The following is a 68824-nucleotide window of genomic DNA, read 5'->3' as shown; positions in this document are numbered from 1 at the left end:
GATGATACTGAAAGGAAGGCTAAATAAGTTCTTCCAAAGACGATGGGTTGATTTGAAAGTTCACTCAGAATTGTGTATTACTCGTATTTACCTGCGATATATGTGAGGCAGTTCTAACTCTACAAGTACTTCACGCGCAATTTTGCAGAAAGGCGATCCCTGGAAGAGACAAAAGGTTCAAACTAAAGCTTGGCGTGCGTGTGATTTATCAGTATATATGTATCAGTAAAAGAACCCAAAATTCATATGTAAACATGGTAGCAACACATGCATATATCTAAAAAAAGATCAAGGGCTTCTCTAACCTCATATGCCCAGACTACAAGTGGTTTGGGTGGTAGTTTTGATGGAGAATAGCTAGAACCCTGAAAAGAATTATAAAACAAGAGATTGATCAATGAAGTTTGTAAACAAATTACATATAACGGCGAAATCTTGAAAACCTAACAAGGGCCTTCAATGTGGACAAACTTTAGTGTTTGATGCATCGTGCAGTTAATGAACTAGGCATATACCAGGAGGGCACACACACCCTGCTCCCAACAAAGCAAAAGAAAGAAGTTGTGAAAGGATTTACGGGCTTAAAAGGAATTCAAACAAGCTAACCTTTCCCGAACGACCAATCAAAGCAAAGCCTGCAGTCAAAGTCTGCAATAAAAAACAAGAAGTCCACACCAGAAAAATTAATTAACAACATACTCTACAGAGAAAAAATTGATGATGATAGAAGAGTCAAATGCTAACCGTTAATAAACCAAGTGACAGTGCAAGAGGAACAGTTCCATCACCTGCACAAACATTTGGGGGACCGGAGATAAAAAATTTTAAAAAGAATTTTGGTATAAATCATTGGTATGATTGCATAAGAGATCAAGGGGATAACATGGTTAAGTAAAATCTCTTATTCAAGAAAGTGTAGCTTCTGCAAAAAGCAAAGATAAAAAAGGGAAAATGCATATCGATATAGAAGCATAATTTGTAGAGCCTAGTTATACTGCCTCCATGCCAAATAGTTACCAAAAATTTGATGTATAAAAACGTATCCAAACGTTATATTGTAGTTGTATTATGTATCTAACTATCTAATATCTATTCCCTATCATGTCTGTGTAAACTGTAAAATGAAGGTAAAAGTGACTAGCAAAATGAATGCGACCACACGCACCATACTTCCCGACCAAGTACTTGATTATGTCATCGGATTCATACATTGAAACTCCAGTGTTCGGATCCACCTGCAACCAAACACAAACATTGAATTGTAGCTGCCACTCAAAGCCATTGTGATATGATAACGAGCTGAAAAGAAGCTGTATGTTACAGCAGGCATAAAAACAAAACTAAAGAATGATGGCGACAGCAAAAACTATGAGAGCTATTTATATTTCATTGAGTTTTAAAAGACTTAGCCAAGAGAAACTTTAGATTAAGCTTAGTGTTTTTCAAATGTGCTTTTGTTGATGGAATCGTTGAACTCTATTTTCAAAAAACAGTAAAATATCTAACCATGTAAGGGAACTGCTGTTTTCCGCCCATCTCAACAACCTTGCGACGAAAGTTTGGACCACCTTTTGGGCAAGGATAAAATAGAACATCGAGGTCCAATACCGCAACGATTTCCCTAACCTATACATGCATAAAATGTCAATCCACAAAATAAAGAAGGAACAATAGGTATATTCAGCAAAATACATCATAATCAATTGACAAACAGAAGCAATGGACTTAAGTTACAGTATTCCTATGGACCTTAACTGCCATAGAGACACATATTTAACCAAGATCTTGACAAGCAAAGCATTCCCTAAATTTCCCAAAGAAAAAGGAAGGAAGCTTCCATATGTATATATACATATAATCTATGGAAATTCTTCAGAACTAAATAAAAAGGTATTAGGGATGAAGTTACCTTACGGCAGAATGGGCAGCTGTACATAATCCATGGTAATCATATGTCCGGGCAGAAAGAAAAAAAATACATGTCAGTTTCACAGATGTATGGATAAAAACTTAGGGGGTGCCAGAAAATGCTAATGAAAAGAGCTAAATTATTGAAACAATATTATGGTATGAAATATATAGTACCCTTCAAACTCATATATCTAAACAAAATTATGGCATGAAACATACCCTTCAAACTCATATATCTCAATAGGCTTCACCGGGCGAGGGCCTACTTTTGAAGTCTCTTTGACCTTAGAATCTGTTACATGAAAATTGAACAGAAAGAAAAAATATTGAAACCTCTTATACTCAGGATGCTGTAACATAAGTGTTCAAAAAACAAACCAAAAATTCGTATTCACAACGACAACAAAATGCTTGATGACGAAAACAAGTTTCATATAGCAGAAAGATCACGATGGCCAACATAGGAAATAACTGCTCCATAACTTAAAAGTAATTACTTTAAGTTTCCCCTATCTGATTAGAATCAATATACACTAATAACAGCCATTTAACAACTAATTTCTTAAATCATATTCACTTAATTTCACAAAGGGCATGCCATAAATCATATCAACTCAAACTAACACGTACCATTGTACTCGAGAGCATACTGGTCCGCAGGAATATCATCTTTCGGAACGAAAGAGAAAGAATACCTGCCATTGTACAATCAAAACAGGAAAGGAAAAGAAAATGAAGTCAGAAACTGTATACTGCTAACACTACACAGCACAAATTTACAGTAAACAAACCCAAATGCAAAAAAAGCAACAATCTTTGAGTTACTGAACAAAAACACAACACATTTAATTAAACGAAAATTTTGATTACCCAGAAACGAAAACGCCAGTCCCCAACCGGAAGAACAAGGCAAGAGAAGCCCCGAAGATGTCCCAAACTTTATCAGGCCTGACACCGAACCGCTTTGGCTCCGGCGGCTTGAAATTGGGCGGAGGAGCAAATGTTACCGGCGGCGATGAAGGTTCTGGTTTGGTTTGAACAGAAGCTGAAGTTTGGGGGGTCTCAGAGGACTCTGTTGAAGCTCTAACAATACAGAAATTCCTCTTGGGTATTGTAGTTGTAGGGGATAAAAAGGGCGGGAAAATTGCATGGTTAATTAAGTTCAGAGCTTTGGCCATGGCTTTGGGGGGGGTTTGGATTTGGAGAGATTGAGTCGAGAATTATGAAATATAAATATGTGACTGTGAATCATTTGACTTTTTGGTGAACATGAAGACAGACATGTACTTGCCGTTACTAGATTTCCAAAGCAAATGATTGGTTGGGAACTGGGGATGGAGGAGTTACGGATACGACTGATTTGCTCCAAAATAGAATAATAATTGAGTTTTGTAATTATGACCGAAACCATTTATATAACATCTCATACATAAATAATATATTTTTTAAAATTAATAAAATATGTGACCGTTTAGTTATGTAACACTAAAATAAATGGTAAGTATTACAAACTGTTTATTTATTTATTAAAACAAAATAAACTTAGCTTTAATTGATTTTTTTTTCTTTTTTGGCAAAGATGATTTTTTATCTATTTGTAAAATGAATATTTCGATTATAAACACAAAGTTCAATAAATCAGCTACGAAGTGTTTTAAGGAAGAATTCCTTCGTAATTTTGTGAAACTAAACATTGTTGTTTAAAATATGTGATTGGTTGGTATGTGAAATTATGGATAATTCCGCAAAATATGTGATTGGTTGGCAGAATCCTCCTCTCCTCTGCTTTAGCAACAATGCAAAACACAACCGACATTGTACATGTCAAATTCAATTAGAATATCTCAAACTCAATGAGACAATTCAATACAGCTCCAAAGCCACCAATATAGGCAAAAAGGCATATTTCAATTCCATCCATTTCCAATTAGAAGAAAAAAGAGAAATTAAATTAATAAATTTTTAAGTGAAATTAAATTAATAACTTAGGCCGTATTTGGTACACCGGATAAGATTAATAATACGGACTACGATGTTTGGTGTTCGTTCATATTAGATAGCCACCGGATTAAATAATGCGGGCCCACTTGTTTTATACGGTAAGCACCCATTTTCTTATCCCCTCTAAAACCATGGTACAATTTAGTCGGCTTCCTGAGAACGCACCCTCGCTATCTCCTTCCTCCTGAAAACGCACTCTCACACTCTCCTTCCTCTCCAACCGCACCAGTCCTCTCCAGATGAACCACTCCCAAGTTTGTCTTCTCATTCTTCTTCTTCTTCTTCCCAGGTTCTGCCCCTCACTGTATTCTTCTCCCTCCTTCTATTTTTCTTGCAATTTTTTTTCAATTGTTTGAATCTAGTTATTGTTTTATCTGTAATTATGTAATTTTGTGTTTTAATTAGAATTTTCGAATTTAGGATTTGTTGTTGGGGTTGAATACCTGAGACTCGAAGCTCTCAAAGGCCATTTCTTTTTTTCTTGAATTCTTGCGATTCTCTTATCCAAAACCTTCGAACCATTTTATGGAATTTCGATCCCAACCCACCGAGTGGAAGAGAAAGAGGACAGACTCTGCATGTTTGGGTGATGAGATTGGCATCCATTGGGAAGAAAACCCTGCAATGGAGCAACATTGGAAGAAGGGCAACTTGAATGAGAAGTATGATTAGTGTTTGAGATGTGAAACTCGTCATCTTCACGAGCAAGAAAAAGAGTTTGTGAGAATTTGGGCATATGTTTTTGATAGAGATTAATGCGTTCTACAACTTGAATGAGAAGTATGATCAGTATTTGAGATGTGAAACTTGTCAAAAAAAAATTTTCTTCCCCTTTCTTATCCGATTCAGTACTAAACACAGTATAAATAATACGGTCATTAGTCTGATATTGCACCAAACAATTGATTAATTTAATCAGTACTATCCGATATCTATTTATCCTATCCGACAAAAATAATCAGTACAGTACGAGCTGCCAAACGAGGCCTTAGAACTTCCTTTGCTTGCGTTGGTTGTGAAGATATTGCTTTTTATGTTGTTGTGGGATTAGTTTTCTAGTAATGCTTGTTAGTCACACAAATTAACATACTTACTAATACACATTTAAATATAGGTAGGTCTCGTACATAATGATAAGGTATATTAGAGATCGTGTTAATATTTTTGTGTGTTTAAATAAATTTATTGTTTTTAATTTACACTACCATGTACCCTACAAAAAGTGGTTGTTTGTGTTCATGTGTCGGGTTCGTACGTGTCCACACGAACACGACTAACTAGGGTCAAGCGGAACACATGATTACTAATTGTTTTCTTTTTTCAAACCCAAACACACAACTCGATTATTAAACATGTTAATGTTCATAAGTACAAGAACTAACCAAAAAGTATATTGTCTACATCAAATAAACAGGATAAAGCTGCCATTTAATCATTAATTTACATGGGTTCTTTCTTGTTATTCAAGTTATATTGGTTATATACGAATTACCAGAGTTATATGAACATGCTAAAGCGTGTTATTTTCAAATTAGGTGGATTGAATCGAAACACAAATTGTTTGTTAATTATGTTAAATAGGTTGACACAACAATGACGCGAACATGATAATAGCCAACTTGAACTTGTTTTATCGTATTGTTTTTGAGTCAAGTTGTTTTCTTGTTTTGTTAAAGCTCAAATGTGGGAGGTCAGCAAATGACCAGTGCAGTTAACCCTTGGTGGGTATACTATAGTACTGTAAATATGAAAACCACAATATTAAATGGTTCGCCCGAATAAATGGACAAGTCCATTAAGAATGTATGCTATACATTTGTTGGGTGGTGTTACGCAATATCTCAACCGAAAGTAGTAGAAATCTTTTCCCTCTCTCTCTTGGATCCACTACAAAAAATATGGTCAGTGTGCACAAAAAGTTATTTGTGCCCTATAAGGTCAAAGGGCACCAACATATGTGTCCATAAAGCAATCATAACAATGCAGCAACTAAACTATATATGTGCCTTCTATAAGCGTGCCCTTTGATTAGAGGGCACGATACAGCCATGTGTGCTCAAAGAGTTGCGCACAAATAAAGTTTTTTTTGTGCCCTGTTCTAACACCTGTGTCAAATGCTATTGTGAACACGAAAGTTCCTTGAAACAAGAAACAAGAATAACGTGTACAAAATAATATTTTTTTGGTTTGATGATTTTGGGGTTACGATCTCTCTCAAATTTGGTCCTCTGATTCTATCTTCGTAGGGTGTAGGTTTGTGGATGAGTTGTTGATCCAAAGGGCCGTCGGGGCTTGATCTAAGGATGAACAGTTGATGAACGGATGAACACTTTCTTCAAGGGCCGTCGGGGCTTGATCTTGAATAATGGTTGTGTGGATTTCTTCAAGGGCTTTTGGGCTTGATCTTGAAGGTTGATGGATGAGCGGATCTTCAAGGGCTTTTGGGCTTAATCTTGAAGAACGATTGGATGTGTGGATTTGTTGAGGTTGTTGATCCAAAGGGCCGTTGGGGCTTGAGCTTAGGATGAACGGATGATGAATGATGAACACTTTCTTCAAGGGCCGTCGGGGCTTGATCTTGAGTTGGTGGATGAGCGGATCTTCAAGAGCTTTTGGGCTTGATCTTGAGGAACGGTTGGATGTGTGGATTTGTTGATGTTGTTGATCCAAAGGGCCGTTGGGGCTTGATCTTAGGATGAACGGATGATGAACAATGAACACTTTCTTCAAGGGCCGTCGGGGCTTGATCTTGAAAGAGGTTGTGTGGATTTCTTCAAGGGCTTTTGGGCTTGATCTTGAAGGTTGATGGATGAGCGGATCTTCAAGGGCCGTTGGGGCTTAATCTTGAAGAACGATTGGATGTGTGGATTTGTTGAGGTTGTTGATCCAAAGGACCGTTGGGGGCTTATGCTTAGGATGAACGGATGAACACTTTCTTCAAGGGCCGTCGGGGCTTGATCTTGAAAGAGGATTTAACGAAGAACGAAGAGAGCTTTCTTGATCCTTCGGAATTCTTGGGAATTTGGATGGTTGGAAGCTTTGGAGTTTCAAAGCTTCAAGGATTTGGGGAATTCCTCTTCTAATTTTGGAGTAGAGAAATGTATTTGTGAATTCCTTGATGCTTGATACCTTGATGGAGAAACCTATTTATAGGCTTTGAGAATGAATCACCACCACAAAAATATTTTTTTCCTTTCCAAGCACCATTGCCTAATTTTCCCACTTAATGCAATATTGAAATTGAAGTGGTGTAACTTATGGCCTAATTTCCCACTTAATGTCATTTTAAACTTGAAGTGGTGTAACTTATGGCCTAATTTCCCACTTAATACCATTTTAAACTTGAAGTGGTGTAACTTATGGCCTAATTTCCCACTTAACACCATTTTAAACTTGAAATGTGTATGCTTTGTCATTGCCCAAATGAGAAAAAACTTGCTTTGATCCGTAATGGATTGAAGTGTGCTTGCCTTGTCATTGCCTAACATGAGAAGAAAAACTTGTTTTGATCCTCAATGGATTGAAATGTACTTGCCTTAATCCTTCAAGGGTATTTCTTCCTATTTTGTTGAGTCACACGCCATGTGTACAATTTGTACAACACGTGGCGTATGCCATGTATGCCTTGACACGTCAAAACTTTAATGCATTGGTGAACATTTGTTTTACTGAAATTTCGATGTCTACAAATGCCCCCACTTCAAGGCGCGTCGTAGACATGTGCTTGACACGTGTAGAAGATGCGTTTTGAAGTCCCTTAATGTAGATGTCAACCCAAGGGCCGTCGAGGCTTGATTTTGAATTGGGCTGGAAATTTCTTCAAGGGCCATTGAGGCTTGATCTTGAGTTCGACTGGAAGATTTTCTGGTTTCCTCCAATCGTTGATTTTCCACAGGCTTAGTCTTGAACTGGGCTGGAGGATTCTTTTGGTATCCCCCGAAGGTCTGAACTTACTCCTTTTATCTGGAGTTGAATTTGATTCAAGGGTGGATAACACTTGATTTTGAATCGGGCTTGTGATTTCTTCAAGGGCCATCGAGGCTTGATCTTGAATTGGGCTGGAGGATTCTTTTGGTCTCCCCCGAAGGTCTGAACTTACTCCTTTTATCTGGAGTTGAATTTGATTCAAGGGTGGAGAACACTTGATCTCGAATCGGGCTTGTGATTTCTTCAAGGGCCATCGAGGCTTGATCTTGAATTGGGCTGAAGGATTCTTTTGGTCTCCCCCGAAGGTCTGAACTTACTCCTTTTATCTGGAGTTGATTTTGATTCAAGGGTGGAGAACACTTGATTTTGAATCGGACTTGTGATTTCTTCAAGGGCCATCGAGGCTTGACCTTGAATTGGGCTGGAGGATTCTTTTGGTCTCCCCCGAAGGTCTGAACTTACTCCTTTTATCTGGAGTTGATTTTGATTCAAGGGTGGAGAACACTTGATTTTGAATCGGACTTGTGATTTCTTCAAGGGCCATCGAGGCTTGATCTTGAACTGGGTGTAGGATTCTTTTGCTCTCCTCCACTCGTTGATTTTCCTTTGTGCTACTCTTGAACTGGGTAGCAGGATTCTTTTGGTCTCCCCCGAAGGTCTGAGCTTACTCTTTTTTTCTGTTTCTTTGTTCAATCTCTCCAATTCGTATTGAAGAGGGTTAGAGGATAGCTCAGCATATGCAGTTGTAGCTTGTCTCCACATGCTTCAATGTATCATTTTCACTTGCCTTACTTGCTCCCCTTTGCAGAAGTGGTCCATTCTCTGGAAGTGTATCAACCGTTGAAGATGACTACTCGAGAGCAACGCTAGGTAAGCAACCAGGGAATAGATTCCAGGTAGTTGGTTCCAGATCGGAAGACTGACTCCAAGTGCCGGCTGATTGCTCTTTTCACTTTGCCATGCGAGTAATAACAAGGACAAAGGAAAGGACATGGAGAAAGCATGATATAAGATACCTTTTCTTTTGAAGAAGCAGCGAATGAATCAGCACATATATTTGTTGTGCTTGTCTCCACATGCTTCGATGTATCATTTTCACTTACCTTACTTGCTCCCTTTGCAGAAGTGGTATTTCCTTATGCAGGTTTGGCATCTTCTCTTGTAGTATTTGTTTTCTGATACAGGAGTGGAATGCAAACCTTGCATTTGAATGGACTATCACTTCTTGGTGGCAGCGCAAGTTTGAGTGGAGGTTCCGACATATTGCTTTCTCTGTCCTTGTCTTGGCAGGTGAGAACAAGGGCAAAGGAAAAGATAGGGAAAAAGCATGATATGAGATACCTTTGCTTTCGCCCTTGATGATATGAGATACTTTTGCTTTTGAAAAAGCAGCGAATGAATCAGCACATATATTTGTTGTGCTTGTCTCCACATTCTTCGATTTACCGTTTCCTCCTGCCTCATCTGTATTCCAGGCATCTGGTATCTTCTTTGGGGGTACATCAATAGTTGAAGATGAGTACTTGAGAGCAGGGCTGGGAGTGCGCCCTCAGAGGTGAGGAAGAGTTGGGCATTTTTTTTTTTCAGGTCTGCCTTGCCATAAAAGATGAAGGTTGACATATATAGGGATTTCCCAATAGTAAGTGGTGGTACTGTTCCTTTACCATTGTCGACAACTGTTGGGTAATTGAACAGTAAGATTCACGCGTTCTCAACTTTGTCAGAAATCTTTGACAAAGTTGCCCGTGATTTCTGCAAAGCTGGGGTTGCATATGAAGGGTGATGACAAATCTGGAAGAGCCCAGCTTTTGAAATTCAGAGAGTGATGACTCTTCGATCCTTGAATAAGCGGCCCAGCTTTTGAGGTTCGGAGGGTGTTACCTCTTTGATTTCTGAACAAACGCTTCTTCGATTTTTGAGCAAGCGTCTCTTCGATTTCTGAATGGCAAACAGTAGTGCGGATGCGGCTTTGTCAGAGATGTTTTGACAAAGTTGAACGCGTTTTCTGAAAAGCCGAGAAAACGTCGCCTAACTTACGCCTTTTATCTGGCTTTTGAGATTTTGAAGAGTGGTGTCTCTTCCATTTTTGAATCGGTGGTCGTGTCGCCTCTCCTCTTTATAGAGGTATCGATTACCTCCAACATGCATATCTTGAAGGTTGCTCATTCCTGAAAATCATCTCCGGTGTATTTTGTTTTAACAGCCCCTTGAGATTTTTCTCCATCCGACCCTTCTCTTTTAACACCATTTGAAAAATGGCCAACCCATCTAACATTTGCTTAGATTTGAGTCTCAGCAGTGCGCCACGTCAGGGTAAGGTATGGTGCCCGTCTTTTTTATCTTCTAATGGCCCTCTTACAGGTGAAGACTCCGTGATGACGGATGCAACAACAGCTACGATAGTAGCTAGGAACCTCCTTACTCCCAAAGATAGTAGGCTGCTTTCAGGACGGTCCGATGAGTTGGCCGTTCAAGAGTCCCTCGCTCTCAGTGTTCAGTGTGCGGGCTCTGTGTCCAACATGGGCTAACGCCTGCTTGCTCGATCCCGTCAAGTGGAATCATTGATGGCAGAAGTGGAAAATCTTAAGCAAGAGATCAAACAGCTTAAGTATGAGAATAGAAGTTTGCATGTGCTTGCAAATAACTATTCGACGGGCATGAAGAGGAAGCTTGATGAGCTGCAAGAATCTGAAGGTCGAATTCAAAGTGACCGTCAAAGGCTTGCGACTTATCTCCAGAGGCACCTTTTTCCTGGGTCATCTAGCGTTCCACCCAGTATTGAGGCCTCGAATGCTCTATCTTCAATGCCTCCCGCTCCGATGCCTTCTGCTCCGATGCCTTCCGCTTCTAGAGTTTTGCCACGTAGTGGGTCTTCACGTGAACAACCTTTATGAAAGCTTCATCTTTTTTTTTTTTTTTTTTTTGTACGCACTTGTAATTTCTCGGAGATCAATGAACATGCTTTATTTTATCAGTGTATTGTGCTAAATACAGATAAAACATATACATCACCAAGATGTGTTATTTCCTTTTTTTTTATTTTTTTTTATTTTGATGATGTGACTGTACTTGAAGTTTTGAAGTTTCAAATTGCCTACGTACCCTTGGTTGAGGAGGGATCAAGTCATGACGTAGTTCAAATGAGTGATGGTTTTGATGATGATTTTGCCGTACACAGTTTATGCTCTTGCGGGCCAGGAGCGTTTGGTGCCGTTTGCAGTTTCAGCTCGTGCAGGCAAGGAGCGTTTGGTGCCGTTTGCAGTTTCAGCTCGTGCAGGCAAGGAGCGTTTGGTGCCGTTTGCAGTTTCAGCTCGTGCAGGCAAGGAGCGTTTGGTTGCTGTTTGCAGTTTCAGCTCGTGCAGGCAAGGAGCGTTTGGTTGTCACCTTTTAGGCTCGTGCGAACGAGGAGCTTTGGTTGTCGCCTTTTAGGCTCGTGCGAACGAGGAGCTTGGTTGTCACCTTTTAGGCTCGTGCGAACGAGGAGCTTTGGTTGTCGTCTTTTAGGCTCGTGCGAACGAGGAGCTTGGTTGTCACCTTTTAGGCTCGTGCGAACGAGGAGCTTTGGTTGTCGCCTTTTAGGCTCGTGCGAACGAGGAGCTTGGTTGTCACCTTTTAGGCTCGTGCGAACGAGGAGCTTTGGTTGTCGCCTTTTCCATCGAACTGCACGAACTTTGGGGGCTGATAACCCCTTGGCATTTTCAAAGCATCAATCTTCTTGGAGTAAGGCTTTGAGTACAGTACGGAGTCATGCGAGTTTCCTTCGTACTGTGTCTTGATAGTGCTTGCGATCATCTCCTGTAGCTGCTGGATAGAGAGAGATCCCATGAATGTCGTTGCTTGGTCTAGCTTTGGCTTCTCTTCAACTTTCTCCGCTGGTGGCTCCTCTTTTTCGTCGACTTATTTCTTTAATAGGCTAACATTTGGGTCGACTTTCACGTCGGGCAGCGTATCTAGTTGGTTGACAAGTGCGGCAATCTGCAAGTCCTTCTCTTCCACAGTCCGTGTGAGCTTTGCGATTGCTTCATTCATCTGAGCTAGCTGCTCCTCGATTGAAGTTGCTCCAGTGGTCATGACTTGCATGGTTGTACTGCCGCTCGAATCAGCGTCGGAGAGTAGGGACTCTGAGTATTTCCTCGGGCTTTCTCCCCTTGATGCCCTTAGCGAGGCTAGGGTGATCACAGGCTCGTACCTCAGGTGCTCTTGTTCATTTGACAGAGTTAATGCAGGGGCGGAAGCCGCGGCAAAAAGAGCTCTTGCCTTACTTCGGGTTATGGTGCCCGAAATATCACCACTTGCGGCGATGATGTTCTTGTTCTTTGCTTTGATTGCAGGAACAGCTTGATCCTTTCTTGATGCCATTTGCATTTTTCGATGATTTGAGGATAGAGATGAGAGGTAGAGATGTCCCACCGAGCGTGCCAAATTTGTGAACACGAAAGTTCCTTGAAACAAGAAACAAGAATAACGTGTACAAAATAATATTTTTTTGGTTTGATGATTTTGGGGTTACGATCTCTCTCAAATTTGGTCCTCTGATTCTATCTTCGTAGGGTGTAGGTTTGTGGATGAGTTGTTGATCCAAAGGGCCGTCGGGGCTTGATCTAAGGATGAACAGTTGATGAACGGATGAACACTTTCTTCAAGGGCCGTCGGGGCTTGATCTTGAATAATGGTTGTGTGGATTTCTTCAAGGGCTTTTGGGCTTGATCTTGAAGGTTGATGGATGAGCGGATCTTCAAGGGCTTTTGGGCTTAATCTTGAAGAACGATTGGATGTGTGGATTTGTTGAGGTTGTTGATCCAAAGGGCCGTTGGGGCTTGAGCTTAGGATGAACGGATGATGAATGATGAACACTTTCTTCAAGGGCCGTCGGGGCTTGATCTTGAGTTGGTGGATGAGCGGATCTTCAAGAGCTTTTGGGCTTGATCTTGAAGAACGGTTGGATGTGTGGATTTGTTGATGTTGTTGATCCAAAGGGCCGTTGGGGCTTGATCTTAGGATGAACGGATGATGAACAATGAACACTTTCTTCAAGGGCCGTCGGGGCTTGATCTTGAAAGAGGTTGTGTGGATTTCTTCAAGGGCTTTTGGGCTTGATCTTGAAGGTTGATGGATGAGCGGATCTTCAAGGGCCGTTGGGGCTTAATCTTGAAGAACGATTGGATGTGTGGATTTGTTGAGGTTGTTGATCCAAAGGGCCGTTGGGGGCTTATGCTTAGGATGAACGGATGAACACTTTCTTCAAGGGCCGTCGGGGCTTGATCTTGAAAGAGGATTTAACGAAGAACGAAGAGAGCTTTCTTGATCCTTTGGAATTCTTGGGAATTTGGATGGTTGGAAGCTTTGGAGTTTCAAAGCTTCAAGGATTTGGGGAATTCCTCTTCTAATTTTGGAGTAGAGAAATGTATTGGTGAATTCCTTGATGCTTGATGCTTGATACCTTGATGGAGAAGCCTATTTATAGGCTTTGAGAATGAATCACCACCACAAAAATATTTTTTTCCTTTCCAAGCACCATTGCCTAATTTTCCCACTTAATGCAATATTGAAATTGAAGTGGTGTAACTTATGGCCTAATTTCCCACTTAATGTCATTTTAAACTTGAAGTGGTGTAACTTATGGCCTAATTTCCCACTTAACACCATTTTAAACTTGAAATGTGTATGCTTTGTCATTGCCCAAATGAGAAAAAACTTGCTTTGATCCGTAATGGATTGAAGTGTGCTTGCCTTGTCATTGCCCAACATGAGAAGAAAAACTTGTTTTGATCCTCAATGGATTGAAATGTACTTGCCTTAATCCTTCAAGGGTATTTCTTCCTATTTTGTTGAGTCACACGCCATGTGTACAATTTGTACAACACGTGGCGTATGCCATGTATGCCTTGACACGTCAAAACTTTAATGCATTGGTGAACATTTGTTTTACTGAAATTTCGATGTCTACAGCTATTTCAAATTCACGTTAGCACAATTTTTGTAATTGTGCCCTATCAATTAAATTTTAAAAAAAATTAAAATAACAAATTCGAAATACCCTACAACATGAAACAAACATTTGAAAGCGTATATTCATCCTTTCAAGCAATCATCCTTCCGATGAAGGCGCCTCTGCTCCACGCGCAATCCACAACAATACCACACGCAGCGACAGTGCGACCTGCAGCCACACTAGGGGTTTCAGAGTCTGTTTTGGTCCAAAACACAACCATTTTCAACAATTCAAAGGCTAAAACAAAGCTACAATGGTAAGTATTCGAATTTTACCTTCTTCAGGGCCATTGGGTGGCTGGTGATAGCCTAAAAATCATAGCCCTTGTTGAAAATCTGGGGAATTTGTCCCCTGAGTTGAAACTGCATCCAACCTTAACCAAATCAGGCATGCAGTGCACGAAAACGTCTCTAAACAACTTAAAGAACCTAACTAAGGTGTTTTCGAGACTCATCCATACTCGATTCGACGGAAAGTCTTGTTGGGGAGTCAAGCCGTGATGGAGCTTGTCAATTTGTCGTGTCAGTTTCGGTTTTTAGAAAGCAAAAGGTAATGGGGAGTCTACAGTGAAGAGAGAAAGGTGAGGAGGCTGGTGGTTGCCTCGCCGGAGATCGGTAGCTCTGCTGTCGTGATTGCTTTTGTGCTTTTCTGTGTCAAGGAAGAAGTCGAGAGGGAGAGACATAAAGATTGTGAGAAAGCGAGGGTGGCAGTGTAGTGTTTGGGTGACGGTTCGCTGGAGTGGCGAGTAACGTGGAGATGGATGCTGCGGTTTTCTATACAGTGAGCACAGAGATGGTGAGGGAGATGACAGAAAAAAGGTTTGAAGAAGTAGAGAGAGAAAGTTAGTGAGAAAGAGGATTGCATGAAGGAGGGAGACGGAAAAGTGATGGAGTGCATAAAGGAGTAAAAGCACGGGGAAGGGTGAAGACCCACGTGGGTGGGTCCTACAAGACACAAAAATCCATCAGAAAATTAATAAAATAATGGATTAATACTCAACAAAGAATTATATATACATAACTAGATTCCACAACTTTCTTATAATTCCTCCATCAAGTCCAACATGAATAAAATTAGCCAAAGATCACCCAAAATCCAAGGTGAGGCTCACCGCAAGCCTACTCATCAACTTAACCCAATTCTTTGCCACTTTAGTTACAAGTTTAAAAAATCCACACAAATTCACCCAACTTACACCAAGAACTCAACATAAATTAACTCATCTATTAGAACCAAGAAGAAAATATGATGGGTTTCTTGGGTTCTCACCTCCAAACTCCTCCAAAGTTGTTCACCAATCTACCACTTCGCTACTACGCTCTTACATCAACTTCATCACCATGAATCCTCAACAAGAACCTTGAAATTTCGAGTATAACACTTAAATCTCAAACTTGTTCAAAAATGAGACTTGGAATTCGAGAGATCCACTTACATATCCTGGAAGTGCATGATGAAAGGAGTATTTTTCTCTCTTGGGTCGAGACCCATCTCCTGCGATGTTGGCCAGAATCGGCGAAAAAACCACAAAAACCGTTGAAACTTCTAGGGTTCAATATATGAGCACGCTTGGTTCCAGCGTATGGTTTGGTATCAAATTGAAGAAGGCTTCGCTATGAATACATAGCCTTCAACCATGCGTGATTTCGTTACCATATGAGAAAGTTAACATTTTTGGAGTGAAGAAGAATTAAGGGGGAGAAGAACACCGCAGCATCCTTGCTGCATCTGCCTGCCGAGAAAGAAAAAATAAAGAAGAGAGAAGCCTTTGGCTTCTAGAATACTTCCTCCCAAAATTACCATTCGGCCCTCTAACTGTAAAAATTTGTAACTTACTCGTTCTAACTCCGAATTCACATCCGTTTGTGACTGCGCGTTCATTACAATAAGTATTATTTAAATATAATATAATATTTATCACCAGGTGTCTTGAACTCGAAGGTCCAGCAAAAGACGAAATTACCAACCATCTTATTTGTTTTCCAACGAGTTCCACATAATCATACAAAAATGAATAACCAAATCATACCTCTAAAAATACATAGGGTATTACAAATAAATTGTGTACATTTGTTTTACAAGTACTATGGGTACATTTTCATAATTTTGTTGGCATTTGTACATTGATTTATATGGTAAGATGTGAGAATAAAATTGAAAAGAGAGAGATAGAGAGAGAGAGAGAGAGAGAGAGAGAAAATTGCATGAACAACTATTAACATGTATGTACAAAACCAAACAAGACCTTCCAAAATATCGATGACTTAAACAGTTAATTTCCAAAAACATAGAAATATCAATCACTGTTTTTCAAGAATTGTGGTCCATTTATTTAAATGCAATGGCGTCTAAAACACCCAAATGTTTAATAAAAGAAATAGTAAAATGAGGCATCTCAATCTAAATGCCTCACTAATAATTCAAGTTGGTTGCAATTAGATATTTTCACAAATTGTGAATAGGGAAAGAATAGTTGGGAATAGGAAAAAGTAAATTTAAAGGACACAAAAATATTTTTTTATATTTAAGTATATTAAAATAGATGGCAAAAAAGCCTTTATTGTGTGTGTGTGTAAATTAATAAAAAAAAATTCCATCTTTGACATGCAAGCTGGACACAAAGTTTTGTGTTCAAATTTTAGTAGGCACAAAGACCCGATACAAACTAATGTGCTTTTATGTTAGAGGCACATTTGAGATATTTTGGTGCTCAATGGGAATTTAAAAAGCACAAATATGTATTTGTACTCAATAAAAATGTGAAGGGCACAAATCAATTGTGTTCTTAGTCCATTTTTCTTGTAGTGATCCAACCCTTTTGTTTGGTTTGTCTTCCTCTTTATATAGGCCCTCTCAAAGCCCTAAAATTCATGGGCTTTAATTATCCGCCCCACTTGGTCAGTGGATTGTTGGTGCGGATCCCGCCACTGCGAGTGACCGATACGCGGAGTTGATGTCTGAAAAGGTTTACTCTATGTGATTTCATATCAGAAAGTTGTTAGAGATAACGCTATGCACGCGAAAAATGACCAGACTGAACGCTCCTTTTGGCCAATCCTAATTAATATGAAAAAAAAAAAAAATTAGGTACAAGAAAAAAGGTACTTTATTGGCCACAGATGAAGCTTTAATTAGGTAAAAGAAAAAAGTTTCCTTTTTGGAATGTTAGAGAATGGTATTCCATGTTCTAACAAAAATATGTGGAAACTTATACCCAAACTTTCAAAAGCCTAAAGGATCTTTTATCTAATGTCAACTCTTCCCACTGGGAGATGAGAAGATAACCCCTATTTGGATTCAAACTCTTGTACAGAACAAAGATCAGGATTCACTTCATATATAGCAACTACTTCTGAGAGCAGTGAGTCGTGACCAAGGCCAGCCAGTAATGGGGCGGCCGACTTTGGTTGCCTTCCCACCACCATGCATTAGTGTCTTATTCAATTCTCTCTCTCTCTCTCTCTCTCTCTCTCTCTCTCTCTTTACATTCTAAGAAGAGTGGATTGTTTTGTCTTTTCATCCACGTAAAATTTATAAAATACTCTATTATATGATTTGTACTTGAATAATTGATACAGTTAGTGCTTTTGAGAGGATATATCAACCCTAGTTTGAACATACATATATAGTATAGAAAACTAGCTATGATCGATGAAAATTTGAATGGTAATCATAGAAGGGTTTAGCCGTTAGGGTTGGGAGGGTTTGGAGGGTTTTGAATCAAATATATAGATACGAAACTAGCGTGTATGTGTGTGTGTATGGGAACGTTGCATAACGTTGTTCAAGTGTACTGTCTACAAATATTCAAATGAAGGGGTTAATACCTGTGAAAGTCTCAATTTAATTTACTGCTTGCATGAGATGAACATATACAAATTTTTTTACACCATTATCTTTAGAAAGATCCCGGTATGCACATGTGCAACTAATATATAGTTTACCTGCTTCTTTTCTCTGCCCAATTTGTATAACTCTGAATTTATCATATTGGTTAAAATGATATAACTAATTAGTTTAATTAAGCATCACCATCCAAGCTGCAATGTCTGCATGTCTCTCAAAATATTGAACCCTACCAGAACTTACGAAAATGTCGTGATCAGGAGGATATAGAAACCTTGCCTACACCAGGCGGAGCATTTTTCTCTATATCTCATCACACGAGAAAAGCGACATAACCACTTGTTAATTCTGCGCAATCTAATTAGTGTTATATATATACACACACATACAAAATTTCAATGCAATTAGTGGTAGAACCATCGAATATAAGGGAATGTAACTTTAGAGACTATATCCTTGCCTCACATCACAACCAGCATATACACGGGACACCTTAATGACCATAATATGTACATGTGGCAATTGGTTGTTATAAGTTGGTTGTATGGATTAAGTTTGTTAGAAATAGGTGGGTTTGTAAGAAGGGGTAGTTTAGTATTTATGTCATTAGTTAAAAGAATAATCAAGTACGTGCAAGGGACCATAAACTATGGATTTACAGTATACAAAGAGCATAGAATTTCAGTCACTGCTTATTTAGATTTTGGTTGGGTCGCAGACATCAACACTAGAAGATCAATTTCTGGTTTTGTAGTTTATCTGGGATCCAATCCAATTTCAAGGCAGTCAAAGAAGCAAGCAACAGTCTTGAGAAGTTCAACAGAAGCTGAGTACAAAGCATTAGCTCATTGTGCAGTTGATGTGTTTTGGATCCGATCTATGTTCAGAGACATTCATCAATTCTTATCACAACCACCATCACTTCATTGTGACAATCTGTTAGCTTTGACATTAAGTTCCAATCCAGTGTTTCACTCCAAGATTAAGCATCTTGACACGGCTTACCATTTCGTTTGAGAGAAAGTGCAAAAGGGAGATGTAATTAAGTGTGCACTACATTCCAACAGAAGATCAAGTTGCAGATATCTTTACCAAAGGTCTACACAGTCCAGTGTTTCTCAAGCATTGCAGACACCTTGGTTTGGGACTTCCAACAACATTGTAGCAAACTAAGCTAGAAGATAGCAAGCTATGTTTGGGGGGGAGTAATAACCATAATATACATGTAGCAATTGGTTGTTATAAGTTGGTTGTATGGATTAAGTTTGTTAGAAATATACAGGTGGGTTTGTAAGAAAGGGTAGTTTAATAATTCTGTCATTAGTTGGTTTACCACAAAAGCAAAGTTGTTAGGCATTTCTAAGATATCTTGTAATTCACTCATGGTATTCAACTGAGTTTTTCCCTCTCTCTTCTCTCTAACATTTCTCAGAAATCCTTCAAACCTTTTCATTGTTTTTACACGGTCATTACAGCTGGCAAGGATATGTGAATGTGAGTGACACTTGTCATTATCCAAGACCGTATATATATATATATATATATATATATATATAAAATAATCTTCACTGATAGTCACAAAAGCTTCATAATCAAGTGACTAATGAGACACTTAATTATCAACTAATCAGGTCAAAAATAACGAGCCAAATGATGGTAACTCTACTGGGGTGGCACCGTCCAACCGTTGGGAGGGAAGTGCCATGCTCTGGGGTGCCATGTAAGCCCGACCATGGTCCCCCTCCTTGACCCAATCTAGAAGCCACAAAGTAACAAGAGAAAGGAGTGAATGTTGGAAGCAAATTCAGCCCGGGAAGCTGCTTTTGTCCAAAAGGAGAAGTGCTTTTAGACTATATACCAGATGTGAATGAGAAAGGAATACTATTGTGTCAAATCTAATGGGTAAAGTACAGTTGCCTTTCCACTTTGGGTTCAGAAAAAGACAATAATTTTCCTACATAAAGGAATTAGAAGAGGATCTTTCCTCTTTCATATTCATATAGCAGCAGCATGCGCGCGCGCGCACACACATATATATAGCCAATTATTCCTTGTTCACAAAGAATCTGCCGTTCATGGGCCTTAGAGTCAAAATGTATATGTTAATAGAAAGCAAAAGCGTGGAAATTTGAAAGAAAAATTATAAGTTTCGTGGAACAGAATGAAGCATGCAAAAACATATAAAAAAAACCATACTTTTGCAAAAACCATACTTTTTCTATTGCAGAGGTGGCAGAAAGTGCTTTCATTCATCAGGCTGACATAATCACAAGGGCACCATACATCCTAAATCTGTCAGTAAGGCAAAAAACTTAAAGCTCATGAGCAAAGAGAGAGCTGCGTGCGTTGTATTCTTACTTGCATTCTAGAATATCTTCAAGTTTCAAAACTTATAGGGCTTGAAGTAAACGACAGAGATTTCATGTTGAAAAGTAGCCATTGCCAACAACTATATCTCATTATTTACTATATTGGGATCGAGCACTGCTCAAATAGCCTCGAAAGAGGTTCGAGAACTACTCAAACAGTCTTAAGAAAGGTTTTGAATATTGCTCCAAGGATGTCGAGAGGGCTAGAGCACTTCTTGAGGGGGCAACTATGTTTCTAAATTTTGATTTAAAAAAATTGATAGAAAGTCTGTATGAAATGTACAAAGAAAACATATTTCTTTTCAACACAGAGGTGTACAAGTTACAATGTACTGTGGCCCTGTAGGGATTGAAACTCGGGTATATATATATCGTCAGTTCTGAAGATAGATTTTCCATTTTTATTTGTTTATGGAAGGCAGATTTTCCATTCAGAATATAATAAAAGTTCCACGGTTTCTTTAACAAATATTTCGTGAAGAATGGCACTTTCACTATCTATTGGATTGGTTTGTCTACCAAGCAATCTTTATCTTCTCATTGTTTAAAATAAACAAATTTAATTGTTGAATATTGTCAATGACCTCCCTTTTTTAATATAAAAAGTTTATAATCATCTCTCAAAGTTGAAGCAGAAACCATCAACTTACGTAAATGATCGAATCAAACTTCTTATTTCAATACTAGAAAAGATCTACGTTCGATTCTCTTTCCTAGTAGTGACATCAAAAATTTTAAAATTTCTCCAAGATTTACCGTCAATTTTTATAATTTGTTTTCAAGCTTAAGCTACCACTAAAATATTTATCAAGGCATCTAAAATGGAGTTTATAGCAAAATATTCATCTGTTGGAAATTATGGTCTAATTTCTATTAAACATATAAAAATTATAAATTATTAGGCAAATAAATACACAAATTTATTGCACACTGCCACACACTCATAAACAAATACTATTCAATGTGCACATGAATATGGATTAGAAAATACTGAAAGTATGCTCTGGGTCAAGAACTTGTATCTCTCTCCTAAAGACAATATATGTCCTACTACAGTGTTCATAGTTAATTGACACTTATTTTTCAATCTCAAGATACAATAACCACCTCCTTACTATAGTAACACACCAAATTATAGGGCTTCGATGATCCACGATTGTGTTGAACTCTCTCAAAGACTTACTTGAGCATGAATGACTCAATTAATTTAACTGACTAATAACTCAAATGAGATGTTGCCTTTATATAGATGCAAAAGTGGCTCTTCAGAATGGTTGTGACTTTTGAAAGTGTCAATAGTTGCATTCTTCAATTAAAAGGCAAAAGTTGCATCCTTCCATTTGATTTGAACAATAACAACGTCATTTCATAATGAGTCACAACTTATAAAATGTTATTTCCATTCACATAATTTTTTGATTTAATTCAACATCATCTTCACTACCATCATCATTGTCTTTATTTCTACCACCACCATGGAAAGAGAACAAAAAACTAAATACATCATCTTAAATGCAAGAAGATCAAATTAATATTATTAACTTCTTTAGTGGCATGCATAATGGAGAGATTTTTTATTGTGATCGGAACACGAGTAGTACACCACGTGTTATTATACAAGTGTTGGGAAGTTTAATTTTTTAAGTTACTAATTTTTTATCACACATATCCCACCATTTCTATAGTGACATGTGGTGTATCATTCTGTGTTCCGATCACATTGAAAAATCTCTTATGCATAATGCCATTATCAATATAAGACTTGACTATGACCAAAAAAAAAAAATATGACTTGACAAGGTCAGCTGTGAAATCATTAAAATGTAAGACATAATTACTAAACGTAAAACATATTCTTATTGGATCTAATACAATATTAAGCACTAACTCTTGAATTGTCAGAAAATGTTTTCAGAATAACTCAATGGCATAAGCATTAAGGAATACACTTCTACATTTACATGTGTTTTCTGTATATTTCCCAAATTTTATCCAGAATAAAATTCCTAAATATTTGGCTTCTTCATTTTAGTGTATAACATAGAGAGGCATGTCAATCGAGAGGCGAATTTTGTAGTAGATGCAGTAACTAATCTAGGTATTTCCCTTCCTACTATGTATATTTGGGATCAAGAACTCTTTGTTCAAGCCATGACAACTTTCTTATTTGATTGTAACAGATCTGGATGCTCGCGAGGTTTTTCGTTTTAATGCTTTCTTTCGTCAGCCAAAAATAGTATTCCTAAATGTTTACAAAAGATAAACTAAAAAAAAAAAAAAGAAATTAATAGGTAGGGGTATTTGCCTCAGTTAAATATCAAGTTAGAGAGAAATCATTGTCAATTTTTACTTTTCTTGCTTGGTATTTTTAAAGTAAAAGGTGATAATTTCTACCTCCACTAATAAAAAAAGAGAATTACCATAATTCATATATCAAGCATGCGTGTTGACAACATCAATTCACCACTACTGAAAAAAACAACTGATGCTTACTCTTTAATTTTTATCACCATGGTTCATGCCTTATAGCTCTCAAGTGGATCTCAGCCCCTTTCATAGCTCATCAACGATTAACTTTATATCTTTTTCAATTGACCAAATTCTTGTTCTAAATCACAATTCCACCCTTTTCGTTTGAGAGATACTCGATTCCACAGAATCGTGGAGGATGCCTATACAAAACAGTTCGTGATCAATTCATGTTACTTTCTAATTGTGATCAGATTCATTCATATCACGAATCATTTTGAACAAATCATTGTTGCTACAGTTGATTAACTAAATAACCTTAATTTCAATTAACTTTTTGTAAAGATAAATTTTATAGAGTGTTTTATAATACGACTAGTTCTGATCATAAGCATGAAGTTTGATGAATTGGCCACGACTATTTTCTGTTCCTCTACAATTGTGTGAAGCCAATTTTCTCTCTTTTTGTTTTACCATTTGATTTTTTTATGAGAAATTTGTACATACACTAAGAACACTTATCACATAGTATATCATTTGACGTATTATAATATAAGCAAACAAGTGGATTTATATATTCTGACTCTTAGCCGCGTTAAAGTCTGATTAAAACAGTAACATCAACTAGCATTGTTCCGAGTATACCAAATACTTTCTCGGGTTTGGGCTCAAGCAGTCAAGTTGCAGGGCAAGTAGAAAGTGCTGCAAACTGGTTTAACATCACTGGGATCCTCAGTGCGCCTCAAATGGACCAGTGTGAGCCGTGAACGGCAGAGCAATGCCTAACTGACGCGTATTTCTCTTGACATAGACGTTTAGGTTAAAAATGATAAGCACAGCACACGAGGTTCTTCAGCAGTCTGTCTCATCTAAAATTGTCTTATTGTGGTAAATATCAAACTGAATAAACAGTTAATATGCGATCATTATTTCGATTTTTAGTTTAAAAAATAATTTTTTATACTAAAAATAGAGGGAAAATTGATGAAGAAAATGAGGGATTGAGACGGATGAGGGAAGTAACCGAATAAGTGGGGAAGGGAGGAGTAAGAAATCAATGAGATTATATATATGAAAACAAAAACGTGTAATCATTGATTATATGAAAACAAAAACGTGTAAGTGAAAACAAATTAAAATTTATTCCGTTTTTATTTTGTGTGTCACTTCATATGCGTATTTTCATTTCTCTACCCATATTCATTCTTGTTTCAACAATACAGACTTTTAATTTATTTTCAACATTTTTTTTATTTCTGACCATCAAGCTGAATACATAAAACGTAAACAACGAACAAAATTAAACAAGCGTGTCAAGGGAAAGAAAAATAGTGTGTGATATCATTTCCCTCGTCATTTTAATATGATCAGAAAGTATTGGTCATAATCACAGTATGGATACGTTAAGTTCAAGTATAAAATCTAATTTCTCACAATAATCCTACCATATAATTTACCACCACAAAGCTAGAGTTGGACATGAACCTTTGAATGACGTTCAAGTCTGGCTTTTCTGGATTCATTGTACGGACAAGTGGCCATTTTCCTGTATTCTGGTTTACACTATTTATACAACATAAAAAGATGCCTTTTAATTTGGCATCCACACTGAGTGAGACACAAGAAACAGGAAAACGGTTTCTGTAACTTTCATGGCTTCCAGCCATACCGACCTAAATGAGGCATGTTATAACGCAACTGCTGGAAGCAGCTTAAGATAACATCAAATGCTGCAAAAACAAAAAACAAGTCAACAAAAGGAGTCAATCACTTGGATCCTTTTGTTATAGTGGCCCTACGCTGGATCTTAGCTGATCTTTTACCGTGTGATAGGGTCTGGTGATAACCCACTTAAACACAGGTTTGACTGAGTCTTATCACTTGATGAGTCGACTCACTCAACAGCAAATAAACAGTACGAAAAATTCTCTCGTAATCGGAGTTAGTATGTGGCAAGCATCGTGCACATGACAAGTATTTATTAAAGGAATGATGTTGTTGTGATTATGTCTTGGTTACAATGGCAAGAGAGTTTCTCTTGCATGATAAAGTTCATTGATAATCGACTCAATATAATGATTTGACGTGTAGTCTTACGACTCCGTGAGTCGACTCACACAACAGTAAAGAGATAGGAGAATAAACATATTTTTGCTTTAATCATTGCAGATTTGCTTAGTACTAATCCTATTCTAAGCCACCCATGATGTTTTGTTTTGTTATATATTTACCCCATTTCTTACTCACCAACCGTTTCATCCACGCCCAAATCAAGTGTGTATCCAACATCTATGATTACTTTACCCACTTGGACTTGGTCATTGATAAGATTTTTAGTACAAGTGCAAAGAGGTTAAAATCACACAAAATACTTGCAAGAGAACAAGATAGTTGTAGTAAAAATGCTCATGCAAGGTCGTTCCCACAAAGATTATTTAAAACAATTTATGCAAAATCAAAATCTTAATTAATTATTTGAAAACAAAGATTGAAAAATGTTGATTTTGAATTTAAATGTAATAAAAACGAATTTAATAAAAGTAATTTAGAAAAAAAAACTAGTAACCAATTAAGAAGAAATCAGATCAAAAAGAAAAGGTTTTGAGAAATAAATTTGGAAAAGCACTAGGATTCCGCCATCCCCTTAACAATTCTATGTAGATTTACTAATTACTTATGAATTACCCATGCAACTTTGAAGGTTAAGCTCGTGGTATTCAAGTTAGAATGTATATCAAATATGCAATCTGTCTGTGGTATTCAGATCAAATATAAACATGCATGACTCATTACACTTTGTGAAAAGCTTTTGAAAAACCATGTAACTCCTAAGACGTGGCATTCGCCCTAAGTGAAATTACAACTATCAATCACAAGAAGCAATACTCAATCCTCCAGTGGTATTCCGACCGAATTGCATCTAATTATTTATCTAAACATCCTAATGGTTGCGAGCATTAAGACACAAAGACAGTTTAAACACAGTGATTAATAATTCAAAGTATGCATGCATAATATCATAAGCAATTAAATAAAAACTACAAATTCATGCTAAGGCTCAAGGCATCGCCCTAGCAAAAGAAAGTTAGTTACGCATATTCATAATTAAAATCAAAAGAGTTTTATTAAACTAAAAAAAGAATGAAAGCACCTTCTAGAATAAAATCTGAAAATCTCTTAAGTTTTTGCCAAATTCCTCTTTCAAATATTGCATAAAGAAGAAGAAGGTGCTACCTAGAAAATCCAATCCTTCCTAGAAAAGGACTTATAATAAAACTAAGAAACCAAATAAAAGTAGGAAACCAAATAAATTAGGAAACATAATCTTAAATTGACTATGATAATCAGCCCAAAATCTGCATTGCCACGTTTTGGACCCATATATACTCCAAAACTGGCCCAAAATAGTTAGATTTAAAGCTTGAACTATTCTGAACACTTCTCCAGAAGGCTACGAATCCATCAGACGTCATCTTGGGCTCAAAAAATCACAATTAAGCCCAAAAAGTCACTTTCTAGCATCGCGCACTGCTTCTTTATTTCCTAGCCAGAAAATAACCGCTTGGTGGAAAAATCTGATATTTTGATAGAATCAAGCTAAGCTACTCACGAACGTCCTCCAATTTGAATCACTTTAAAATTCATCTGTTTGATCATGTTTTGCTTCAGAAGAAGTTAAATGTCCTATATTGAAAATATAAAGCAAAATATCAAGATCCTACCAAAATAATTACCAAAACATATTAAGAATAGGGTTGTTTAGATAATATAATATTGACTCATTAGTCATCAACTCTACAAGTCCATAGCTTAATGCTCAAAAAAAAAAAAAAAAAAAGGTGGGGTGCAGGGAGAAACAAGGCATATCTGTAATATTGAGCAATATGAAGGGGAGGATTGTATCCATCTCCTTTATATACACCCCATCTATATTCCCACCACCCCTCACTCATGACACCCAACTTTTCAAACCACAGTTTTGTTTTCCAAGTTGTGATAAAACACAAGCATGGGGAATTGCTTGGTTATGCAAGAAAATGTTACAAAGATTATGAGACCTGATGGGAAGATCCTAGAGTACAGCGCAGACATGAAAGTTTACCAGGTGCTGTCGGAGTTTTCGGGGCATGCAATATCTGAGACGGCTCCAAACTACCAGCATCTCCAGCCAGACTCCAAGCTGCTTGGTGGTCACCTCTACTATCTCGTACCTCTCCCTTTGCCACCGCCCAAAAAGGCTTCCCAGAAGAAGGTGAGATTTTCGGAGCCTGAAGCCGAACGGCCTGAACCTGAACAAGAAACTAAAGTTGTAAGGATTAAGTTGGTTATAAGCAAGAAAGAATTGCAGGAGATGTTGACAAAGGGAGGAGTTGCAGTTCTTGATGAAATGGTTTCTCGGCTTCAAAGTGAAGAAAAAGGCATAGATAAGAGTAACAGTAACAGCTTCAACGTTGATGGTAACTGTGAAGGGTGGAAGCCGGCTCTCGAAAGCATACCTGAAGTAGACTAGCAATAGTATAATCCTTAATATATGTAGCATTGTATCCTGATCCCTTCTACCAAAACGAAAAGGGAAAGAAGAAAAGAAAACAAGTATCTCTCCGCTTGATCGGTTTTCTGTAACATACATATAAAGTAAACAGAGATCCATGAAAAAGACTAGAAATACACAGCTTTTCTTTCCCTTCTCACATACAAGTTATTAATCCATTCTCTAATTGGTTGTTAATTCTAATAATAGAATCTGCAAGTCATTCAAAACCTTAGTCTCATGCATATCTCTCACGTACACAAGAAGTCACAACCAAGCCCCAAAAAAAAGGATAAAGGAAAACAAAACATGCAAGTGAAAAAACAAAGGGTTAATTAATTAGAGATGATTTAACCATGACCTAGCTAGAGATTTCCTGCTTAAACTAAAGATTCAAATTTCCAAGAATTTTCATACAACTTTGTGGTAAAGAGGGGAAGAAATGTTGCGTGACAACAAATATCAAAAGCGAGTAAGCAGTTTGCCATATTAGGTCCAAATATCAACGAGCATGTAATATGACGAAAGCGTGATGTGGCAATAAATATATGACTCTATGAGTTGGCCCCTTAAGCTTCCAGCCTCACCTGCCAAATCACAAAAAAGGTAGAAAAAAGAAATACAAAGCATATCTACTGTTATTGGCATGCCAAAATAGTCATCATACACTCCTCCTGAATGAAAAAACGAGGAGTGCATTTTTTAAATGCTAATTAATAACTTCCAAATTATTACATATTGTGGTGGTGGTGGTGTTAGTCCTCCCATTAAGAAAGCCTCTTGAAACTTCCCATAATGGAATGATAGAATAAGTCCACTTGCTTGCTCCAATAAAATTGCTTATGTGTGTGTGTCTCCTGGAAGAATAGCTTAAGTTACCTTTATTTATTTCATATACCAATCGTGGTGGTTTTGGTAGCATTCCAGAGCTGATTTACTGCTGCTTAGGACTATTCTTTACCAATCGCCATCGTTTCACACTCTTCTCCTATTAGGCATGTGAAAGAAAAAACGAAAGAAAACAAGAACTCCACAGGCTTAAATCGCCACCCAAATAAATGTTCCCTTGATACAGTAACCTAGCTTCCTGCACGGAAAAGAAGCACTCAAGCTCTCTTGACTGAAAAAAAAAATGAGGAATTAGAACTTAGAAAAGATCCGGAGTATGAAGAAAAACTCAGAAAGTCGATGAATTGAAAAGTTAATCGTACGGATTACTTTTGCATATAACACACCATTTGAGTCTCGTATCAAAAATCTTCTCAGCATTAGATTGTTTTATAATGGTGAAAAACTGATATAACTTGTAGAACACTGAAAATTAGTCTAAACCTCGTTTATAAACCTTCGATGGTTCAGCAATTTGCATAAGCTCGAGCCCTATGTAGAAACACCTAAACCTTCATATAAAGAAATCAAAACTATACAACAAGATATGAGATAGAAATTATAGTACCAGTTTTTAACTAAATGGATAACTGGAACTATATGTCATATGGAACACCCAAGACATCCTCCCATGTCTCACACCCGAAATTTGTACCCAAACAGACACAGAGCGAGTCTTCGTTGCATCATTCTTACACTCAAAGTATGTAACATAACTCTAGGTAAAGGAAAGCCAAAACTACTTTTGCATTCAGTAATTCTCTACTTAGAGGGCAAGCCTTGGCGTAATGGAAAGGTTTCTCCTTTGTGACCGAAAGGTCACAGATTCAAGTCATGGAAATAGCTTCTTTGCAAAGCAAGGGTAAGACTATGTATAATAGACATTTATCTCCCGATACTCACAAAGCAAGGAACCTTGTTGGCTTGGAGTTGCCCTTTTTTCTAATAATTCTTTGCTTGTTGGGTTCAGTACAGTGTAAACATTTCAAATTACTAAGTATAAGGACACTCTATAAGAAGAACCAGTTGGACAGACAATATTGCAAATCATGCAGAAACTTATTAGCCAAGTTGTCCACTGAAGCGGTCTCTATCTACCCTTTATTTCCATATCAGATTCTGAAAGAACAACCATAGGTCCCTCCTTGTTGATGAGAAACCACATAAGGAAATAAAAGGTCCTACAAAAAAAAGGGACAAGTACTTTAGATTTCTTTATAGCACGTAGTTGTGCTATTGGCATTTCAATTTCGGGTTATAGTTACTGTTTCGTCTTGCTGGGACATGACCAATCAGGACGCCGTGTGACATACATTCAAATTCCACTATAAAGGCCGCTGACTGACTAGGGCACCATTACTTATTTTTGCTTCCATCATAAAGCAGTAGGCACACTGGGAGTAGCTTAGTTCAGTTTGTTGGTGGAAACGTGTCATGCAAGTAAGCAATACACAATGACATGCATTTCACATTTCAGTTAAAATACTCACTTTTTATGCATCACTGAGTTTCTCAATTAGAGTGATGCCCTCCATCCACCTTGGCCATGGGAAATTGGAGGGGAAGTCTAGAAAAATAATCCATATCTTGTACTTCCGGTGTCTGAACTAGAGTGAAGCCCTCCATCCACCTTGGAAAATCATTTTTTTAGAGGATCTCCAATGGAGGGATGCAAAAACCATATTTACATTTTCAAAAGATGTAAATGAGAGTTCTACTTCAATGAGAAAGATGTAAAATAGAGATTCCATTTATTTCTCTCTTTTATTGGCGGGATCCCCCACCAAAAAATGTAAATTTAAGTTTTATTTACATTTTCTAGCCAAGATGGATATTTTACATCTATGCATTGGAGAGTTTCCGGCCAACCAAAAATGTAAAATACGCATTTCAAGGCATTTTGCATCTCTCATTGGAAACTACCCTAATTGATAATTAAAAGTACCTATTATATCCCAGAAAGCAGCATTTCCTTGTTTCTTTCCCATCGCTAACAAATATAAGAAGAAAATTCCATTTCCCATCCCTTAGGAAAAGATATGGGAAATCATCTCCCTCAATTCATTTTCGCGTACCAAACATAGCATGCAAGCAATTGCAATTGATAATTGTACGTGACAAACTCATAACTTCATTTTACTAAGCTTAAAATGACACAAAACTACAGGAAAGTGCTATTCACACACCAATTTTTACCTCCCACACACCCTTATTAATTTTTGGCCGTTGATCATACTTCATGTTGATTTAAGAAAAATCTGGTGTGCGCGCGTTTGTGCGGGTGTGAACCTTGATTTTATAAAGCTTGGACTTGCAAGCAAAAGAAACCAGATCCAGTAAAATACACAACCAAATGTATCCAGTTAAAGTTCACACGAAGGTTGAGAGAGACTAACTTACACTGTCCTCCTCAGTAATGAAACATGAAAAGAAAGAGCTCCCATCAATACTCACATCCTGCATTTGTCCTTCATCCTACATGGAAAGAAAGAGCTCCCATCCTGGCTATATGCCAACAGGCCCGTATATCTCCAAATAACTCGAGAATTAGGGGACCGAAAACAAAAGAAAAATCAAGTAAGAGTAGAAGGGGAGGGGAGAAAAAAAAAGAGCACCCCAATCTTGATTTGTAACTCAAGGTTCCGACTCAGTTTCGGCACATTATCCTGATGCAAAATTTCACTTCATTGGCCCCAAAAAATAATAGCTTCTACTCATAACTTACAAAGCGGCCTTTTCAATGTACTTTTTCTAAATAAATAAGCCAGAATAACCTAGATGTCTACGTACTCAGAACCAAAAGACAGTAGAAATGCACTAAACAGTCAAGGCCTCCTGCTGGGCATGCCAAGCAACGACGTCCTTGTATGACAAGTTGCCTCCAAAAACATCCAAAGTGCTGCCAACTGTTGCATCTACATGTCCCCGTCCTGCCACTTTTATCCTCTCTAAATCAGCCATTACAGTCACACCACCAGCATAAGTTACAGGAATCTGGCACCCAGAAACATATTGTGTCAGTGATTTGAACAGGATGTATGATGCATGAACATAAGAATTTCTAAATCTCTGGTGAAACCCATGCCGATTCTCTACTACAACAGCAGTGAATCCCATAGGTAGCCCCAAGCTTTTTGGCTCAACGAGAAACAACGAATTCTCATGCTCGAGGGCTTTATACCGATGGTGGATACACATTTTAATCCATGTTCAGTTAGTATAAAAATGATTTAGATGAAAACAATCGTTACTCAAAGAAAAGATGACAAGAATCATGGCTCAGTCCTTGTCTTTCCAAGGTCATCTATGTGAGGCTTAAAAACATATTTCTATTGATTGAACATAAATCAAACAACGGTAGTCTACATAGAAATGTGGATAATAGGTTAGAGAAATTTCTTTTCAGTGCAATGACGAGATGGAGGAATATTTCCAGCAACCTATAAAATTTTAAAAAACCTGAGCAGTTAGCAAAAGACATAAATGTACCATTCTATTAATAGGTTACCAACCGGTGAATACTCTCCAAGCAACGCCACAAGCTCCTCATCAATTCCCAGCCTGCAATAAATAGAAATGAGATCATCCAGTTATAACTCAATGGATAAACAGAGTACATTTGTCATTTTCAAATATTGGATGTCAGGTTGGGGGTGGGGGGTTGGTACTCATGCCGATATGCAATTGCAACTTTGCAAGCTTTCAACAATTATTGTTTAGTAATCAACTAAACATACGAGTAGTAGACCATCTGGAATCGGCAAATATATTTTCAGTATAGCAATTCCAAGAATTTAGGGCCAGCACTAAACTTCAAATGAAATTATAGCAGAAGCTCAACTCAAAAATGGATCTTCTTTAAACTCAACCCTTCAGAAATGAAAGAAAAATAACATTATTGTAACTTAATCCATTCTTTACTTGATTAGTGAATTTAACTCAAATGCGATCATAGTTTTATCTGTAAACATAAGGAAATTCTTGATATCAGAAACAGCGTCAATGGGAACAAGGATCTAGGAAAGAGAAAGGAAAAGAAAAGCATCTATCTATAACACGATGCATGGAATTCATGGACCTTTCTTTAAAAATTATATTTCTCAGTTCTCATAACGACGAGCACAAAGAGCAAAAGCCCTGAATAAATTTCTCAGGCAAGGAGAAAAAATTTAATTTTATTATGAAAAATCATTTTCCTTTAACTAATAATTATAGTCAAAGGCGAATCTGCACCACATTATTGTTAGCCATTGTGAGGCTTAGCCTACTCCCTCCCCCTTAGTGTAGATAATAATCATAATATCGTTTGTTCCAAAAAAATATTAAATAAATAATTATAGTCAAAATCTCTTTTAAGGCGTTAAAATTATAAAATTATTTTTGGTAATGAAATAAAATGGTAACATATATAACTTACTTTTTCCCTTCAACATCAACACCATGTACCAGAAATTCGTCTGCATAGTTGGCAAGAAAGTTCAATATTTCCTCATCAAGATTCACATCACTAAACTTCTCCCATCTATCTGTGACGATTGCATATTTACCATCCTGCACACATTAAAAAAAATTCATATATGCACATTAAGACCAACATGTGAAAGTGTACAAAAGAGTCAGTTGAAAATGCTGAAGGAGAAAATTACAAACAAGAAAAACTCTTTCTTAACAATTCCATAGTTTAGTGTTGATTCTGAAGATTTACAATTCTCTGAAAACTGTCACTCTAGTCAAACACCACCAATATGATCTAAGTTTTCACTAAACTCAGATTACAACGAATCAAATACACATAAAAACTGCTTAAGAGTTAAGTAAATAAATAACTCAGCTTAGCCCTGAAAAGAAAATAAACAAATAGATAATGACAAAGGAGGTTTGATTCTTTCTTGGCCTCATACCCTCTTTCTGCAGCTAAGGTCTAAAACAAGCCTCTCTTTTCCAACAACAAGAACAAGATCTTTAAGCCTTTTAAGGTCCATTTGTCCATTTTTAAATACGTACTGCAAAGAAACCATGCCAAATGTAAAGAAATGATTTCGTGAAACAATTTGATCCAAATCAGTCCTCTTAATTAACATATAGATGTAAAAGGGTGACGAAAGGGTAGCAACTTACGGAAGTGACAATAATATGGCTAGCCCCTTCTTCTATGTAATTCAAAGAATTTTCTGAATTGATCCCACCTCCTACTTGCAAACCACCTAGATTATACCAGTCCTCGCAGCAAGTTCAGCAAAGGAAAATCTGTAAGTTCAAACATGTCATCAACGATATAGATTAAAGTGAAACAGCATACTCCCAAGGCACTCAACTTACTTGAAAAAAGTCAGTATCTGCAATATTATCAGACACGGATGTTTTTGCAAAAGTGCTAAAGTATCTGATGCTGGGTAACAGTCTTTTAATCTAATTCACCCTCATATCATCAGCCATATTTACTATATCGAAAGTTCGCAACTGAGAGAAAATCCAATAAGAATCACTTTTCGAACATGAACGGAATAAATACTAGAAGACAATTTAAATCATTTGATCCGAAAATTAATTAACAGCATCAGAATCTACAAGAACAGGAAGGAAGGCAATAGACCCACCAGGATAGGTATGCAAAGCTTCAATGGCTGCAGCTCTACTCAAAGGGTCAGTTCCAAGCATGATAACATGACCACCTGTAAGCCCATCTTCTTTATACGTCTTTGCATATATCAGACACAAAATTGGTAACAAGAACCGATCCATCATCCTTCAAATCAGAAAGGGTCGACCCAACAATTTGTTTCACTGTCCCCTGAAGTAAAAATCAACATAACAATCACAGAAATCCCAAAAGAAAGATAATTAAGCTCGTCACAAAAACGCATATAACCGATTCACAGAAAACCCCAGTTGATTCGAAAACATGAATTTTGATAAACTGAAGTTGCAGTACCTTGTGTATGTCAATGCAAGGCCGGAAGCGAACGGCGCAGCGGATCGAAAGCCGCCGGGTGAAACCTGCACCAGAAAATGGGAAAATGCGCGTTGAACTGGATGAAAAGGGTAAACACCAAAGTAGGAGAAGAAACGGAAGCAGAAGTTTACTTACTGGACGCCATGGAAAGTCTGGCAGTGAAACTTTTACGGTTTGCTGCGCCGAAAATTGAAAAGCTCGGAGGTCTGTGAAGTGTACGGACATCGGAAGAGAAAGCAGCATTGAAAGTCCCAACTTTCATTCTGCTTCTGCGCCAAAGTTCGGATTTTTTTGCTTTTCTCAGTCCAGGTTGAAGAACAACAGAGGAGTAGGCTGCCGAGTGAATACGGTTCGACGGGTGTTTATGTCAAATTACTGTTCGCCCCAAGGTTTGGGGTTTCTTTTTCAAATGGATATTTTCCCAAAAAAATAATAATGGTTTCTTAACTTTAACACAATTGGAGTAATAGTTTTTTATCCAAAAATTTGTTATCGTTGATTCTTTAACTTATCAAAAGCTGCAGTTATGATCATTTTCATCAACTTCGCTAGAAGTTTTGTCAAAACGAGCGAAGTTTTGTCAAAACGAGTCACGTGTCATGCACGTGAGGCTGAATCAAAAAACAAATATGGATAAATGAAAAAATGTGTGGCAATAATACTTTAACTTTAATGCAATTGAAGAAATAGTCACTCAACCTTAACTCAATTATACTATGATCTTTCAATTTTAACTCAATTATTGTAATTATCCTTTGAACATAATTCATTTTGACGAAAAAGATTATAGATGCGAATTTTAATAGTCATAATTTTTTAGTTAAACAACCATTTACCTAATCATGCTAAAGTTGAAGGACTCTTCCATCTTAAAAAATATATTTATTTTCTTAAATATTTTTAACAATATTTGATATTTGGAGAGAGAAAAATTCACAAATGAACTATTATCCCTTCACATCATCCGACTGGGACATGACCGTAATTTCACCAGCTTCATATCGTTCATCTCAAGTCCATTTCGAAGCTCTCCAATTCTGAGCCACTCGCCAAGAATTCCATGGCCACAGCAACTTAGCAAAACCCACCCAACTCCCGAACGAAAATTCAATCCGTCAATGGCGTCGATAGCCACCTGCTTCACCCTTCCGCCGAAGCACCACTGTCCTCGCTGTCGCATCTTCAAATCCTCACTCCTCCCCAACCATCCCAGAAACTTCCGTCTCCACCCGACGCCCATTTTCCCGGGATTTGGCGCCAAGTTTCTGGAATCTAGAGTTTCTGTGTCGGCGGTGAAGTCGGGTCTCGATGCCGCGGCCGCTGCAATCAGGCCCGGTGGCTCTGTGGAGAGCGATAAGTTGCCTTCCGATGTGAGGAAGCGAGCGATGGAAGCTGTGGACGCTTGTGGAGGGAGAGTGACGATTGGTGACGTGGCTGGCCGGGCTGGGCTCAAGCTTAACGAAGCTCAGAATGCTCTGCAAGCTCTCGCTGCTGACACTGAAGGATTCTTGGAGGTAATTTTAATTTCGGAAAGTTCTGAACTTGTTAGTTGTTTCCCAAAATGTTTTCTAAGAAAATGATGGGGTTTTGTAGGTTTGTTTAGTTAATTTAAAAAATTTGTGAACTTGGAGTTGTTTTCGAAAATGTTTGTGAAGAAAATGTATGGGGTTTATAGGTTTGTTTAGTTATTTTCACAGATTGTGTTTGTGGTGAGTCCAATTGTTGTTTTCAAGATGGTCCCAACAGGTTTCGGATGAAGGTGATGTGCTCTATGTTTTCCCCAAGGATTATCGGGCGAAGCTTTTGGGAAAATCGCTTAGAATGAGAATTGAGCCTGTGCTTGAGAAGGCAAAGGTAGTAACTTTGTGGAATTTTTGGTTATAATGTTTGGCAGTTGGAACTAACATAATGCATTTTGACAGGCTGGGGTTGAGTACGTAGCGAGGGTTTCATTTGGAACTGCCCTAGTTGCTTCCATTGTTCTTGTTTATACTGCAATTGTTGTTGCTCTGTCTTCTGGTAGAAGGTAAGTTTTCATGGTATTGTTATTATCTCTATTGTTAAATAATTTCTATTCTGGGCAGATTGTTGACACTAGTGTTTTGGTTACAGTGAAGATGACAATCGTGGAAGACGTGGAGGAAGGTCGTATGATTCAGGGTTCTCTTTTTACATGAATCCATTTGACCTCTTTTGGTAATACCTTCTTCTTACTTGTTAAGTACACTTTTTCATAATGTTTTTCGTAATTCTGTGGAACGGTTTCGGGTTTAATTATATTAGTTGTTGGAACTTGTAAGAGACTTTTGCTCACACCTTGTTTACCTTTTATTTCATGAAGGTTCTGGGATCCATATTACTCTAGGAGGCGGCGAGTACAAACAGAACGAGTACAAACAGATGATAACAAGATGAATTTCGTTGAATCTGTATGTGATGGAATTAATCATTCTTTTTCTATTGTCTTTTTGCTAGGTTTGTATTTGAAGAAAGTATTGACTTTATGATGTTGTCTTTTAGATTTTCTCATTTGTATTTGGCGATGGTGATCCAAACCAAGGAATCGAAGAAGAGAGATGGAAGTTGGTAATAATTGAGCACTGAGTTCAGTGGTTCGTTGCTTTCAACAATTTGTTTCATTTCATTGGTTGTTTTTGTATGCTTTTATATGCAATTAGATTTATTTCTTGTGAGGGTAAACTAGAATATAGGGGTATTTATAACTCTCTCTCTCTCTCTCTCTTTCTCTCTCTCTCTCAATCAAGCTACACGTACATAGTACGACCTCTTAAAATCTTGCATAGACCTTTTAGGCGTGACTTTTGAAATAGGATATAGTATTTTGTCATAGGTTCTTATGCGAATCCTTGATTTAATATTTTGAAAGAATATACGGGAGTTTACTACTTTTGTTGAGGTCATATATATATGTGTGTGTGTGTGTGTGACCTCATTCATGTGTATATGTAAAATCCAAAACAAGGGAAGAATAAAGGGAATTGTTAGGTTAAAGTAATGCGCTGAATTCATTTATGACATTATTTGGTGTAAAGGTGGAAGTTGTAGAATTGGGGATTGTGTAATTCATGGATAGCTTTTAGACTAGATCAAAACATAAGAACTGCACTGGTCTTGTGCTTGGGAATTGTCATGATTATTTGAAACTTTTGTTACATCCCCAAAGCTCAATATAAACTAGATGATGTGATATTGGAAAATATAAGATTTTCACAAATACTGAAGGTAGTTGGGGATCCTCTCTCAAAAACTGTTGTCCACCTATGGTAAAGTCCTCAAGCTTTTTTATTGTAGAATCCTTGGTTGTGTGACTCTACGTCTTATTCCTAAAGTTTGATAATCTCTTGCTACTTGTTATCTTGGAACTGTTATTTTGATTGTCATTAAAAATCATGATTGATATATATACGTGTAATGACAAAATTACCCCTTGAAATTTAAATACAGATTGGACAATACATATCCTCTAAAGGTGGTGTTGTTGCAGCTGAAGAGCTTTCTCCATATCTTGATATACAATCTTCAGGGGAAACTCTGGTAAATATTTTGTTTTTGGTTGTCATGCTCGTTTGTAATTCCCAACTCTTGATGTAATGGAGTTTTCTTTTGTATTTGGAGAATTTGTACTAGTTCCAGCTGAGATTGGATTATTGTTTGATGGTTAATAGTAGGCACTTGCATCCATTGGTTAGTTAATTGAACACATTAGAATACAGCATGCGTCGTCATTTCATGATGCTCTATGGTTTGACCTTTCATTTGAAGATTCATTTGTAAAATCCAATCACATTTGCATAATTCCTCATAAGAGGTTTGAACTGCAATTATTCTTTTACACAGGTGTTTCCAAACTTCATACTCAGTAGTGTAGATAATCGTGATCTTTTGTTTATTTCTTTATAAAAGAAAAAGCTCCAAACAACTGTTGAGTTCAGTTATTGTTTATTGTGTGATTGGCTCTTTATTGAGCACATCAATCAGTTAAATTCTTCAAGGCCTTGAAAGTTTTCAGTTTCTTTTACTATATTCAGCATTTTTCTTTTTATTCCTTATTATGCTGCTTGACATTTTTTTACTTTCCGTTAATTTCAGAATGATGAAACATACATCTTACCTGTTCTTTTACGGTACGAGGGTCAGCCTGTTATAGATGAAGAGGTATGTTTAACGTTTTTGTTTTCTAATAAATGGCTTATATTTCTTCTTCTTTCTGCATAAATATATAGGAATTGGAACTGTTGGATAAATATACTTCTGTTTCCTTTGGCCTGGTACATGATTGCAATTTCACAAATCATTCCGTCTCTATATTGGATTTCATTACGCAGATGGAAAGATATAATATTAAGTAGTCATTCATAGAAAAAATTGGTTATGATGCAGGGAAATATTCTGTACCAGTTTCCATCTCTACAGCGCACAGCGTCTTCTCAGAGGAGAGGAAGGAAGGAATATGTGGGGAGAAGATGGGCTGATTTTGTTGGAGGAGTTAACAAATTTTTCCAGGAGAAGAAATGGCAATTCAGGTCCTTTATATGATTGCTGTTGCTGATTATATTGTGAATTCATCTGGAAATTAAAATGAAACAATTAAGTTTTCCGTTTGCAGTAACACTACCGTTTCTGAAAGAGCAATGGTTGCTGGACTTGGTGGACTTAATTTATTTGGGGTTATCATTCTTGGAACCATCTTAAAGTATGTCCGACTTGAACTTTGTATTTGCTTTGATTGTTTTTACTCTATATTGCTCTGATGCCCCCACTTTCTTATTTGAAGGGATACTAGAATTGCACCAGTTGGTTTTATTAAGTTTGTTTCTAGCATATTTCCACTACTTCAGGTATGATTTTATTTCAAATAAATTAAAGTTCCCTACCTGCAATGAAGAATTTGTACTTTTTCTGTTAAATGGTTGGCTTCACATGCAATCCTTTTCTTGAATAGTGGAGAGTGATCCCTATTATGAAGCTCTTCCTATACAAAGGGAGAGCTTTTTTTTTTTACAACAACCTGATTAAGTCCTCAGGCTCTATTGGGCTTGATTTTATCTTGTCTCACAATTATTTGCAGATTTATGCTGGTTCTTTCTTTGCAATTCCTTTGTTGCGGTGGTTCGTCCTGCTTAAGACAAACGCTGACATAGAAAAAAGAAACAAAGCAAGACAGCAGTGTGCTCAATCCCTTGAATTGCCAGATATCTCACTTAGAAGAAAGGTGTGCTTCTTTAGAATTTTGTCTTGATTAATCGTTTCTGTCTCAACGTCACATGTGTGCTTTGTAATTATTCAAATTTGCACTCACACACTAGTTAGTAGGGGAGAGTTGTCAGATCAATAAAAAGAAATATAACCTATTGCCAATCAAGCCCTCTCTCAGTGATTGCATTGCCATTGGACTGAAAATCAAGTTAAACATACTAGTTCAACAATGCTGCATTTATTAACTGTTGTAAGATGTGAAGTTTCGAACTAAAATAGCGTAGTATTCTTCAATTGAATGCTCACGTGAGGTTGTCTTAGGGTATAAGGTATAGTATTTGTCATAAGGTAATCCTGTACTTGCCGATGTAAAGACAAGTGAAATAAAGAAAAAGGAACAAAGAACGAAAACTAGGTTAACTTTGTTCCTTCAATGATTAAAACAATATTTACTTATATTTTTCTGTATGATGTTTCAGCTCCTCAGTGCTCAGGACATGGCCCAAAAAACATTCATAGGGCAGGATAGAATTGTATATAGTACGGACAAGGATTTGGTTGAGCAAGACTATGAAGCCCAAGAATGGGATAAGAGATTTCGAGAAATAGAGAAGTCAGATTGAGAACAGGCTACCATTACTTGGTAAGTTTATACATTTCTTGCCTTGGATGAAAGTATTATTTGCATATCTTCATGTAAACAAATGCCAGTGCCGGTATGGTTGGTATTTGATGGGTCTGACACTTTTGTTAAGTTCATTGAGTACCCGAAATTTGAGTGCATTTGGTATATTTGTTAGTTGCACGACTCCTTTTAGTAGTCTAGGGATAAAAAAAATGAAAAGTAAAATGTTCTAGGTTTATTTTTAATTGACTTTTAGCAACACGTTTTGATGTTTACTTGTACGAGAACTTGAAACAGAGTTCTCTAAAACTAATAGTTATTAGGCCAGCATTCAAGAACGCAAGGGTTGCTAGCTAGTAAATCTCGTCAAAGTGTTTCTTTCACTTGCTGATTAGCCGATTATATGTTTTGTTACAGGCACGAGAGCTACTAGTGATCTTCAGGCAGTCGATTGGCAAGCTTATGTGCCCTTGGTGGTATTTGCATTTGTTTGAAGTGTAAATATAAGATTTCAGGTGGACAAAAACACTACATATGAAAGAATTTATGGATAAGAGGGCTCACGTACAATTTTTCAGGATCCCCTTGTGTCTGCAATTTGTTGAATCGGACACAGGTAGCTTTCCCCTGCAGTGAATGTCACCTGGGAGGCAAAAAGAAGGGGCGATACCGGCTTCTCACTCGTTACCTTTGTTCAGTGAACTAGTGAAATACTGATTGTTAGAAACAAGTGCAACACAGTGGAATCTTAACATACGATTTTTGCTGGGCATTCGTTTTCATTTTCGCTTAAACTTACGAGACATGATAGCAATCTCATACTTTGTCATGACATTATCAATTTTCCTCCAGATAAAAGTATTTAAGTAGATCTTCCACACTAATCAAAATGCACATTTTGGTTATTGTGACTGAAAAACGATGGATCGACGCCGCTGTTCTATCAACAAGTGCAGTTTCCGACCAAATTCAACATAATCACTCGAGAGCACAACACAAATTTACACACTGCTGAAAGAAAACCATTAGACTGGCTCCAACGGCCCATGTATTCTTTGACATAACAGTCATGCTGGCTACTACCAAAACCGACAATCGCACAAAACCAATACATCCGACAGAAATTCACACTCGGAACAATGACACGATGCCCATCGGTGCAAAATTTCTCCAAGTTTGAATAGAGTGTTGGCATCCGACCATGATAGAGAGGGTCAGATGGCGAAAAAGCAGTTCCTCCCATGTTAAAAAGTCTTGAGAAAACCCTTTACATATACAGATTGTCGAGTGTAACCAAACCTCGAATGTCTTTAAGCAAGCCGGGAAACCAGTGTGCCTGCGTGATGAGCAGAGTTAAAAAAAAAAAAAAAGCATAGATGACAACTTCAAGGGGGGAAATAACCTAGAAGTAGAACATATGTTAGAAGTTAGAACATTTGATTTTCCTATGTGGTTTCAGCCTCATTCATATTAAAACGATATATCGCTACCAGTTGAACAATCACCGACACTCATTGTTAATGTCAAAACCTACTTGTATATTATGATCTTCCGACAATGATATACGATAAATGCTTTACATTTATCTCTTGATAAAGCAAGTTACTTCATTTTAAAATGGGTGTCAAAATGTGTGTCAAAAGCGTGTGTCCCCAAATCCTAACACTAAATATATTCGAAGAGTCGGTTTTATGTCATACTTCCTTAACAGATACTTCAGTGATCATAGAAGAAATAGCATACTAATCGTATTTCTAGTTTGCTCTTTGGGCTAACAACCTACTAGTTTTATTTCAATAAATAAAAATGGTAATCATTTAGTTTGAACGACAGCTAAATCTAGTTAACAAGGTAACATGAACTGCAGAAAAATAATAAGGAATCTGTCCTCACCTAAAATAATGAGCGCAAGTAGTATTATCAACACCACTTGAATAGAATGCCGCTGAACTTGAATGTGATAAGGTGATCCTTCATATCTTGCCCTAAATACACCAAGCCAGGTCCGTAAGTACATTACTTTTGTCCGAATCCCCATACCCAACTCTTTGAAATTTCTATACAACCACGTTCCCTGATGCTGACCCTGTCAAGGACAAGCAAACCAATAAGCATCTAGGCTGAAGCATAGAAAGCCAAACCAAGTTTACCATGACGAACTGAATCAAGACACAGAGCGGAATCAGATATAACCACACAACAATCTCCTTTCGGAACACTGAAAATTTAAAACAACTTACAAGTATCCTTCTTTGATCTCAAGTCACAGCTATTAGCTATTTACTAAAGAAGAAATATGAACTACTGAACATGCAATACTTAACGGAATTGGAAAATTCAAGAACTTAATTTTCCAAGAAAGGAAAACTTGATGCTTGAATTACAGATTTGAGAGTAATAGAAGAGTTGTGAACAGTTAAAAGTTTCTAATTTCCAATTGTCAAGACACTTTTTTTATGTAATTAAGTATTTGCACACTTTGTGTAGTAGTTTTATCAGTGCAAATAAGTATCATACACCGGTAGAAGATCTTCCTTACTGCACCAACTCTACGAACAGTTATTTGCAAGAAAAACCATTATAAGCATTTGGCATCACTACAAGAACTGTAATTACCTGTGCACCATGAGAAACACCAGCACTTGATGAGGAATGACTTTGTTCTTCTCCATCTTTAAATCTCTTTGTATAGCTCCCAGTTACCCTACTCCCATAAACACTCCATGCCGTACTCAAGAACCCAAATACGTTTGTTCTGCTGAAGCTTTCAGGTTTGGCTTCGTTAGCTTCAAGATCCCGACTCTCACCACCTCCGTATCTGTTCCAAGAGGACTCTGGAAAAGAATCTGTAAAATCAGATTTCAACCTTGTATTGCCAATGTCCCAACTCCCACCTTCACCGAATCTGTTATACGAACCAACTTTCCTCGAGTTGTTCTCCTCTATAGAATCTTTAGCACTAGATGTGGTTGGATCAAGAAATCTTCTCAAGATACTGTTGTCTTCCACGTCTTGACAATCAGTGGGCTCAGCATTATTTCCCCCAGAAAGGAACAACGCCAAACCATCTCTATCTTGTTCATTCAAGGTAACCCACTCTGTATTTCTCATGGGATCATCTCCTATAGCTGTACCCTCCAATCTCTTCTCCACATAAAGTATTTGTTCCCTAATGGCTCCTATAAACTGTTTGTGTCTTGAAATTACATCCTCCCGATTTTGAGACCTTCCTGCCATAGCTGAAAAGCTGACCGCTCTTTCAAAATCTTCCAACTGGCAGGAGAGAATCACTAAAACCTAACTAAACCGAAAATAAAGAAAATGAAGAAAAAAGAGTTGAGTTGTGCAAAGATTACCACCTGCCACTTTGCAGTTTCAAGTGTTGTAGCAAGATCACGTTTGTGATAATCTATTGACACACTTAACTTTGGGTCTGGACAGTCACCTTGAACAAGACTGAGCTCATGCAGCAGAGAGCGGAAAACCGATTCCATCCTACAATTTAAAACACCAAAACAAAAGCAGCATTAGTTTCAGGGAATGTACAGTTCATAAGCAATTCAACATAATAAAACACAGAACACCGAATACAATAGCAATCCACAACAATAAAAAGTTCCCTATGCTTATACAGCGGTGAGTTATCAATCTGTAAGCTCCTTTATTTTTCGAAAAAGCAAAATATGGAAGATGGTAAAAATGAGCAGGAGAGTTGGCGACTCGCAGGTTATAGTTTATTTGTTACTGTCATTTCTCGAAAGTTGATGTTCTACATTGTCAAAGTTTCAAAGAGACAGGCCAAATGTTCCAACACCAGCATTGTCCCTAACTTAACCACTTACTAGCCCGGCAGGAGTGGGGTGTTATCCTAAAAGATCTCGGTGTACATAGAAATAAAACCACGTACTTATAAGTTGTAAATTATTTTGTTAAAGTCCCGCTGTTGAATTTTCAACATGCTCCCTCATGTGAGATCATATTCCACATCCGGAAAGGAAAGACAAGCACGTAAATACTGCACACTTGAACTTTTCGGGTAGCTCGACACGCACAAGAAGAACTAGTTTTGATGAATATGAAGTCCAATTTGTGAAAGACAACATTATTCAAACCAAACAAAAATCTTCAACGAAAAAAATTAATTCAGATGCCAACATTCTAACATAGCTCAGAAATCAAGTTCATCAACACAAACTTTTCAAAAATTATTACTTTTCACCTTTTTTTAGTAACTTTCTTCCCAACCCAAAAAATTAAGTCAAGATTTTTGCTTTTTTTCCTCCCAAAAGCAAGAAGAACACTTCCAAATTCCAATACATATTAAAATTAAAAGAAGGGAAAAAGGGAGGAGAAATGAACCTGTCAGCGGAATCTTGGACGACTTCGGCTGCGGAGAACAGAGGATCCGACTCCCATTGGTGCAAGCTCGACGCCATTTTTATTTATTTTCTATTTATTTTGTTTTTTACGTTCACCTCCAAATAGAAAGTTGCAGTATTTATTCACATAAAAATAAAAAAATTTATTTCAAATGTCGAATAAGAAATTGGGATTTTAGGGTTTAGGGTTACAGAGATGCCGGAAACGGAAAGGAAAGGTGTTCATTAAAATGTCGAAACGAGAAACTTTTTTGGAGCGCAAGGATGGACCGTACGTCCGTACCAGAGTGTCATGATTGATCACACCAATCAGCTTCCACCACGTCGTTAGGCCAGTTTGGAAGTCCATATAAACTAATCCCAGTTTATTAACTTCGAGTTTCGTGATTTTCAACATCTGATAAATGAAGTTTTTTTCGTCTTAAATTCATACCTACAATATTAATTTTGGAACAGTCTCATACATATATTAGTCTGATTGTTAAATCCCAAGTTAATAGAGATCATGCGAACGATGACTGAACGACGTGTCATTAAAGATCCACATGAAAATTAAAAAAAATTTGGTCGTCTTCTACCTCTCCCGACCTTCCCTTCCTTCCTCATCCCTCCATTCTCTCCTCTGCACCAACCCACCAAACCCTCATCTCATATCCTCTCCTCTTCCTCTTCGACTCGTCATACATCCACCCTTCCCTCTCCATCTTCGACTCCATCCATCCACCCACCCACCCAACCCTAACTCCTTACCATCTTCCCAAAATCATCTCAGCCAATTTCCTTATCACCAAAGACAACAAATTTGGATCTATCCCAATTGCTAGATTTTCAAGAAAACTGCATTTGAGTTCTAAAAAATGGCACCCAGATTGCCATTTTTGGATCTGGAACCTTCGTCAAGACCCAATACGCTCCAGGGCTCTCTGAGATCTCCAACCTCCTTGTTCTTCGCAGCTACCACCCCCTCCCCCATCGCCGCTGCTTCTCCAGAACCTCGCCAAAACCCACTAACTCAGCATTTTCATATCAACAAAAGCGTTTCTAATTACGTTTAGCCAAAAAGAAAAAAAAAGTGCTTATGGATTCAAAAAGTTACTTGGATGTTCTTCTTTAAGAAACCATTTCAAATGCTTTTCATTGTGCTTCTAATTGAGGTGAAGGATCGTTTGGAATTGCTTTTAAAAAGATTAAAAGTGATGTTGGTGAAAGTATTTTTTTTGGTTTCAAAAGCATTGGAATAAGAAGCACGTCAAGTGTTTTTTCAGGATTCACTTGTATTTTTACTAAGAATTGGTTACCAAAGTACCCTCATAAAAAACGCTTACAATCATTTTAAAAACACTTTCAAATTAAACCTGAATTGCTTTTACTATAAGTGCTTTTGAGCCAATGTGTATTAAAGAAGTTCCAAGCCCATTGTCTATTGTTGAGCATTTGAATTGGAAAATATTATTCTCTTTTTCTTTCGGTTAGCAAGTTCCGAAAACATTTTGCAGGAGTCATGATTTCCTACACATAAAATTAGATTTTGTCATCTCTATGGATATTATAGTACATGGGTCCAACTGTACTTTACAATCAATGAGGTATGAGAAGCCAAACAATGTTCGATGAATTTAGTATAATGTACATACAAGTTGGTGTTGAGCGTTACTAACTGGGTGGTCCATCAAAACGTCAATATTATCAGTTGTTTACGTTTGCATAGAAAAAGATTAACACTAGCAATGCATGCATAACAATTGGTTTGGACATGTTTGTCCATCTATTATGGAATAGTTTATAATTTGACCTTAGTTTTTGTCATGAATATTTAGCTCCTTACACATAAAGAAAACATTTCTAGCTTAATGCATTAATACGAGTGGTCGATATGTATGGAGGAATGACTCGTTGTTTATAAGAAGCCAAGCAATATTCCACTAAATCCTGTCTCCTTCCAAGTGGCTGGACTGATGCCATACCAGCCTGCCTTTTTGCACTTTCACAGCAGCATGGAGAGTGCTTCATATGAGCTTGTTTGGTGACTAAGATTGGATTAGAGCCCATAACTCATACAATAAAAGTAAGCTCGTACGTTAAAGGTAGAGGTGAATGATTTCTCATTTTTGGCTGGACTGGACATGAAAGAAAATTATCCCTTCTAATCCTACCATTACGTTGGATTTGAAGGGATAAGTTCCCTCAAAGCGTTATCCATCTTCTGGCTTCAAGTTGGACACAATCTTCAGTTCTTTCATCGACAGACCTTACGCACAGAGTTGTCTACGTCAATTCAATCTTTGTCACCAAACAAGCGCCATGGAAATTGACAGCATTTTCTTCTGCTATGCAAAGGATATGATATTGTCATGGAAAAACACATGGTTTTGAACTTTTTTTTTTTTAAGAACTGAAAGATGGGAACGAACTACTTAAAACCCGATCGAAATTTCGATATTGTCATGGCAAAGACTAAATTATGACAGGAACAATGACAGTAATACAGCACAGGAAGTAGCATGCCAACTTACAAGAAATTAAGAATGCTTCTCAGATGAAGTACTTCACCATCTGAATCTCCTTCTGCTTGTAGCCACATTTCTCATAGAACGCTTTGTTCTCAACACTGCAATCGAGAATCACCTTATAACACCCCAGCGAGCGAGCATAATCCGTAAGGGCGTCAATCATCTTCTTTCCTAATTGCATCCCGCGTGCATTGGCATCAACCACAACGTCTTCAATGTGCCCGACTTTGCCACAGTTTCTTATAAACTTCCTTTCAATGAACACACTCCCAGTTGCCACAATCTTCCCGGAGCGATCATCTTCTATTACAAAGACCTGATGGTCCTCTGCTCGGGCACTAAGCTCCTTAAATCGATCTTTAAAGTCCTTGTCGGATACAGAATCGCAAACGGTCAGTTGCTGCAGTAGTTCTATGAATCCCTTGCCTTTGTCTGAGAGTTCTAGTTTCCTAACTTGGAAATTGTGTTCTTCACGGTTTGCCATCTTTTGCTGTCGTTACAAGCTGTTAAAAAGTTGAATCAAATCAAAACTCAACAAAGATAACACCATGGTTCCTGGAATTGAACTTGCAAATTGAGTCCAATAGTCCAGTCTCTAACACACTACGGGAAGCTGGCAAACCAATACGCTTTCCGGGAAGTGATTTTCGCACGTCATTTTTTATCTGAGCCTTTGGATTGAAGAAATCAAGGGTGAATCAGTGAACAAAAACAAGGTTAGGAGCGTAGAAGGAGAAAACAGGAGTGTGAAAACCACTACACTCTTCACATTCTACTCTCATTTGGATTCCACCCCATTGCAAGTATAAAGTGTATCAGTCAAGCAATCACACCGAATCAGATGCTTATCGCATACACCCTTCACGATCAAACACTTTCCTTTTCTCAACCACATAATAGTGGACATACATGATTACAATGTGATAGAATGGACATATATTGCACACAAAACTGATGGTTTCTTACGATGCATGGACATGGACATGAGGATGCGCTGCGAAACAACAGGAACGGGATATGTAAAATTTAAAGAATTGTTGTATGAATACAAAGGAATTCGACACGACAAGGAGATACGAGGGATACCACCGTGTCCATGCATGGTTGATGGGTTCGATCCGAACATCAAAATACGACCCGAATTCGAATAATTATTGAATCAAACACTACCTATTGGGTTTGATAACAATTCTGACTAGTGGATTTTGTTAGTTTATGGTAATGGACTGTAAATTAAATTGTCAATGATTGAGAAATGAGTAAATCAAAGTTACCTCAGAATTCTCTGCTGCAGTTGCTGTTGCTGTGGAATTTCAGGGACTTGTGGCTGTTGCAGATCCGCGGAGAGACTGCTGAAATTTCAGGGTTTGGTATGTGGGGTCATAAAGCAAACTTGTATATTTGCAACCTTGGGAATGAAAAGCACGTGACTCTTGGTCGCGGTTTATGACGAATACGCCATATTTCCTCTGGCGGCTTTGATTGATTCAAATTTATGGTTGTAAAAGACGCTAGGCGAGCGGGGCCTAGTATTTAAATGGGCGCCTAAATGGATTAAACGGATTTAAGTGAATCTATTATATTTTGTGTATATAAGTATCGATTTATACTTAAAATATATATAATTTTATAATAAACTACAAAGTAGAACGATATATATATATATATATATATATTGTGAAGTATTGAAAAATAATGAAAACATGGGGAACAAACATATAATATGTGTTCATTTAAGTATACAACAGGTCCCTAATAATTTATTATAAAAAATAAAATGCAAAATGAAAGTTATCTATTTTCTATTTTAAGTGAGTCGCAACTTAGGCAGGTCTGGACGGGCTAGGTAGGTGCCTAGGTGGTTTAAACTGGCACCTTAGCAGTTCTATGCGCTCTTTCTTAAATTTTCAAACACTTCGGCATTAATCGGGACGATGGCCAGCCGCCTAGCACCTAGACGTCACTATGAGAGGATTTTTAGAACAGTGTTCAAATCCATCTGTTTGATCAAAATACAGCAGTCATGTGTTGAATGCAGCAGATGAATCAAACTACAGATTCCGAAAGAGAGAAAAAGAACGAAATTACGATTATAATTAGGTTTGTCACCAATCGGCACTACGGTCGGCATCAAGTTCAACGTTCATTGATGAAAAACTAATATGGGTTACTCGTTAAGTGGCTTAGATCATATTCCTCATCCCGAACGGTTGAATTTGAGTTCGTGTTGTTTCGGTTTTTGTACTTGCATTTACATGTTTGCCTTCATTCGTTCACGGTGAAAAAAAATGTTTGCAAAATGCCTCTAGGAATAGCTCAAGAGATATGGCAAGGTCATCGTCGATCGTTCAAAGGGTGTTTTCGCAAATCACACGATCCCTGTATTCGTTCATCGTCGATAGAGCATTTCGCACATTGGAAAATGAGATCACACACTCCCTGTATTCATTCATAATCGAGAAAGAAAAGGCTTTCCTTCAAAATTTTCCAAAAGCATTCATCCAGAGCAACATCGAGTACTAAATTATGGTTTAACAACGAAATCAAAGTCATCGAAAACAAAATAGAACACCGAAAGGTATGCATAAATGTCTTTAAAAAAAAGTTCCGCTGACGCTTCCTTCACTTGGAAAGTTTCTGATAAAGATTAACTTAGTAGATACGGATAGCTTTCCCCATCGTACTCTTCAAGTTCAAGGACCTCACCTATTTCGTACAAACAAAAAGGCAACATAAGTACCATTAAAGGCATACATATAGTGATATTCAAGTAGAAATTCGTGACTTCGAATCCAAATCAAATCTTAATTTCAGACTGAATCATAATTTACACATTCTCGCATGTTCGATCAAACAACATAATAACAAGAAGCCGAAATTCAGCGGGATCAAAGAAAATAAGCATTTAAAGTTTATCCATAAATTTGAAAGCTAAAACTTGGAAGTTAGAACAGAGCAAGTATAAATAAAAAACGAAACCATGAAAGCAGGTCGAAGCAAATAACTTACATTCTGCCAGTTCTTCTTCAACAATGAAACCAAGAAATTGACACTGAGTTGTACATTCTGGAAAATCTGCTTCTCCTCCATAGCGAGATTCCCGACAGCAACACCCATGCAAAGAACCTTCTTAAGTTGGAACTTCACCATAGCTTTGGTCTCGTTAAGTTTTGCCTCCAGAGATTCCTGGTGACTCACCAAGGTTGGAAACTTACCTGCGCTTTGTCAACAAAACCAAAACTAGCATTAGTTGCTTTCTTAATAAATTATTATGTCCAATGAAGCAAAAGCAGAACAGATACTAATCAGGAGTACTTGCCGGCCTTGTTAAGACCAGGGCCAAGAAGACGAGGAATCTGCTTAATGACAGCTTCAGAAGCTAAAAAGGCATGGTATTTCTTGGCAAGCTTCTTCACAAGTTTCTTGTTCTTGTTCAGCTTTTTCAAGCTCTCCACATCCATATAATCCAAACCCATCTTCTCTGCCTGTAGTAAAGCATAAACGATAGGTTAGACGTCTACACACAGACTACACATGTTTAATTTTCTACTTTATCCCAAATGCACCAGAGAATAACAAATCATCAAATTCATTAACTGTTTAATCAATAAGGAAATTTACCTCTTCCACATGCTGGGCATCTCCAAGCATGCAAACCCTCATCTTAGGACGAGGAATGTGTGGAAGCCTGACAGAACCGCTGAAACGCTTGTCCTTTTGGGGGTCATAGTTCTTCAGACCAATCTGAAGCTCCACTGTCTCAGTGAACTTCCTCTTCTTTGTCTCAGAGTTCGTCTTAATCTGAGAAATGGCTTCCCTCAGCCCATCACTCGACAGCTTACTGTTAAAAAAAATAATAAAAACATGAACTTCAGATACATAACACTATAAATGATATAACAAATGAATGTAAAAAAACCCGAAGCGGAGCTTTGTAAGGTTCGAGACTCATCCGACAGATATGGGGAATGTGTTTCATATTTACCACTTCAGATATATAAAACAATCAATGATAAAAGAAATGAATGTACAACAATTTTAAATCATCGTACGATTGTCAGGGACTTTTTTGCCCAACGCCACCCAAAAAAACATAAATTAAAAACCCTAAAAACAAGTAATCAAAACACACGCCTTTCTGTAAAAGCTATATCAGATAATCCTCCAATACAATAACAGATTAAGGAGTATTAAATCTCTAATCTCGATTTATAGCCACTAATCACTTTGCAAAACCAGATTGAAACAAGTAAATAAAAAGACATTCAAACCACCTACTAAAACATGAACAAAAATTTGAGATTTTGGGTTCTAAAACCACCAAAAATCCAACTAAATTTCAAATCGAGCAATAACCCAATACTAATTACAATCAGATGAAGGAAGAACAAGAGAAAAACAATGAAATTACCTCATGGTTGGTTAGATCTTTGTCCTCGCTGAGAAAAAACTTCCTGCAAAATCAGAAAAACGAAGTGAAAATTTTGGTGAGGGTGAAATGTAGAGAGGGACAGAAGGATGAGATGAGAAAACCCTAGCGGCGGCGGAGATTACCTGAAGAAAGAAGACGAAAGAACAGGATTTTCAGGCTGCCGCTACTGAGTGGTGAAGGGAGAAGCAGCGACTCCGGAGACTTTATAAAACCCTAGCTCTTGCTACGTCTTTATAAGGGGACGCTCGCACGTGATTTGTCTAATTTGATATTTGCCCCTATACTTGTAACTATTTCTTCTTCTTTTTTTTTCATACGGCTTTTTCTTCTTGTAAATGGTTATTTACAATCATATCCTTCAACTTCGACTTAAGTTTTATTTTACTTATTGAAACTCAAATTTTATCATTTTTAACTCTTCGAAATTGGAACAAATTTCGTCAATGTATCCGCTAAAATTTTTACTTAGCAGAAATAAGACCAATTATTATTGAGATGTATGTCATGTGTTCCCAAAAATTGTTTACCTAGCAACTTTTCCTCTTTCTATTTGTTTAGGACGAGGGTGGGGGTTCTCGCATGTAAAACATTACACTTCAGAGAAAAATATTTTAAATTACTTCAATATTTAGAGAACAATTACGTGTGATACTGTAAAAATTTCACAATTAATAATCAATTAGAAGATGATAAATGGATAAACAAGGAACTTTTTCTTTGAATGAACTTTTTAAATGTTTTCCAATAAAACTTATATTTATCGGGGTGATTTCTCTAATTAACTTCGCATGAGGGAGGAGAATAAGAAAATAGTGGATTTTGCAGGGGAACCAAAGATAAAACACAAAATTGTGTTCAATCAATTTGATATAATAATTGAATTTTTTTTTGGTTTAAGTGTCAAAATAGTATGTGTTTCACCCTAAACAATTCATAAAATAGTTAAAATTGAGTGAAAAATGTAATTTCACTGTAAACTTATTAAAAGCACGTGAGATCATGATCGACGACGACGCCTCAAAAATCAAAATCATTACTATTTTATTCCTTGTAAGTAAACATTCCCTTAAACTTGAGCACCAAAACTTGTTGGCCGATAAGAAATATGATTTCAACTATTTTTTAATTGTTTTTTTTTCTTCCCTATATTGTGTTGATGTATCAAAAGGTTAATTAAAATGGGAGAACTAATCGAAAGAAATCGACACAAAAATAAATAAGAAAGGTCACAAAATAGGAAAATATAGCTCTACTTTCCCTTTATGTGTTCTTAGTTGAATTAAGAGTTGATGCTATATAAACCCTAACTTTGTGTCACTTGTTCATGTAAACGAAGCCAAAACCTACCCTTAAACCCTAGAGTTGCTGAAACAACTTTGAACTTTTCCATGAAGTGCATACAATTCATGCCTCAATTGAGGCGTGACGACCGCTATTTCTACCTTGCCGTAGTCTGCAGTGTCATCGGCGTCGTCGTCTGCTTCTTCGCTATACTCGGCAGTGTCTATGCCGTACTCTGGAAGAGCTTCTATCCCCACGGCCCCCAAATCACCGTCACTAACGCCTCTCTAACCCGACTCAATCCCATTGACTACGCGGAAAACACTCTCGACTACAACCTTGCACTCAACTTCACCATCAGAAATCGCAACAAAGGGGTTGGCATAGACTACCGTAGCATCCAAGTCATTGGTGCTCAGATAAGCTACAAGTCTGTCGCAGTGAGTGCGACTCCGTTTTACCAGGAGGGCAAGAACACCACCGCTATGCATGCACTACTACAACTTCAAGGGGAGCCGAGGGAGATGGCTGGTGTTTACAGTATTGACGTAATGTTTGTTCTTCGGGTAAGGTATGATCGCGTCAAGTTATTCAAAAAAATCAAGGGCAGTCCGCAGATCCTTTGCAAGCTGGGGGTTCGGCTGAGTAGTTCTAATGGAACATCTGCAGGTGGTTTCAACCCTACCGAGTGCAAGAGTGTTCCTCGAAAACAAAGATACCGAATCCGTGCTGGATGAATGATTAATTGTTAATGATCAGTATAATGTGGCAACTAGCAAACAACTTTTAAGGTTTTTCTTAAAATTTCAATCGTTTGTGTGCCTGCCAAGAAACCCAAAAGTGAACAGAACAACCTTAATTTCCATCGTGCATTTACAATTCGGTGGAAATTACGTGCATCTGTTCATTTTCTTTCTCTTTCTCTATCTAGTTTTTAATTATTCCTTTGTTACAATTAGTCGAGTTAATCGTTTAGAGAAAGTAAACATGATTCAACACAAACCACTGCACAATGATAAGGCAAAGGCAAGGGGATCAAAATCTCAAAAACAAACAATAACCATTGGCAGAATCAAGTCAATGTGGCCGTACACAACTGATTCGACAATTCAAAAACACTTTAGTTGAATGGAACAAGGTTTATAATAAGCTGAATCCGACCAAACTTTTATTACTAAAAAGAGAAGCCCTACCTAAAGCATAATTGCATGCTCCAACTTTCGATTATGAAAACTTTAGAACTGTCAAAGAGAAGCATCTGTAATCTCATTCTTCCGATTGCCTTGTCCCCAGAACTGAAATATCTTCATATCGTTTCTGCATAAAAGAGAAATAACCAGTTTCAATGTTAAACTTGTGAAAATGTCCAGTAGCACCGATCAAAATAGAGAAATTATGAAATGTCATAAACCAGTTACTATTGAAGAAAGAATCTCAACTGCGTCGAAGACATGAGTTTGAACAATATAAATGTCTATATGGATGTGGAAAGTGAAAATCCATCCCAATTGTGAACACACCCCCCACCCCCCCCCCCCCTCCCCAAAAAAAAACACCCAAAAAAAAAAAAAAAAAAAAAAAAAAACAATCGAGCAAAACAAACAAGGGAATACATGTTGCTCTACAACCAGCACCAGCTAAACTCTCTCCAAAACATGTACACCCAAATCCAATGAAGAATCCAAACAAACATATGTGCACAACCAAATAAAGTATGCAGGCCATCCAGCCACGGCAAAAGTTGTCTTTTGGGAAAAAGCAAAAAAACAGCATGTATTTACAGAAGGGAGAATAAGTAAAAGCTATTTAAATTTTCAAGTTTTACACACATCTGTCTCTACTATACAGTAAATAACACATGGGATCATACTCGTATCATTGTTCATCATGCCAGCATATTTTCGGCAAACTGGAAATACATAACATTCTAATATACATGGAGAAAGTGCATGCAAAATGCGTAAATAGAACAGTAGAATAGTTCACATACCCCAACATTATTGTACTCCCACAGCTTATGAACTCCATAATCAACAGCCTGAAACCAGCAAATCAAATACATAAGAACACTAAGACATTCGAGGCGACAAAAGAAACAAATTCAGCAAGGAATGAAAAAAAACTCATTCAGAAATGTGCATATACCCCAAAACTCAGAAAAAGCACCTGAAACATAAGGTTCCAAGAAACAAAAATCAAGTAATGTCTCCATTAGTAACTCAACGCCATTACTAGTAATGAATATATGAAAAGTTATGAACCCGAAACCAAGTGCCACGATTTTTTGAAATACAAAATGGCAAGATTTTGAATGTCGATAATTCCACTATACATGACTCTCAACTTGATCAATTTAGCAACTTTTCGTCGCTACGAGCATTGCATATATGAAACAAATTTACAGAATTAGATGTACAAAAAGAATTACCAAAAATTCATTGCTAAATCGCAATAAACAAAATCAAATTTTACCCATTTCTCACCAACACAACAGAGAAAAAAAAAAGCCAATCCCGTTTAATTACAAGGCCAATTCAACAAAATACCATAAACCCAATTGAAATTTCTGCGCTTTCTACTAGACTAAATTGACCTAATCGCAAATCAAGCACCTTTTAATTTCCTTAGATTTTCCTAGCAACCAAACAGAAAACAACAGGGAGCAAAAAGAAATCTAAAACGAGAGGCTCGAGGCTCCGTGAGGGAAACCCTAATCTGAAAATTCGTGAGAGGCTCACCCGCTCGCCGAGGAAGGCTCCAGCGATGACAAAGGTGACGTAGACGGAGTTACGTCGCATGATGACCCTGTATAGACCTTCGAAGAGGCCTCCGCCGCTCCTTCGAGCCGCTGAATCCATGGCGATCTGCGCGAATCTGTTTCCGCCTGCTTCTGATCTGAGCTGCGAGGTAGAAGATTTTGTTCAGAACTCTCGCGTCGTGGAAATGGGAACGGGATTTGGGACCTGTGATATGGCGTTTGGATTTGCGAACCGGGTTGTTTGGAACGGTCCGCTAGACGAGTGGTTCGGCCTGGGTCGTTTAGACGGGGGTTTTGTGGGCTTCGAAGTGTTGGTCCATGTTCCACCAATAGTGGGCTTAAGAATTTCTTTTCTTTTGGGTTTTCTTTGGTTGGAACGCATATTCCAGTGCACCGCTTTTTAAATCACGGGTAATCACAGTGAACCATTATTTTAGTTGAAATTGATATCTTGAACAATTTTTAGTAAATTAACCTATGAATTATTTAAAATTAGCCAATTAACTTCTCAACGTTAAATTTGATGAAGTCGTCAAATACTAGCACGCGACCACATGTTATTCAATCCACTTTGCCTAAAACATGAGATAAAAAGTCCATCTTTGTAACGCAAAAGGCATTTAGTATTTCAGCCATGTCTTATGTCGAGTTCGTGTGTAGAGTTCCAACGCTTGCACCGGCTCAGATGTTTTCCACATTATCACGTTCTCCTTTGTGTCTGCCGCTTGCGGCAATGTTGCTTGGGACTTGTTTTGAGCTTCCACCTGGTGATTGGCCTCTTTCGCTTGGATGCCGATTACCCCTACCTTATGGCTGTGCACATGAGACGTCAGTGAAGGAGATGATTGGTGGGGTCGGAGAATTGGTTGGCTGGCAGTTCCTTGGACCGTTGGTGGAGAAGGCAGTGGATGCTTCTCAAATGTTCTTTGGTTTTGGGCTCATTCTTTGTTTATGTTGTTTTTTCTTTCCGTTTAGGCCCTTTTTAGTTGTTTTTGTTTATAGGTGTTGTTGGGCCTTTGTCTGTTTGTAAGTTTGTGTTTTGGTTAGAATAAAATCTTTCCCTTGACCAAAAGAAAAAAAAAAGAAAAAGGCATTTGGTATTTAGTGTGTTTCCTTTTGTGAGTATATCTCTTCATATTCATTTGGGCGCATATGTGATTTTTTGCTGATCTATTTAATTTTTGAGTATGTTTATGGGATTTGAATTAAGAAGAGAATTTAATATGAATTGAATTGAAAACCCAATTAGGATTTTGATATAAATTAAAAATTCGAGTAAGTTTGGCCTAATCTCATTAATTATAGTACAGTAGTCGTAATAAAAGTAAGGGTAAATTACATTTTACCCTCTTAAGTTTGGGGTCAATTTCAATTCCTTACAACATTTTTAAAACATTTCAATTTCATACATTTACTTATCATTTTATTTCAATATCATACATCTGTTAGAAAATCTGTTACGTAAACCGTTAAGTGATGACATGGCAAATATGGGATCCACATTTGTATTGACGTGGCTACCACATTTGTGCCACGTGGTAAGAAAAATAATTTTTTATGTATTTAAAATATAATAATATGTACCCTATTAAAAAAAAAAGAAAAAACCCAAACAAACCCAGAAACCCCCTGACCTGTTAGAAGTAGTGGTTCTATCCACTACGTAAGTTTAGGGTTAAGTATGTAAGCAGTTTCAACTGCATGGCGAAATAAGCCCTAGAATCTAGGGATCAGTTTCTTTTTCAGACTTAGTCTTCTACCACGTTTAGGTTTATGTTCAACGTGGGCTGCATGTTTTCATTCAGTTATTGTGTAAGGCTTATTAAAAGCCTGTTGGTTATTCATTCAATCTGAACGTAATTTCTCATAGCTTGCAAAAGATCTCGGCTGACAAAACTCGGATTCAACATTTGGTATCAGAGCCCCAACCTGGGGTTTCTGATTAAAACTTGAGAGAGAGTAACTTTTGAGTAAAGTTATACGAGAATATGGCAGGAGAAGGAAGTGGTTTTGTGCATGCATCCATTCCGAAACTGGATGGGCATTATGACCATTGGGCGATGCTTATGGAAAATTTTCTACGTTCAAATGAGTATTGGAGTATTGTAGAGCATGGAATCACTGCAGCAGCAGAAGGAGCCTCAATCGTGGAAGGACAAAGGAAGGTGCTTGAGGATCAAAAGTTGAAAGATCTAAAGGCTAAGAATTATTTGTTTCAAGCAATTGATCGAGCTGTTCTGGAAACAATCTTGAACAAGGATACGGCTAAGGAGATCTGGGATTCGTTGAAGCAAAAGTATCAAGGAACTGCTCGTGTCAAGCGAGCACAGTTGCAGGCACTTCGAAAGGAATTTGAGATGCTTCACATGAGGACAGGAGAGACTGTGAATGAGTTCTTTGGTCGAACTCTGACCATAGCCAACAAGAGAAGAATCAACGGTGACAAATTGACAGATGTAGAAGTTATTGAGAAGATTCTGAGATCGATGACTCCTAAGTATGATTATGTGGTTTGTTCAATTGAGGAATCTAAAGATTTAGATCTTCTCTCAATTGATGAACTGCAAAGCAGTTTGTTGGTACATGAACAGCGGATGATCGGACATGTTATGGAGGAGCAAGCATTGAAGGTGGTCTATGAAGAAAACTCTGGAGGAAGAGGACGTGGTCGAGGAACCTTTCGCGGAAGAGGCAGAGGGAGAGGTCGACAAACTTTCAACAAGTCAACAATTGAGTGCTATAATTGTCATGAATTAGGGCACTTTCAGTTTGAGTGTCCTATGAAAGACAAGGAGGCAAAGGTCAATTATGCTGAGGCTAGTGAAGAAATGTTGCTAATGGCATATGTAGATGCTCCAGATGTCAAAGAAGATATTTGGTTTCTCGACTCGGGGTGCAGCAACCATATGTGTGGTAAGAATGAGCTATTTCTCGACTTTGATGAAAGTTTTAGAGAAAGTGTGAAACTAGGGAACAATACTAGTATGACAGTTTTGGGGAAAGGAAACATTAGACTACAAGTGAGTGGGATAACTCAGGTGATCACAGGGGTTTTCTATGTGCCTGCTTTGAAGAACAATCTTCTAAGCATTGGTCAGCTTCAGGAGAAAGGTCTTGCTATTCTCATTAAATATGGAAGATGCAAGATCTTTCACCCTGAAAGAGGACTGATCATGGAGACTGTTATGGCTGCAAATCGCATGTTTATTATTATTGCTCAACATCAAATCAGTGTCCAAGCATGCTTCAATGCTCTCACAGATGATCCAGTTCAGCTGTGGCACTGTCGTTATGGACACCTAAGTCTTGGTGGATTAAAGACTCTTCAACAGAAGCAGATGGTGAGTGGACTGCCTCAGATAAAGGATTTTTCAAGAGTGTGTGAGAATTGCATGGTAGGCAAGCAGCCGAGAGATCCCTTTCCAAAAAGGAGTACCTGGAGGGCTTCTCAAAGTCTACAACTCATTCATGCAGACATATGTGGACCAATAACGCCTGCATCCAACAGTAAGAAGAGGTATCTACTGACTTTTATTGATGATTTTACTCGCAAAACTTGGGTCTATTTCCTGGTAGAGAAGTCAGAAGCTTTTCGATTCTTTAAAGCCTTCAAAAGTCTTGTTGAGAATGAGACTGATGCAAGCATTAAAAGTCTGCGCACAGATCGGGGAGGGGAGTTTACATCTCATGAGTTTGTTGAGTTTTGTGTTGAGAAAGGGATTCAACGACAGTTAACTGCAGCCTACACTCCGCAGCAAAACGGAGTAGCTGAACGTAAGAATCGAACCATCATGAACATGGTTCGAAGCCTACTCACCGAGAAGAAGATGCCAAAGACATTCTGGCCTGAAGCAGCAAACTGGACAGTTCATGTGCTCAATAGAAGTCCCACACTTGCAGTGAAAAACAAAACACCAGAGGAGGCATGGAGTGGTACGATACCATCTGTAAGTTATTTCAGGGTTTTTGGGTGCATTTCATATGTGCACATTCCAGACAACAAGAGAACCAAGCTGGATGATAAGAGTATGAAGTGTGTGCTACTTGGGGTTAGCGAAGGGTCCAAAGCCTATCGGCTATTTGAACCAGTCTCACAAAAGATCATAATTAGTCGTGATGTTAGATTTGACGAGAACAGTAGCTGGGTTTGGGATGAGCATCATCATGAAGCTGTCATAGCATATTTGGAATGGGATGATGATGAAGACACAACAAGTGAAGCTAATGATGTTGACAGTGAGGGAGGAGCTGAAGATGGATTCGATGGAGATGGCAATGATACAAGCAACAATAGTGGATCAGATGAAGTTCCAGAAACAAATTCATCCAGTTCAGAAGAAAGGAGACCAAGAAATCCGCCTGTATGGATGCGAGATTATGTGACAGGAGAGGGTTTATCTGAAGAAGAGGAAGCCACGGTGCATTTGGCTTTTCTTGCGAGTAGTGATCCAGTGCATTACAATGAAGCTGTGCGAAATGTCAAATGGAGGAAAGCTATGGATGTTGAGGTAGCAGCCATTGAAAAGAACAACACTTGGGAATTGACAGATCTACCTCAAGGGGGGAAGATAATTGGAGTTAAATGGGTTTACAAAACTAAACTAAATGAGAATGGAGAGGTGGACAAGTACAAAGCTCGGTTGGTGGCAAAGGGATATGCTCAAGAATATGGGATTGATTATGCTGAAGTCTTTGCTCCTGTGGCCAGGTTAGATACCATTCGAATTGTGATTGCACTTGCTGCTCAAAGGGAATGGACAATTCATCAAATGGACGTAAAAAGTGCTTTCTTACATGGGGAAATCAACGAAGAAGTATTCGTGGAACAACCACCTGGATATGTGCAGAAAGGTAAGGAGCATAAAGTTTACAAACTAAGGAAAGCTTTATATGGACTTAAACAAGCCCCTCGTGCTTGGTATAGTCGTATAGAAGCTTATTTCTTGAAGGAAAGGTTTGTGAAGTGTCCTCATGAACACACTTTGTTCATCAAAGCAGGAGAAGGAGGTAACATTCTCATTGTTTGTCTTTATGTTGATGATCTCATTTATACTGGCAATGATGAAAGCATGTTCAGTAAGTTTAAGCAGTCGATGATGAATGAGTTTGAAATGACTGATCTTGGTAAGATGAGATACTTCCTTGGAATTGAAGTATTGCAAAAACCAGATGGAATATTCATCTGTCAAAAGAAATATGCTCAGGAAGTGTTGGAGAGGTTTAAGATGGGGAATTGCAATCTAGTGCATAATCCTATTGTTCCAGGAACCAAGCTAACAAAGGATCTGACAGGTGAGAGGGTCGACAGCACTTACTACAAACAAATTGTAGGGAGTCTCATGTATCTCACAGCTACTCGGCCTGACACTATGTTTGTGGTAAGTTTAATTAGTAGATTTATGGAAGGTCCAACAGAAATGCACTTGGCAGCAGCAAAAAGGGTTTTGAGATATGTAAGAGGCACGATCGGCCTTGGAGTTTTTTACAGAAAGGGAGAACACGCTGAGCTCAGAGGCTATACAGACAGTGATTATGCAGGTGACTTGGACGATAGAAAGAGTACATCAGGATACTTGTTCATGTTAGGTTCAGGAGCTGTGTGTTGGTCTTCCAAGAAGCAACCGGTGGTTACACTATCAACAACTGAAGCTGAATTCATTGCAGCAGCTTCATCTGCTTGTCAGGCAACCTGGTTAAGAAGGATAATGAAGGACTTAGGTCAAGACCAGCAAGGCTCTACAACGATTTTCTGTGATAACAGTTCAGCAATAAAGCTCTCCAAGAATCCTGTGCTGCATGGTCGAAGCAAGCACATAGATGTACGGTTCCATTTCCTTCGTGAGCTGACTAAGGATGAAATTGTGCAACTGGTTTATTGCAACACTCAGGAGCAAATAGCAGACATACTAACCAAGCCATTGAAGACTGAAGCCTTCCTGAAGTTGCGAGAGTCTATGGGGGTGTGTTTGGAATCAAATGTAAACTGATTGCTTAGCAGTCAGTTTAAGGGAGGATGTTAGAAGTAGTGGTTCTATCCACTACGTAAGTTTAGGGTTAAGTATGTAAGCAGTTTCAACTGCATGGCGAAATAAGCCCTAGAATCTAGGGATCAGTTTCTTTTTCAGACTTAGTCTTCTACCACGTTTAGGTTTATGTTCAACGTGGGCTGCATGTTTTCATTCAGTTATTGTGTAAGGCTTATTAAAAGCCTGTTGGTTATTCATTCAATCTGAACGTAATTTCTCATAGCTTGCAAAAGATCTCGGCTGACAAAACTCGGATTCAACATGACCTACTTCTCCATCTCCTCCCTCTTCACCTCCCATCCCTTCTCTCTCCCCAGACCCACTTCTCCCTCTTCACCCCCGACCCACCTTCAACTTGCTTCTCGTTGCTCTCCTCGATGAAATTTTGACCCATCTTCGTCAAGAACATGGAGCTCGACTCGAACTCGACCAATCTTCCGCCGCTGCTATCTTTGTTGAAATGCAACTCTTCGATTCTAATTCCGCCCCTGGGCTTCTCCATTGCTGTCGAGCTTTTCAATACGTTCGTGAGTTTAATCAAATTTATTCCATTTCCACAAGGTTAAGCTTCCTCTTTAGCTTAATAAAAAATTAAGCCTGATTATCTAACTATTATATAATCAATTTTCTCTCTGCAATCAAATTCAAATTTCAAGAACGAAAATGGTGAAAAGGGTGGTGAGGGTGCAAGTTTGGAGGTGGGTTAGGGGTGATCGGGGATGAGATGGATTTTGGGGGATTATGGTTTGGGGGTTTATGGGTTTGAGGGAGAGTAAGGAATGGGTCAGGGGGTGAAGTGGGTATGGGGAGAGAGAAGGAACGGGAGGTGAAGAGGGAGGAGATGGAGAAGTGGGTTGGGGGGGTGGGGCTTTTGGGTTTGAATGGTTTTTTTTATTTTTTTTTAAATTTTTTTAAGGGTAAATATTATTATATTTTAAATGCATAAAAAATTATTTTTCTTGCCACGTGGCACAAATGTGGTAGTAACGTCAGCACAAATGTGGATCTCATACTTGCTACGTCATCACGTAACGGTTTACTTAACAGATTTTCTAACGGTCGTATGAAATTAAAATAAAACGATAAGTAAATGTATGAAATTGAAATGTTTTAAAGATGTTGTAATGATTGAAATTAACCACAATCCTGAGAGGGTAAAATGTAATTTACCCTAAAAGACTAAAAGTAACAAAGACTAAATAAAGTATATCTTTTTTTGTCGTTCCTATTGCTCTTTCTATTTCTGAAAAAGAGGGGTTTCGAATTAAAATAAAGGATTATTTCGTTTCGAATAATTATTTATTAAATCGGTGGATAGGAGTATTTTTTGAATTAGAGGGGAATACTGTCTGATAATTTCTACCAACTTAAAGCTCCAATTAGTATTCTTTGTTTGTATATTGTGTAAAAATGTCCTTATATAGTACACGTTATTACTACATGATTACCATGTAATTATCATGAAAAGTTAATTATTAAAGCACATAATAATAATTTCGCTTGTAATTAAGTTAAAAAGAAAATTAAATGAAACTACTTGTTAGTTTGCTAAAAGGACTGTTTTGCCCATGATTCATATAGTCCTCGTAGAGCAGTCAAAACAAAGCATTTATACGGTCAAATACTCTTCCTCGCCGACTCCTCATAGCTCACAGCCTCATTTGGCCATGGAGTTAGCGAAAGAGCTCCGAGAGATTCAGACGCTACAGGGCCACACCGATAGGGTATGGAGCCTCGCCTGGAATCCGGCCACCGGTGTCGCTGGAATCCCCCTTTCCTTCGCTTCCTGCAGCGGCGATAAGACCGTTCGTATTTGGGAACAAAACCCCTCAACTTCTTCTTGGGATTGCAAGGTGACCCATCATTTTATTTAATTTTATTTGATTTTTCCATTTTTTGTTAAATGAGTCGGGTTTTAATGGAGTTCTCAATTCTGGGTTGCAGGCAGTTCTGGATGAAACACACACGAGAACCGTCCGATCGTGCGCTTGGTCCCCATCTGGGAAATTATTGGCCACTGCAAGCTTCGATGCCACTACTGCAATTTGGGAAAATGTTGGGGGCGATTATGAATGTGTTGCCAGTCTAGAGGTATGAAATAGTGAAAGACTCTTGCTTTACATAAATTGGTCGATCTTACAAGTTGGGTTATTATGATTTTTGTTAGTAAAGATATTGCTGTTAGTGGCATTGAAAGACTATTGCTTTGCAGAAATTGTCGATTTTGCAAGTTGGGTTCTTTTGATTTTTTGCTCGTAAAGTGAGAACTTTTTTTTTTTTTTTTTTTTTGTGTGTGTGTGTGTATTAGGGTCATGAAAACGAAGTGAAAAGTGTGTGTTGGAATCCATCTGGGTCTATGCTTACGACTTGCGGTCGAGATAAAACTGTATGGGTATGGGAAGTGCTGCCCGGGAACGAGTTTGACTGTGTGTCAGTTTTGCAAGGCCATACACAAGATGTGAAGATGGTTCAGTGGCATCCCACTAGGAATCTTATATTTTCTTGTAGCTACGATAACACTGTCAAGGTAAGAGCTTGGAATTTTTAAGTGCTCTTACTACTTTCCCTACCACCGTCCTATACAAATGGTTACTTTTTTTTCCTTCATTACGTATCAAGAAGATTGGACTTCCTCAGAGTTTTTATCATTCAGTACAATGTTTCTTGCAGATATGGGCTGATGATGGTGACGATGATGATTGGGCATGTGTTCAAACCTTAGGTGAAACTAACAAGTACTACACATTAGCCTCTTTGCATCTCGAAATTTCTGCATCATCTTTCTTTCTTCAGAATCATTCCCTTCTTTTGAGTAAAGTTTTCTAGATCGTGTGTGTGTTCAATCCTAAGCTCTTGTTCCTTAAATGAGGTCATGCTTCTCTCTAATTGATTCGACATTGATGACTAGAATGTGCAGTGGGTGCAATGCACCTTAGCTGTTCATGTATAATTCAAAAGGAATATGATCTCATCTAGGGCTGCAGGAGATTTTTGTTGATTGTAATACATCGTTGTGAATCAGTTGAGTTCTTAGGACTGCTAGCACTTTTTATTAAAGTATGTTACTCTAATTCAGCTTAATCGGTTTCTTGTTAGTGTTCACTCTTCTACTGTCTGGGCTCTATCATTTAATGCCAGTGGAGACAAGATGGTTACCTGCAGGTAAGCAAAAGTGTTATCTCGTTTTCATGTTTGATTGGTTTAGATACCAAAACACCAGTTATAAGAACATCTCTGATAAACAGAAATTGAAGAAATAAAATGACAATGTACTGATTTTGCAGTGATGATCTTACTCTAAAGATATGGGGATCAGACGATACAAAGATGTCTGCTGATGGTTTTGCACCTTGGTGAGTAGCTTTAGGAGTATTTCTTTTTTATTTGATAGATCCCATACGTGAATTCGGTTTTTTCACTAATGTGAATTATTTAAAAATTTTGAAGTACTCTCTCAGTCTCTCAGTCTCTCTCTCTCTCTGCATGAATTTGAAACTTTTTATATTTTCTAGAAAGAAGACAATGCATTTGCGTTTTATTGTTAGAGAAAGATGTGTCATCCTGGATTTGCCCAAATAATTTGTCGTTGTGCAAACAAGTCCATTGTGGGTATGAAGGGAGATATGTGAATACCTCTTACATGAATGACTATCATTTCCAGAATAATGTGATTTCACCGAATTGAAAATTTGAAACTGGGGGCTGACAACCCCTACCTGTGCCCGCATTTAATTGGGTAATGAGAAGCTCTTGATCTAGATTCTGATTCTTGCTGATAGTCAGCATCTGTTAAGTTTGCTTCTCGTGGGAGTGTAAGAAATCAATATGGTAATGCCTGGAAAAAGTTGCGGGATTGTCATTTTTTTTTTCATGTATTGCCGAAGACACAATTACAAATTCCCTGCTGTTTTACCGTTAGTGCAGTTGCATATGCAATATAGGAGTTGGCTGCTTCTGATCTGAAGCTAATCAATGTGGTTTCACTCTATGTGATGATTAGAATGTTTCATTTAAATTTCCAGATAAAATATAATATCAAGGAGTTGAAGTTAATTTGGTAACAAGTAATTTGATTGGTAGGGTGCTAACATTTAGCTGTATTTCATTTGTTGTAATTGCAAGATGATGCATTATTTTGGTTTTTTCAGGCGACATCTTTGCACTCTTTCAGGTTATCATGACCGGACAATATTTTCAGTTCATTGGTCAAGGTAATAGAACCAAAGAAATAGTCCCAATTGTTGAGAAACTCAAGATTACTAGGTAATAGAACCCTAATTTATATTTGACTGAAAAATGACAGGGACAATATCATAGCCAGTGGAGCTGCAGATGATGCAATAAGATTTTTCGTGGAGAACGATGAACAAGATGTTTTGGTATGTCATAATCTTTAACCCTTATTGATTATCTTAGAATTCGTTTCGTATGCCTTAATATCTGCATTGGTTCTGATGGTATACTGCTAATAAATATATCTCTAGAGCTTGGCGTGGATCAATTAATCTAATACTTTTAGACATATAGTTCCGTTCCTAAATTACTGGCAAGGTTTTTGATTTTAAATTCGTGTTTACTTCTGATTCGTATGCAACTGCTAGTAGCAAGCTCATCGAGTGCTAGATGATTAGAGCGACTCCATTATTTGCTTATCTGATTTTGAGAGTATTAAGTAACCGAATTGTATGATTTCATTCAGGTTGATGGGCCTTCATATAAATTGCTTTTGAGGAAGGAAAATGCCCATGACATGGATATCAATTCGGTGCAATGGAGCCCTGGGGTAAGATTTCTCGTCCAGTGCTTTTCCTTGTGAATTGAGGGCTTGGACACTAAGGTTCTCTAAGTCTTATCTACTACCATTAATGCCACACCAACTCCAGTGGCTATCACCACCCATCGTTGCTTCTGTCACCGTACTTTCTGTTGTGTTCATCACTGCTCCCATGGTATCACCACCACCACCCCCTATTATAGTGAATACTACCACAACCTATGACCACAATCATCATCGAACCCTGGACTATCATCACAAGCGTCATTGTTATATCACTAATACTCAACTACCACTACCAACTTGAGGGTCACTATTGTTGCTGCAATACCCTTGGAACAGTACCGCTGATCTTCTGCATGGTTATTGCCTACCAACTTATTTCCACATAATCCATTTATGGTTGCTAAAGTAGCTGAAAGCGGCTCTGCTATCATTTTCCCTTTTATTTTTTGGATAACTTAAATTTGTCTCTGCTCTACGCAAAAGATCCAGTTACGAACTTTTAATCAACATAGAACTGGAGGCACACTAAACATTGCGTCCTAATTGTCTGTGTAGCGCCCCTTCAGTAAAATTTTTTAATCGGTTCTATTTGTGCATATTGAGAGAGAGGGGTTTTTGCTATATGGAGAATTATATTTTTATATAAGAGGCCCAACTTTCATACATATTCTGACATTGCCCTCGTACATTGCTGTTGCATGTTCTTAGGAGGATCAGTTTCTTGCTTCTGCAGCCGATGACGGGACGATTAAAATATGGGAGCTGACATCTGATAGCTGCTAAAAGAAACACCCTGCTGCTAAGAGTTGTGTAATTGCAAATTTGTTAAATATTTCTTTTATACTGGTCTCAATTTTTGGGAGAAAAAAAAAACCTTGAAATTTAGAATACTTAGTGAAATGTGACTTGTTTTATTGTGAAGTTGTAATCATGTAATGAATCTTTATGAGAAGGAAGATGGCTTACAGTATTATTTAGAATCGCCAAGACATCGACTTGTATTTTGCCACTATGATGGTATCTCAACCCAATCACGAATTGTCATTCATTTTAATTTACATGACATTGCGTGATAGGCTTGAGAAACTTATACGGTGAAACTCCCGTTGCACGGAAGGTACTCCAATGGTAGATTCCTCATCACCCTCTATATTCCACCGTTGCACGGAAGGTCCTCCAATGGTAGATTCCTCATCACCCTCTGCCCGTTTGACAATCAAAGCTGACATCGGGTTCCAAATAGTGTGGTTTAAATTTGCTTGCTCACTAGGCTTCAATCAAATCATCTCATGGGAGGGCTAGACGATCATTTTGATCAAACAGAGAAGCGAAACGGTTTGTTCAATGGGGAAGGGGAATTCGAACTCGAGACTTCTTTTCGATGTAACGTGTTATTACTGGTACTTATACTACGGTCTAGTGATATACCTCTTTACACTTTACTTGTAAGTGAGAGATCTTAGATTCGATTCTCGTCAAAAACGAATTTGAATCACAATATTGCTAGCCTATTGTGATGCTTAGCCTACCTCGCTCTCCTTTAGTGCAGATAATATCGTTTACTAAAAAAAAAAAAACATGTGTTACCACCATATTATTTGAACACTAGTTTGCAGCACTAGTTGCATCACTTTTTACAAAATTCATTCTTTGCTAACCTAGGTTTAACCTATTTAGCTCTTGTACATATAAACTCAAATTCCACGCCGTATAGTTTTAGATTAAACTAGAATCCCGCATGAACATGAAAAATGCATACTTTTTAGCAAAAATGCAATCATTCTCACTAACAAAAGCCATTCCCACAGCATACAGTTATCATGTATCAATAATCAGCGTGAAGCATCCCGAATTTGAAATCTCCCGATTTCTTAAATTATTGTAATAGTTTCAAATCTTCATCTCCACTTAATAATAGAAAATTAAAAAAAAAATCACTGGGAAGAAACATTGTAATGATCATTATAATTATTAAAACAAAGATTAATGATCTTATAAAACTAATAAGAAGATTAAATTATCATTAATGAATATTCAACACCTGTATTCTATTCTTAATCTGCCGGAGTTTTCTCTCCTCCCCTCCTCAACCAACGCAGAACGAGCAGTCATAATCCCGCTCGGAAACAAAGAAGCATCAAAAGCTGAACAGTCAATCCAATCCTGCAGCAACTCCTCCTGCCCCCAAATATCCGGAATCCAAACCTGTCCGGCCACCTCCATTCTGTGCTTCTTCAACCTCTCACGTCCACTCTCTTCCTCTTCCGCCGCCGCCGCCGTGGGATCTTGATCCAGAACAACAACATGATCATCACCTTCTGCAGCAGCTGAATCATGACCATCCATTACTGAAACTTCCTCGTTTTCATGCATCTTTCGTGACGTGCTTCCTTGCAGCTCCATAAAACTGTCATTTTTCTTTAAGATCTGCTCACCATATTCTTGCATCTTTGGTAGAACTGGAGTGTTTTGGATGATGGGTTTCTGCAGAGAGATTTGATGAGCCATTTGAGATCGTTTTCTTCTCATTCGGATTCAGAAATGGTGATAAAAATCTGTGCTTCCTAGAACTTGTTGCTGCTTCTTCTTCTTCTTCCTCTGGTAGTTCTTGTAGTTCGAACTCTGTGAAAGATATGTGTGTGTGCTAACAATATATGGAGGCTAGAATGGGTGGGGAGTTGCGTTACACGTCAACTCAATAGGTTTTATTTTGGCGTATGGCAAGAGACATGTGTACGTGGATTGGCTGAGATTGGAGTCCATTTTATGTGGCTTAGTTCTTGTTTGAATATGATCAAAAAGGAAAGGAAAAGGAGACTCTGGTAATAAAGTACAATGTACTTGTGTTCGCCGTGAAGATAGGTGGGCAGTTCAACTTCTTATAAGCACATATAAGGTTTTTAATTTTTTTATGTGAGATTCATGCATT

General features: G+C 37.8%; 10 protein-coding genes and 1 pseudogene across 10 annotated transcripts in view; 4 read left to right on the top strand and 7 right to left on the bottom strand.

Moving 5' to 3' along the window:
* Positions 1-3156, bottom strand: part of LOC103929617 — a 3699-nt gene extending 543 nt beyond the window's left edge. Inside the window, exons 1-10 of the mRNA XM_009338838.2 lie at positions 2782-3156; positions 2542-2606; positions 2131-2203; positions 1910-1928; positions 1507-1626; positions 1166-1235; positions 745-788; positions 607-648; positions 306-365; positions 92-159 (exon numbers count right to left, since the gene is read on the bottom strand). Coding sequence (XP_009337113.2) covers positions 92-159; positions 306-365; positions 607-648; positions 745-788; positions 1166-1235; positions 1507-1626; positions 1910-1928; positions 2131-2203; positions 2542-2606; positions 2782-3089 — 869 coding nt within the window. The 5' untranslated portion in view covers positions 3090-3156. The remainder of the gene's footprint in view (positions 1-91; positions 160-305; positions 366-606; positions 649-744; positions 789-1165; positions 1236-1506; positions 1627-1909; positions 1929-2130; positions 2204-2541; positions 2607-2781) is intronic.
* Positions 3157-26447: 23291 nt separating this feature from the next.
* LOC103956425 lies at positions 26448-27206 on the top strand. Its single transcript, XM_009368406.3, has one exon. The coding sequence runs from the start codon at positions 26525-26527 to the stop codon at positions 27023-27025; it is 501 nt and encodes a 166-aa protein (XP_009366681.1). The 5' UTR covers positions 26448-26524; the 3' UTR covers positions 27026-27206.
* A 3312-nt stretch (positions 27207-30518) lies between these two features.
* LOC103956421 lies at positions 30519-34237 on the bottom strand (annotated as a pseudogene).
* A 637-nt stretch (positions 34238-34874) lies between these two features.
* Positions 34875-40501, top strand: LOC103956422 (uncharacterized protein At5g03900, chloroplastic). Its single transcript, XM_009368403.3, has 14 exons — positions 34875-35401; positions 35634-35741; positions 35810-35913; positions 36000-36083; positions 36229-36316; positions 36408-36473; positions 37353-37442; positions 37998-38063; positions 38289-38431; positions 38515-38601; positions 38683-38746; positions 38977-39120; positions 39584-39747; positions 40147-40501. Exons 1-13 carry the CDS (start codon positions 35006-35008, stop codon positions 39725-39727), a joined length of 1584 nt encoding a protein of 527 aa, XP_009366678.2. The 5' UTR covers positions 34875-35005; the 3' UTR covers positions 39728-39747; positions 40147-40501.
* Positions 40502-40741: 240 nt separating this feature from the next.
* LOC103956424 lies at positions 40742-44416 on the bottom strand. Its single transcript, XM_009368405.3, has 5 exons — positions 44089-44416; positions 43089-43224; positions 42346-43002; positions 41623-41815; positions 40742-41065 (listed from the first exon to the last, which is right to left on the bottom strand). The coding sequence occupies exons 1-5, from the start codon at positions 44163-44165 to the stop codon at positions 41040-41042; spliced, it is 1089 nt and encodes a 362-aa protein (XP_009366680.2). The 5' UTR covers positions 44166-44416; the 3' UTR covers positions 40742-41039.
* A 1494-nt stretch (positions 44417-45910) lies between these two features.
* On the bottom strand, positions 45911-47107 carry LOC103956420 (glucosamine 6-phosphate N-acetyltransferase-like). The gene is made up of 2 exons (XM_009368401.3): positions 46622-47107; positions 45911-46432 (listed from the first exon to the last, which is right to left on the bottom strand). Exon 1 carries the CDS (start codon positions 47100-47102, stop codon positions 46641-46643), a length of 462 nt encoding a protein of 153 aa, XP_009366676.1. The 5' UTR covers positions 47103-47107; the 3' UTR covers positions 45911-46432; positions 46622-46640.
* A 1934-nt stretch (positions 47108-49041) lies between these two features.
* Positions 49042-51315, bottom strand: LOC103956419 (60S ribosomal protein L10a). Its single transcript, XM_009368399.2, has 6 exons — positions 51173-51315; positions 51030-51072; positions 50240-50459; positions 49938-50103; positions 49628-49833; positions 49042-49324 (listed from the first exon to the last, which is right to left on the bottom strand). Exons 2-6 carry the CDS (start codon positions 51032-51034, stop codon positions 49271-49273), a joined length of 651 nt encoding a protein of 216 aa, XP_009366674.1. The 5' UTR covers positions 51035-51072; positions 51173-51315; the 3' UTR covers positions 49042-49270.
* A 969-nt stretch (positions 51316-52284) lies between these two features.
* On the top strand, positions 52285-53440 carry LOC103956484 (NDR1/HIN1-like protein 10). Its single transcript, XM_009368482.3, has one exon. The coding sequence runs from the start codon at positions 52439-52441 to the stop codon at positions 53066-53068; it is 630 nt and encodes a 209-aa protein (XP_009366757.1). The 5' UTR covers positions 52285-52438; the 3' UTR covers positions 53069-53440.
* LOC103956418 (cytochrome b-c1 complex subunit 9, mitochondrial-like) lies at positions 53375-55236 on the bottom strand. Its single transcript, XM_009368398.3, has 3 exons — positions 55070-55236; positions 54322-54369; positions 53375-53648 (listed from the first exon to the last, which is right to left on the bottom strand). Exons 1-3 carry the CDS (start codon positions 55187-55189, stop codon positions 53598-53600), a joined length of 219 nt encoding a protein of 72 aa, XP_009366673.1. The 5' UTR covers positions 55190-55236; the 3' UTR covers positions 53375-53597.
* Positions 55237-62723: 7487 nt separating this feature from the next.
* Positions 62724-66882, top strand: LOC103956417 (protein CIA1). Its single transcript, XM_048576527.1, has 10 exons — positions 62724-62968; positions 63060-63206; positions 63424-63642; positions 63786-63850; positions 64212-64277; positions 64400-64468; positions 65264-65326; positions 65419-65494; positions 65815-65898; positions 66604-66882. Exons 1-10 carry the CDS (start codon positions 62783-62785, stop codon positions 66676-66678), a joined length of 1050 nt encoding a protein of 349 aa, XP_048432484.1. The 5' UTR covers positions 62724-62782; the 3' UTR covers positions 66679-66882.
* An 898-nt stretch (positions 66883-67780) lies between these two features.
* Positions 67781-68571, bottom strand: LOC125473568 (protein BIC1-like). Its single transcript, XM_048576615.1, has one exon. It carries the CDS (start codon positions 68422-68424, stop codon positions 67930-67932), a length of 495 nt encoding a protein of 164 aa, XP_048432572.1. The 5' UTR covers positions 68425-68571; the 3' UTR covers positions 67781-67929.
* Positions 68572-68824: the final 253 nt, after the last annotated feature.

Source organism: the organism of the source record quoted next, unplaced genomic scaffold (assembly GCF_019419815.1).
Source record: "Pyrus x bretschneideri cultivar Hongxiangsu unplaced genomic scaffold, Pyrus_bretschneideri_v1 Contig9, whole genome shotgun sequence".
NCBI classification, from domain to species: domain Eukaryota; kingdom Viridiplantae; phylum Streptophyta; class Magnoliopsida; order Rosales; family Rosaceae; genus Pyrus; species Pyrus x bretschneideri.
The sequence above is the reverse complement of the archived record's forward strand: the minus strand, read 5'-3'. Positions and strand labels throughout refer to the sequence as shown.

Coding starts and splice junctions, on each gene's coding strand:
- LOC103956422 (XM_009368403.3), top strand. CDS start 35,006: ATGGCGTCGATAGCCACCTGCTTCACCCTTCCGCCGAAGCACCACTGT. Junction 35,402..35,633: donor ACACTGAAGGATTCTTGGAG/GTAATTTTAATT, acceptor TGGTCCCAACAG/GTTTCGGATGAAGGTGATGT. Junction 38,432..38,514: donor GAGAAGAAATGGCAATTCAG/GTCCTTTATATG, acceptor TTCCGTTTGCAG/TAACACTACCGTTTCTGAAA.
- LOC103956419 (XM_009368399.2), bottom strand. Junction 49,834..49,937: donor CCCTGGTCTTAACAAGGCCG/GCAAGTACTCCT, acceptor GACAAAGCGCAG/GTAAGTTTCCAACCTTGGTG. Junction 49,325..49,627: donor TGAAGAAGAACTGGCAGAAT/GTAAGTTATTTG, acceptor TGTACGAAATAG/GTGAGGTCCTTGAACTTGAA.
- LOC103956417 (XM_048576527.1), top strand. CDS start 62,783: ATGGAGTTAGCGAAAGAGCTCCGAGAGATTCAGACGCTACAGGGCCAC. Junction 62,969..63,059: donor CTTCTTCTTGGGATTGCAAG/GTGACCCATCAT, acceptor TCTGGGTTGCAG/GCAGTTCTGGATGAAACACA. Junction 63,643..63,785: donor GCTACGATAACACTGTCAAG/GTAAGAGCTTGG, acceptor TGTTTCTTGCAG/ATATGGGCTGATGATGGTGA.
- LOC103956425 (XM_009368406.3), top strand. CDS start 26,525: ATGGGGAATTGCTTGGTTATGCAAGAAAATGTTACAAAGATTATGAGA.
- LOC103956424 (XM_009368405.3), bottom strand. CDS start 44,165: ATGGCGTCGAGCTTGCACCAATGGGAGTCGGATCCTCTGTTCTCCGCA. Junction 41,816..42,345: donor GTGTTTCTCATGGTGCACAG/GTAATTACAGTT, acceptor TGTCCTTGACAG/GGTCAGCATCAGGGAACGTG. Junction 41,066..41,622: donor ACTTGCGCTCATTATTTTAG/GTGAGGACAGAT, acceptor CTCATCACGCAG/GCACACTGGTTTCCCGGCTT.
- LOC125473568 (XM_048576615.1), bottom strand. CDS start 68,424: ATGAGAAGAAAACGATCTCAAATGGCTCATCAAATCTCTCTGCAGAAA.
- LOC103956420 (XM_009368401.3), bottom strand. CDS start 47,102: ATGGCAAACCGTGAAGAACACAATTTCCAAGTTAGGAAACTAGAACTC.
- LOC103956418 (XM_009368398.3), bottom strand. CDS start 55,189: ATGGATTCAGCGGCTCGAAGGAGCGGCGGAGGCCTCTTCGAAGGTCTA. Junction 54,370..55,069: donor GAGCCTTCCTCGGCGAGCGG/GTGAGCCTCTCA, acceptor TGCTGGTTTCAG/GCTGTTGATTATGGAGTTCA. Junction 53,649..54,321: donor GGGAGTACAATAATGTTGGG/GTATGTGAACTA, acceptor TCTTTTATGCAG/AAACGATATGAAGATATTTC.
- LOC103956484 (XM_009368482.3), top strand. CDS start 52,439: ATGAAGTGCATACAATTCATGCCTCAATTGAGGCGTGACGACCGCTAT.